Source organism: Gymnoscopelus microlampas, assembly GCF_963454915.1.
Source record: "Gymnoscopelus microlampas genome assembly, chromosome: 3".
Taxonomy (NCBI): Eukaryota; Metazoa; Chordata; class Actinopteri; order Myctophiformes; family Myctophidae; genus Gymnoscopelus; species Gymnoscopelus microlampas.
Window position 1 is genome coordinate 11,026,879 of NC_139940.1, and position 72,089 is coordinate 11,098,967.

At 42.3% G+C, this 72,089-nt stretch overlaps 2 protein-coding genes across 2 annotated transcripts in view; one reads left to right on the forward strand and one right to left on the reverse strand.

Moving 5' to 3' along the window:
• Positions 1-28,828: 28,828 nt before the first annotated feature.
• pde11al (phosphodiesterase 11a, like) lies at positions 28,829-57,398 on the reverse strand (the record flags this gene model as incomplete). Its single annotated transcript, XM_084052202.1, has 23 exons — positions 28,829-28,961; positions 30,398-30,645; positions 31,255-31,338; positions 31,571-31,645; positions 32,796-32,859; positions 32,940-33,017; positions 33,536-33,636; positions 34,653-34,743; positions 35,568-35,677; positions 36,961-37,068; positions 38,922-39,068; positions 39,571-39,621; positions 41,762-41,854; positions 44,571-44,638; positions 45,221-45,296; positions 45,811-45,931; positions 46,078-46,142; positions 46,548-46,688; positions 47,995-48,084; positions 50,124-50,282; positions 55,689-55,887; positions 56,387-56,512; positions 56,875-57,398. The coding sequence occupies 23 exons, from the start codon at positions 57,396-57,398 to the stop codon at positions 28,829-28,831; spliced, it is 2,952 nt and encodes a 983-aa protein (XP_083908328.1).
• A 14,195-nt stretch (positions 57,399-71,593) lies between these two features.
• spmip4 (sperm microtubule inner protein 4) overlaps positions 71,594-72,089 on the forward strand; it is a gene marked incomplete at both ends in the record, with an annotated part of 7,564 nt that continues 7,068 nt past the window's right edge. Inside the window, 3 exons of the mRNA XM_084052203.1 lie at positions 71,594-71,625; positions 71,721-71,750; positions 71,874-72,064. Coding sequence (XP_083908329.1) covers positions 71,594-71,625; positions 71,721-71,750; positions 71,874-72,064 — 253 coding nt within the window. The remainder of the gene's footprint in view (positions 71,626-71,720; positions 71,751-71,873; positions 72,065-72,089) is intronic.

A 72,089-nucleotide genomic window follows, 5' to 3' on the forward strand; every position in this document is an offset into this window, starting at 1 on the left:
AATCAATCAAAATAATCAATTTGATAGTAGGGGGACATATATAGCAGATGGTATGTTGTATGCAGATTGCTCTATGCTTCTTAAATAATTATGAAACTGGATGCCATAAAATAACAACATTAATGATAATAATAATAATAATAATAATAATAATATGTATTATTACATTTATTATTATTATTATTATAGTTGTAACATTAATGGCATTATCAGTCTATTATTTTTATTTTTTTTGGTGCTGCTGCTCACATTATTGTGTCTGTCTATGGCCGCTGTGAGGCATATATATATTACTGCACACAGGAGATCATTCCTCTTAGAGCTCCTAAACTCGACTGAGAAGAACTCAGTGGAGAAACCTGTGGAGGGTTTGATTGACGTCTCCAGTTTAGCCAATGAGAAGTGTCAAAGTCGCTGATTGGTCCAATGGAGTACACAATAGCCTTCCCATTGTTCAGTCTTTATATGTCCACAACTTTATTACCTATCATTTTATTCAACCTGCCGCTAGGGGTCACTGCTTGTCCGTGTTAAACCATAATAAGAGCCAACACGCTCTCGCTCTACCAATTTAATTCCTGGCAGGGAAAAATGTGTTGGAGAAGTCAGATGAAAGCAATGCTACGAGAGCTTTGAATAGAAATAGGTTTCAGAGACATGTATTTTGATTCCATTAAACCCTATACATTGAGACACTCACAGTGGGACCGATTATGTAACAGCACGTCAAGTCATATGAAGCCACATCTATATTATGCAGAGTGCTTTTAACAGATCACATCAGAAGGATAAAAAAAAGGAAAATACACATCCATCACAAGCTGTGTGTGTGTGTGTGTGTGTGTGTGTGTGTGTGTGTGTGTGTGTGTGTGTGTGTGTGTGTGTGTGTGTGTGTGTGTGTGTGTGTGTGTGTGTGTGTGTGTGTGTGTGTGTGTGTGTGTGATAGAGGTGTATTATTTACTACAGAGTACTCCTGCACCTCTGAAATGTCAACATAGCCTTATGTAGGCTACTAATAACCAGTGGTGGAAAGTAACTAAGTACATGTACTCAAGTGCTGTACTTAAGTGCAATTTTGAGGTATTTGTACTTGAGTATTTCCAATTTCCAATACTTTTACTTCTACTCCACTACATCTCAGAGCCATGGCTGAAGAGCCACTTCAGCCATGGCTATTTGAAAATAGCATGTCTACAAACTCCTCCTGCTATTCAAAGGATTGTAATACATTTTGAAACATGTAAAATGAGATATTGTGCATAATGAGTCAATCAAACTTTTATTACAGCCGAGGCCAATTATAGGGGACATACAAAACATTAAGAAAAAAATACAAAAAAAATACAATAAAACATTAATATATAAAACAGCTAAAAAGCACAGTAAAACACATTATAAAATGCACTTGTACCAATGCTTCCACATTTGGGAGCGGTATCTTACTGAGCTGTGCCTTGGATTTATCATATTGATAATCACCTCATTAAGAGACCCATCAAGTCTACACTTAAAACTATAAATAAGGTTTCTCAGGAGAGCCTGAAAGGTGGTTAGAGAGAGTACTTTTACTTTTCGTATTTTAAGTACATTTTGATACCAATATGTTTGTACTTTTACTCAAGTAAATTTTGAATTCCGGACTTTTACTTGTAACAGAGTATTTCTGCATTGCAATATTGATACTTTTACTTAAGTAAAACATTTGAGTACTTTTCCCACCACTGCTAATAACACCACCAGCAATAGAACATAACATAATAACCAAAGACCATAGTAAAACGTGCAAAAGGGGGGCCTCTATCACCAATGTGAAAATTAATACCTTCAGTTTCCTATCCAGCCATTTCCAATGAACACTAACACTTGAGCTTCCCAGGGGATGTGATTAAAAGGGGCTCTGGTGAAAAGCCATGGCAGGTGGGCCGTATGGAAGATGAATGAGGGTATGTGTGTCGTCTCTGGACCAGGGGCTCATTGATCACATTCTCAACAGGGACGGGACACATGCACTCAGGAAACATTGCTAATCAATGCTGGCTAATTTGGACCCTGTAACATATGGCCCCGATTCTCCCTACAATGTGCGACTTTCACATAACAACGCACCAGCAGCTGCTCACTGTTGATAAAGCCAAGATGATGAGAGGGTGATATTTCCTGTGATAAATTATTTATGCTGTGATGTCTCCACAGTAATCCACTGTGCTGTGTCTGTGCTCAGAGGAGCTCACATTGCAAACGGATGACCCCTTTTCACACTAATTTTTAGTTTTGGTGACTGGAGAAACTTTCCACAGTTTTTTTTTAACATAGTGGACTGTTTTTGTATCTTATTTTATTACTTATTAACTTTTTTTTACCATTCATTTGTTTTATCTTGATTTTCTATTCAACCTGCACCGCTATACATTCAACTATATTCAAGAAGCAAGAAAACAGCAATTCTCTTATGCAATATTCAGCATTGGGGTTTTTTTAAGCTGGAAAGTCCGGACAAGTATTCCTGAAGGAGTCAGATCTACTATTCATGTATTCACTTATTCACACTGAAGGTACAGAGGGGATTTCTTTTAAATAAAGGAATGCATAATTCTGAATGATCAAGAAGAGACTTTTCATTACATCATTACATCATTGCTTTATTGGCAGTTTTTAATGGAACATTTGCATTTAATTACATGCCGTTGTATAAGCCCTATATTTCATGAGTTTGTGCAAAACAACATCTTTGAATCTTTTCTCTACTTTATGTTGACAGTTGACACTAAACTATTGTTACATTTGTATCAGAACTATTACTGCGTCAAGACGTTCTGAGTATGAAACTGCTTTTTATTATTGTCTTCTCTAACTTAATCAACTCTACCGCAGCCATTGCTTGTTTATAGATCACCATGACAGTCTTACATAACATCTCTATCTCACAAATGTCAGACCCCCCCCCCCCCCTCCAGCCAGAGCCTAGAATCCAAATGAAGACATGTATGTTGGTTATCTGCCCTGTGACCCACTGTTGCCTCTTTTGACCCCTGCTTGCTGGCTTGTTGGGGTTTTTAGCATTGATTACCCAAGTAACCAGGCTGTTATGGGGTTTTGTGTTGTTGTGAGGTTGGCAGTGATGCACAGAGGTTCTGTCCTGGGTGTGACTTTAGTTTAGATGGACACACAGGGCGAGGAATTTCTTTAAAACACTCTGGTAACACAATTAAGGACAGAGCATGGTCCATGGTTATTTAATACAAATGTGTTTAGGTCTCTAATTAGCCTGTCATTGTTGCCAGTAAATGTAGAACCATAGTGCTGCAGTGATTATAAAAAAGTTTGAAGAAGTTAACGACATGACCCAGTTTGCAGAGTTTGCATATTTCATGTCCTGCATGTCTTTGTAGTCCGTGAGGTTAAACCAAACATGGATGATGAGGTACAGCATGATTTGAAGCATCTAATTTGTGCCATGCTCAAGGAGACTGAACATGAGACCCACCAGGACTCTAATAATGAAACACAGATGTTAATGAAATGAATCCCCCTCTGACGTTCAGGCCGAAGCGATAGACCATATTTGCTCCATCATCTCCGTTAAAATCAGCTCAGTCCGCTCTCGAGCAGCACATTCCTGTGGCCCCCACTGTGAATGTACGTCTCATACTTGAGGTACCCTCACCCCGCCCACCAACCCTGTCGGAGCACAAATGAGTCCAGATGATCGGCGGAGAGAGAGTGGCAGGTCTGTGTGGCTAAAAGTCTGAGGCTGACTGGACTCTTTTCACACCCAGGTACCCCTGGAGTTCCCCATGGTACAACACCCTGGGGAGCCTCGGGTTACGGCCAGACCTGGGCCACTCGTGTCAGCTTTGTTATTCTTTTAGAGCATGAACCTGGTGGTGGAAAGAGAGAGGGTTCTGGTTCTTTCACAATTAATGAAATGGTGACATTGATGGTGAGGGGTGATTTACGTGCTGTCAGTATTGACTGATTGCAGTGTCACACTGTAAGTTCTTCTGGGGGCATTTCTTGCAACAAATTGCTGAACTTTGCTTACACTACACACACACACACAGACACAGACACACACACACACACACACACGCACACGCACACGCACACACACACACACATTTTGGCCAAAGAAGATCAGAATCAGCGCAGAGATGCTTTACTGTCACTGACTGCCGGCGCAGTGTGAGCCCTCTGCACCTCCATCAACTCCACAGGCTGTCCTCAGATCATATCACAGGTCGCATGCTGAACCAATCTGGGCTCTGGCGTACAGATATAGTGCGTCTTCTACCTCAACCCGGACTGCGTCAGAAATCAAAGGGACTTTTCACACACAACAGAAGACAGGAGGACAAGGCGAGAGGACCAGAAATATGGTTTCTCTTTTCAGAGTTTCTTCTCGAGTGCCCCCTTCAGAAACTTTCTGCGGAGTTATTCTATACTTCATACCTACTATGGCGCTGGAGGAGAGAGTGGGGTGAAGAGTTCCTTTGTGTCTATAGAGTTACCTATAGCCTAGTATGACTTGATGTGGTAGGAATGCATCTGCTCAGCGTTCATTTCACTTTGGGCTTTATGTGGAACAAAGATTCCCACAGATATTTTCGAACGGGGACAACGTGTACTGTGTGTTGTTCCTCCAGGACGCTTCAACAGAGGCAAATACTGACTTTGATGGGAATCAAACATACATGTATCACTCACTAAGAGCTGATTTATACTTTAAAAGATCTACAAGCTCACAAAGCACTGCAGCGCGACGTGCTGTGAGCTTGTAAATAGGCTATTTTTGGTGCGCGACACAGCGTACAACCAAGTATAACTCAGGCATTAGACGACATGGGATGATCTTTCTTACCATGAGGGAAATGTGCATATGCCGAGTTTCATTAGGATCATACGTTTGAGTCCCAGGTACAGGATTCATCCTGGTTCAAATGTCCTTGCGAGAGACTTTTTTTGAAGGGTGTCAAAAACAGCTTATCCCATTGACACCCCTGACAATATACTTCTACTGCTTGCCGTTTAGCTCTATTTAAAGTAGATGGTTCAGCTGTAGAGATGATGTTCCATAAAGAATTGTGGTGAAACTGTAGTGCAGAGGAGCCCATTGTCCAGCATTTTACAAAGTGTCAGACCACGCAGCAAGTAAAGCATTGAGAAGTCCGCAGGGCCAAAGGAGATGTTTCGGAGACGTTTTTAGTCGGACCGTGGTGTTGGTGGTGGCTTTGTTCCCATGTGATTTCATCCCACACATGCCTCTTGGCTGGGTAGTTTCCGTTCCACATAAAGAAGGCCCCATCAGATCCTGTAACAGTTTGACTGACAGGTGAATGGCACCAATGAGCAGCCGGCCTCTTTCCCCCAGGCCCAATGTAGCTCGATGTGAATGGATGAGAGTGGGACGGCAGAAAGAGAGCGTCTTTGAACCTTAAAAAAGAATACACCCCCCCCCCTCACCCGCCTCTTCTCTTTTTCTTCCCCCAGTCTCTTTCTGTGCGCTATTCTCCCCCTGCTTTTCTTTCTTATCCCTTGGTGTTTTTGTTCTACTGATGAGGCTAGTTGACTTGGGACGTCAGGCAAGAGCGAACAACGTGAGGAACGTTAAATGGAGTCCTTTCAGAAGGCGCAGGCGAGGAATGTGTCAGTCAGTTCACAGGCCCAGTTTTGTCTGGAGCTGTCAGAGAAAAACAGCAGGGGGTAAGGAGATGGGAGGGTGGAACGGTTTGGGAGGGGGGCAGAAGAGAGATAGTGAGTAAGGCAGTAAGGAGAGAGTGTTCAGGCGGTGGGTGGGGGGAGGATTTCAGGACGAATGAGTTTCCCTGTCTGCATTCTCCCTTTTGAGACACAGGGTTGTTGGCAGTTTAGCACGCAGCTTAGCCTACTAAACTTTTGCCTACTAAAGTTAACAGTCTCTAAACAAGACTAAGAGATTAAAAGCCCCACTGGCAGCCCCTAGAGGCCATGCTGCTCCTTACACCCAACCACATGTTTTGGCTGAAGTGGGGTGCTACATGAAAAGCCAAGCTGCTTATTAGGGGCGGCGGCCATAGCTGAGTGGTTAGTGAGCCCGCCTGGGGAGCCAGAGGCCCTGGGTGTTCATGCAGGTACGATTCCAGGCCAGGCCAGCAATGTGTCGATGTGTGTCTCTGAGCAAGACTCTTAACTCCTAATTGCCCCCCGAGCGCCACATATGGATGCTCACTGCTCCTAGTTGTTATAGGATAGGTAAAATGCAGAGGACAAATTTCACGTATGTGCAAATATACTGTGACAAATAATTCCCCAAGGCGTGGGGTCTATATTATTATTATTATTATAGATTCTGAGATATTTTTAGGGCAAATATTGGCCAGAGAAAGGCCATGAGGTCACTCAAATGGCAAGGGTTCATCCTTCACAGAGCAATAATGCGCTCAGCAAGATTCATGGCAATCTGCCCATTAGATTTTAAGATATCTTGTGTGCAAGTGAACATTTTGGAGGATGGGATGGCACTAGTGGAAAGTCACCAAAATCAGTAGAGTTCATCCGGCAAATTCCATGGCAATCCAGCCAGGAGTTTCTGAGATATCAGGAGATCAGTCGGCTGGAAGGTGTGAAAGAGAGCCGACACCGACAGACGGAATTTCTGTGATTCAAATGTTCCTATAATCAGCAGAAGTGAGTGTCAATTCCTTGTGTCAATTGTTTATATAAGATGTTAGTCAATTCAAAGGCAATGATTTGTGCTGCGCAATGACATTCGCTCCAAACCACATGCACTTCAGTTTTATTAATCCATTGAACAGGAAATCATGAACGAATACAATAATTTAACATTCTCTATAATCAGTAAGAAGTGGGTAATACTTATATGTATCAAACTAGAAGTTCGGGCCGCTATGCGGCCCGAACGTCTAGCGTGACGCGTCGTTCACTTTGCAGTGCCACCTTACAGGCACCTCACAGTGTGAGAGAGAGTTTTGTGCTCTCCTAAATCCACGGCAGGCTTTGAAAGTACCCACTTCAGAAAGAGGTGACGTGCATCACCTCTCCAATGACCAAAACCCACTATGGAAGCCGTCGAACTGGTGCGATCTGACGGCATCCTAGAATTTATAGGTAGGATGTGATGTCATGCGTGATGTCATGCTGTCGTGAGATTACGTCACACTGGCGTTGTGTCCATATTCGGAGTGATGCAACGTACATACAACGTTACAACGTACATACTGACAACCGACATGGCGCAGGATTCAAATTGTATATATATAGATATGGTTTTATTCTAAAGCAATCAAAGGCTAAAGCTTATGATGCAAACGTCAGGATTTGTCCGGTACCTCATTGCAGAGACAATGTGATTGTCATTAAGATTTTACTGTAATCCACAAAAGTGTGACTGTTAATTCCTTGTCAATAAGTTGTGTTTTTATCAGCAGTTGCCAGTTAAGCTTATCAAAGACAAATATACAAATACTGTATGACAGCTGTTTGAATGAGACGATCGAGCCACGTGCGCACGCACAGTCCCGCACTGTGTCTGCATTTTGAGCACACATGCAGCTGTAGTAATATCAATATATACCATGGATATGCGCTGTAGTCAGTCAAAATAAATGTACCGCATTTTAGAAAGGATCCCTAGCAGTCAACCAGAGAGCTCTATCTCCTCTCTGCCAGTCGTTTCTACCCGGTGGTCGAAAGCCGACCGTATTTGACCGGGCATGCTCTGTCGCTTTCTACACTTCCCTACAAGTTCCGACCCGCCGCGACAGTGTACCCACCGCCTATTCAGCAGCAGATTTTCGGAAACCGACGCTTTCTGACGCTTACTGCCACCAACGTTAGAGCCCTACCACTGTAGGGCTAAAAAAAAGGAAGCATACTGTAGATACAGTAATGAGAAGTTGTCAAGTTAATCTGATAAGGAAATAGAATATGGATGGATAGATAGATACTGTACAAAGACGGGTGGTTAGGCCCGGGAAGGATGGATGGATGGTTGGATGGATGGAACCATTGTTTTTTGTTTTGTTACCCATGTCACAGTGATTGGTGCTGTCATCATGGGGGCTGTTCTGATGTTTGCATTCTGGTGGCCAGCCATTGTTCCACTTCCCCCTCCATCTTGGTCGGTGTCTCTCACCATCAAGTGTTGTCCCTTTCACAGCTGACAGTCACCATCCAATGAACCGTAAAGTCTGACCACTGCCTTGACCTGCTCCTCTCTTAACAGAGCTGAGGCAGATGAACTGACAGGCCGACGCAACGGAAGGAGGAACGGCTCAACTTGATGACGTGACGTGAAATAGAGACAGATGATGGCTGTTGTCACAGATACAGGATTTGAGTCATCATCAGTGGAAGTGTGACAGCTTTGTTGCCAGAGTGGAGTTTGCCCATTTCTTGTCATATGCAATCGTCATTTCACATATAATTAGATCTTTTTTTTTGGTTTTTTAGATTTTTGTTCATTTGCATGAATATAAATATTAATGTCAGCGATGGTGAGACCTAACCACATATGCCCTATATGTTATACTCCGTCTTACGATGGTGATGTACAAAAATAGCCGATCTACAAGCTCACGACGCATCGCATCGTGACATGCCGTGAGCTTGGAGATCGTCATTTTTTGAATTTCTTGACATTTATTATTCAAACATTTTGAATGCCCAAGACAGGGACACCAGGTTGAATAAAGTGGTTAATAAGTTGTCGATCATGGAGACAGTCCGGACAGCAGAGTGACATGGATCTTTTGTCCGTTGAGAGGACCTTTGCCTTGGTAAATCTTGGTGTCAGCATGCAGCTGTTGACTAACTGCCTCCCCTCATCGCATGCTGCACCGCAACGCACCGAACACAGTCTGTTGACCTCTCACTCTCTTCTCTTCGTTCTCTCCCTCACACAGCTGTGCACTTTGAACTTTGGATCTGAACCACGGCCAATCAGGATTCAGTGCCATGCACAGCGTTTCTAGCCCTGCACTGGGCTGTAAGAGCCCGTCCATCTGCGATGGACCCCCGGTGGGAGAAACAAGCTTCATGTGGACTATGAGGGGGGGGGGCGGGGGTGCTCTCATGGGTCCTGTGGATTTTTAAGCTTTTTCTTGAGCTAGCAATCCTTAAGGACCTGGGGCACCTTGTTGGCTAACCACTTTCAACCTGGCGTCCATATTTTGGGCATGTTATGAAGGCTAAAATTTGCTGCAAAAAAAAGAAGAAGCATAAAATAGGGTTTAATCCTATAATCCTATAATTAATCCGTGGTTAATGTGTGCATACAGCATGGGCTAACACTGAATCATGGCGCCCAGGGTTCGTATGAGGCTCATGCCTTGAGCTGCATGTCATCCTCTATCCTCTCTTGATCTTTTTTTCTCTTCACAGTTTAGTCATTGCCAATTACCCCCATGTGGCCCCGATCGGTGCCAAACCGCACTGTTGGTCTTGGGGAGAGTGTAGAGAACCCATGTCTCCTCTGATACACTCTGAGGTTCACCAGGACAGCGTTGAGCACCGTTTCCCAAACAGTGGGTCGGGACCCATCTTTGGGTCGCGGACCAATCTTTATGGGTCGGGAGTAAATATCTCCTTTTTTCCGTGTCCTGCAAAAGAATATATATATTTCAAAAGATTTAAAAACGTTTTAACAGAAAAATCACAACTTTTAATCAATTAAAAACAATTCAAAACATTTAAGAAGAAGTGAAAATAGCTGATCTTCAAGCTCGCATCACAGTGCGAAGCAATGCGTTGTGAGCTTGTAGATCTGCTATTTTCACTAATTTGGGTCCCATGCAGGCAAACGTCTAATTTATCTTTTGGGTCTTGAGCTAAAAAGGGAACCACTGGCGTAAAGTGCGTGGAGGTTCACACTGTCTACCAACCAGTAGAAGTCGCTACTGCAGCAACGAGGACACAATGCCCTGCCGGCTTCCCACCCCGGCCAAATTGGAGGCACCTTGCCGGGAATAGAACCTTACCTGGGATTCTGTGATTTACCTCTACACTACCTGCAGCCATCAGCCATAACTGCGAAAATAGCCAATCTATTTTTGCCAAATGTTCACATATGCCATGCTCAAAAAAGTGATGCTAGGGTTCAGTAGCCTGGGATCCAGCCTGCTTCGCTACGTTCGGCGGACTTTTTTTTCTCTCTTCGCTTCTCAGTCTGGAAAGCCTCCTATTGACTCGTTTTGCAGAACTACACTGGAACTACATATGTTACGTTAGGCAACGTCGTTGCTGATTGGATGTTGTTCAAACAAATGACGAATCACAACGATCACACCGTTTCTTTTGTCCCGCCCCGCACCACAGACCAATCAGAAGCCACGGCACGATTCCAGCCGTATGCCATGTCCCGCCTCCCTTGGAGATAGGAGGCATTCCAGACTGATAAGTGAAGAGAGAAAAAAAAGTCTGCCGAACGTAACGAAGCAGGCTGGATCCCAGGCTAAGGGTTCAGGTGGTTACTTAAACAAACAAACATTCCGGTCCTGTGCTATTCAGAGGCTTAACGATCAGAAACACAACCCAACCATTAACACAGGATAACCAAAAAACTATATCGAGAGTTGGACTCATACTATAGCACGATATCACATTTAGACATTAGATGGTTCATTAGACCGCAAACTCACTGTCCATAGTAAGACACGTACATGTGTACTACTACTATGTGCGATGTGTAAGTGGAGGAGATTAGTACCCAAGTCACAGGAGCTTTCAGCATGTGAAAACGTGGGAGGGATGAACCCAACTTTTCAGTCCCCTCCGCCTGTGAGCCATCTGGTAGAGAGCAGCTCAGGCAGGGCCCTGCCAGTAATGACCCTCAACTGGAACCCCAAACAAAAGGACATTTACACACCCTGGTGAAGCCTGGCTAATTGACACAGACAGCCCACAGCTGATGATAATCTACCCCAAGTCCCTGACAACTGAGCTCATGACTCAAGATAATTACCATTGCGGTAAAGAGGATTGTTAAGTTTGATTGGATTTTTCAGTATAACAGTAGAAACGATGCATGAAACAAACACAATGTCCAGAGTTTCATCCAAATGCCACTGCTTGTCATATGCGAGACAGCTTCTGCCGAAAGCGCGATAGTCTCACATTTGCAACAGAATGGCGGCCGGGTGCGAAAATTTGTTTCCATCATTTGATTTCCATACTTTGGTACGGGGCGTTGAAAAACCACAGCCACCGCCTTCCTTTGAACAACTGCCCGGGCCTGACAGAACGCGGACCTGATTTACATTGTACGTCCTCCAAAATGTCTCTTTCAATTTGAAGCTCACCGAGGGGGCTGATCTGGAAACCGTTACTCCTCAGCAGAAATTGCTTGCAGCTGAGAATCCAACCCGATGGGGAAAAGTCCAAAGAGTGCAGGAGGAAAGGAGGGGAACTCTGGGGTTGAGGCGGGGGAGAGGGGAGAGAGGGGGGAGGGGAGGGGAGGGGAACAAGTGGCGAATTCCCCCCGGTGAGATGCCATGTTTGGGCTGATGCACAGGAAACAGGCTCTTACCAGCCAGGAAATGAAGTGGCAGAAACAGACTGGCTTATGTTTCCCCCTCCCTGGCTTCAGCTGGACCTTGTTAGTCAAGGAGACACTGGGGCTCCAACTTTTTGTTCGCTAGGAGCCAATGGTAAACAACCCTGCGACATGTTCAAATAGCGCTAAGTGCTTGTGATGGCTGACTGCTTTTGCTGCCATGAAGTCTTGAGTTTCTCAGGCCTCCAGACCCCCCCCTCAAACACACACACACACACACACCCTGTTTTTCTGAGGGGAACTTACTCAGTGCCCATGTTAAGAAAGCTGCCAGAAAAGTGAGGATCAGTTAAATTAAAGTATTACCTTTGAGGAGATACTGATATCTGTACTGTTAAGGTTCGTACACACCGGGAGCGTTTATTTTGTGTGAACAATTTTCATTAATTTAAAGTAAACTGCTGTTGTGTCCATCCACACAAAATGCGAATGCATTTTGGTTGATTTGTCTGCACGAATAAAAGCATCTCAGATCCTTACACACCAGGAGCCATGCAACTAAAAGATACAAATGTAATCGATTATTTCACATCAAACTATTATTTTGTTGATGCCTCATTCATAGCCTACAGGTTGATGCTTTTATTCGCAGTGGAAACTCGACACTTTATCGCTGCTTTTTTTTCCGCATTCTGTGTGGATGTACTCACAAATGGCAGTTTAAATGAATGTGAACCTTCAACCTCTGTTAATGATGCGTCACACAAATTAATAGTTTGATGTGAAATATTTGCCAACGCATTTTCACACATTATTTGTCAAGCTTCCACCTTCCGGTATGTAACGATAACATTTTTACACTCACTGCAACACAATAACTGCAGGATGAAATCTTTAAACTTTCAGAATGGGTATCCAGACTTTTCCCAGTATATGTGTCTTTTATGTATTGTTTACGCCCTAAGATTTATGTCAGGGACATCTTTGACCGCTCCTCCTGCCCCTCCCATGTCCAAGAGAGAAAGAAATACAAGAAGGATGAATGAAGTTGTCTCTCTAAATCTATCAGATACCCATCACCATATCAAGTTAAATATGACTGTCCAGGGATTGGACCGTTGAATAGCCATAATGGCTTTGGTTACGTTAAGATTTATCTGCATGATCTGAGAGTGCCTTCCATTGCACATGAATCAATGTTGGTTTGGTTTGATAATAGCTTAACCAGCAGCAGCTGGAAGGATGAGCCGGATCTGCTCAAGGTGACGCAAAACGGAGACGTCTTTTGGAGAGGAGGTCCACAGTCGCTGTTGGCAGTTCATGACGGTCAGAGAGCAGGTCATATATCATTTCTGACCTGGGTCAAGACTATGACTTGACAAGACTATAACTTCTTTAAAGATTACATTCTTTTTAAGTGGGTAAGCGGGAACTATATATCTTTTGTAATTTTCATTTTTATCAAGAAACATGTTCTGTCTTGCCTGTCTTTGTGAACGTCCATAAGTATATCATGTACATTTTACATTGCTGCTATGCTCAGGCACCTTCGTCATATTGTTTTATCTTAGGTACTAGTGTAAATATGTAGATAACTTGTCCCCCCCTCTTCTTCCTCCCCCTCTTCTTTCTATGGAAATAACGTTGCGCCCATTTCACCCACTTTTTTACCTTGTAAACCTGCGACGATAAACCTGATTCTGACCAAATAAGGTTCCTGTAAAACACATATAAATGACTTTTGGGAGGTTCGTAGTACAATACAAAACAAACCGCCAACTACAGAATGTTTGTTTTAACAGCCTTTGAAAGTGGTGTTGCACTGAGACCAGTGAGGTCCATGGTCACTGGTGAGGATGGACCAACAGAGTTGGATAAATTTAAATTCACGTACAAAGAAGAAGAAATCTGTGTCAGGCTTCAACCTTGACCCTGTCCACTAGTATGGGTTCTGGTTGTGTGGAAGAGAAATGGGCAGAGAAGCCACATAATCACATTGTCCTGTGTTGCATGTCCACCTTCCATGTCATGGATCTAGCATTCCTGTCTTTCTAATCCAGTTCTCGCACTGAGGTCAGTGGGATGTGTCAAGGGGGGCTCCATGAACAATTATTCAAATTCCCCAAAATGTTTTGGTCTCCACGAGGATAGTAGAACCAGAGATATGAGATCAGGTAGAAAACATGGCACACACACATACCCAACTCCACTACTGCAGATGTCAAAAGGGAATCGTGCCTCTATTGCTGATCCCCGGCCAATTTGCTGAATTCCCATGTCAGTCAATCATAAAACATCTTAATTAACAGCATCACGTTTTAATTTGACATCACTGTGACCACAACTAGTAGTATTTCCAACAACATTTTACCCTGCAGGCACATATCCGGGTGATTATATACAAAGGGGTTCCACTGAACACTTCTAAGCTTAAAAGTGGTACCTTCACTCCAAAATGTTTTAAAAACTCTCTGATCGATGCTCGTGACAAAAAACACTACTCCAACTGTTGAGCTGTTTTCTATCCTGGCTATGTTCAGTTTAACCAAGAGTGACTTTTTAATGTGAGTGAAGGAAGGCTGACAGGTGACAGTGGACTTGGGGAGACAGCGGTTTCCTGTCTGTTGTTGGTGGGGGCTAATAGACATGCTAAGGCTCAGCTTAACGTAATGGCCCCACAAACACAAAGCTGAGGCTTTCTTTCCTGTTAAGGGAGCAGCCAGCACACGCTCTCGTGTTCATTTCTGCCCTGATGACTGTTAGCCAACGCCGAAGGCTGAGTTCACATCAATATAAAATAACATTAAGAGGTCAGTTTAGGTGACGAGTGTGAGGAGAAACAATCAATTTGAGCCAAAAAAGAGTGAGATCTAGAAAAAGAGAGCTAGAGAGTGGGGTAGAATATGAATAGTGCTTGCAGTTGACTGTCCAGGGATTTTGTGCTGTTTCGTGCAGTTCATGCGGTTTAGAATTCCTGCTCCAAGGCAAATGGCGAGATCTCTGTGTGGGGGCGGACATATACCTCGCTCCGCTTGCTTGCTCTGCAGCGCTGGGTCATCATGACCTCAGGCCTCTTTCAGACTGGCAATTCATAGTAAAGTATTACTACAGTCCTACAGGGTCTCCATTCAAAATACACTATACTACAGACCTGCAGGGTCTCAATTCAGAATACACTATAGTACAGTCCTGCAGGGTCTCAATTTATGATACACAACAATAGCAAAGTCTAATTTAATGTGCCTAATCTATTATCTAGTACTAGAAATAATACAAGCAGCTCTTTGGCTTTAGATTGAGTGGTTTTGATTGATTTAAATTATTTGGTTTGGAAATGTTGCTTATCTTTTACAGGCAGATGATATAGGCTACTTGCAGAGACTGAAAAGGATCTTCACATTTTGTTGAAGCAAAAGGAGCTTGAAGATATGCAAAGATACAATTGAGGTTATGTATTTTAATTTAGGCCTATTACCTAGTCCTCGTATTACAAACGCAATACAAAGTCTTCCTCTAGATGACCATCTTAAATTTGAAGAAGGAATGAAAGCTTTACTGGGTACTGGGAGTTGTCCTCAGGTTAAGCTACCTATATGTAGGGATCTTGGTTACAAAACCTATACACATTATAAATCTAGTGTCTGTATATTTTAGATTATGGGGCAGACAGGGGTCTGGTGTTATTGTAAGCAAACAAAATGTGACGTAGTCCAGAACAGCCATGCATGCACGGTTTTTGGGTAGGCTATGTATAAAATGGCCCCAGAACTGGCATGTAGATACATGGTATGGTAGCCATGAGCACTGCAGCATAAACAGTGTTTGATAGACTGAATAAAATACATTCATTTCCTTTTGGGAATGTTTGACATGTTTGATATTTATGTTTGATATCACAATCAATATCACATTAAAGCTGGAGTTCATGTTTTGGGCAAATTTATAAAGACATATTTTAATCAAAAAAAAAAGTGAAAATGGCAGATCTACAAGCTCACAGTGCGATATGACTTGACACATTGTGAACTTGTAGATCTGATGTTTTCACTAATTCTATGCAGAAGTATATACTGTTGGGCTTAAGTGGTTAACTTGTGGTAGCATGTTGCTAATGTGGAACACGCTTTACCTACGCCGGATAACAGACTTAACAAACAGATTTTCTCAATTCAAATAATTATTTTTGGACAAGGGAACTTGAATATCTCTGCTGTTGGGCAGAAACCAGCTATGTCCAAAATATTAACCTTTCAGGAAATTAAAAAAACAACAACATGTTTTTAGAACAACACAATACTGCCTCATCAAAGTCACTTCACCCAAATACAGCTCAAGTGGAGTTAGGAGTTTTTTGATCATTAATGTGGAGATAGGGTTTTTTCCTGTCTGACTTCGTCATTCTAATCAATGGGGGACAAACCAGTCCAGTGGTGGAAAAAGTACTCAAATTCTTTACTTAAGTAAAAGTACCAATACTGCAATATAGAATTACTCTGTTACAAGTAAAAGTCCAGAATTCAAAATTTACTTGAGTAAAAGTACAAAAGTATTGCCATAAAAATGTTATTAAAGTACCAAAAGTAAAAGTACTAAAATGTTTGAAAATAGCAGATCTACAAGCTCACAACGTGTCGCGATGCGACACGTTGTGAGCTTGTAGATCGGCTATTTTCAAATAGCACATGTATAAAATAGGGCTGAAGTGGTTAATGTGTGTTTTATAATGTAACAATTTATATCTGAAAAGTAACTAGTAACTAAATTTGTCAAATAATTGTAGTGGAGTAAAAGTACAATATTTGCCTCTGAGATGTAGTGGAGTAGAAGTAAAAGTATTGGAAATTGGAAATACTCAAGTAAAGTACAAATACCTCAAAATTGTACTTAAGTACAGTACTTAAGTAAATGTACTTAGTTACTTTCCACCACTGCAAACCACCTAACTCCACAAGTTGGAGTTAGGTGGTTTGTCCGACAGTTTGAGGATCCAATGGAGTTAGGAGGTTTAGCCAGAAGCGCTTTTTTAATACTTTTCATTGGTTCAATATTTGTAAAACCCATACACAGACGTAAAGGGTGTTCAATAGCTCTGATTAATAATTATAGTTTTTTTTTTTTGAAAATGGAGATTGGTTTCTGCCCGACAGCGACGATATGTAGTATATATGGGAAGGGAGCCTTGTGAAATGCGATGACCTGTTGACATTTTGCAACTGTGGAACACATTAACCACATGATCTCTGTAGCGTCCCTATTCTGTGGGCAAACATTCAAAGCTCACATTGCAATGCGACACATTGTGGCCTTGTAGATCGGCTACAATCCCTGATCCCCGATCATCTATCATGCGCTCTGCCCCATGTAGCCGGCCATTTCCACCCAACTTGTTGCTATTTGCAATGAAGTTGTACAATTGTTGCACAGCGTTAACAACATGCAGACACCTTGTTCTAATACGACATTTCCTGAATCTTATTAGAATAAAGTTCAATCTTTCTGTGTCATGTCACATCTTGTCTAAGACATGGATGGATGCAATGTTCCATTACACCATGGCCTCCAGGAGAATTTTTGGAACGTACCCAACAGCCTCATACACCAGAAGACGTTCACTCGAAAGACAACGTAGCTACAGTACTGCGTCGAGTACGCATGCATGGATGGCCACACAGCAATAGACAAACTTTCACAGACAAGCTTTCACTTTTGCCCACATATCTCAATTCATAATACACTAACTATAGTACACAGTTCTGTCTTTTCTTTTTTTTTCTTTTTTGGGTGTCCTCCCCCCAGTGATGTCATGCAAAGAACTCAGATATGGTCCACTAATCCTGACTCTTTATCATCACATTTCGTTTAATGATAAACAGAAACAAAAAGCAAATAGTTAAAAGATTTTAAGAGGCAGATAATGGATACGCTGTCTATGTCCTGCTCATGTTTTTAAGATGTATATGGTTGTACATTTGTTAGGTTAGTAGTTTTATTGATATTGTATCGGGTTGTGTAATTGTTGCACTTATTTGTCTTGTCCCTTGTTGTATTGTTTTGTACTGCGTTGGACTCGTCTTGGCCAGGTCTCACTTGAAAATGAGGTCTCGAACCTCAATGTGATTTCTCCTGGCTAGATAAAGGTTACATACATACATGCATACAGAGCAGTTTGTTCCTGTTGTCAATGTGGAGAATAGGTTCATAGAAGAGATGTGACTGCATGGGTAAACAATAGTCTGTGAATATTGATGTACAGAGCTCTTGATGAATTATGTAGTACTTGCCTGTGGATTGGTCAATATACAAGTACCTGTCAGCTGCGTTAGCAGTTGAAACCCAGGGGACATCAAGTCTGATTCAATATGGGCCCCTACGTACAGTACAGTATTAATGATTTGACGCACTGAAAACCAGGTCTGTATATATTGTGTGTAGGACAGCGATTCCCACTGGCGGGTCGTGAGGATACTGTGGGCCCCCAAATAATTGGGAAACACTAACATTTTTATGATAAGATAAATATTAAAATATAATAAAAAAATATCATGGTATTTCCTTTAAACCTTGATAAAACGTTGTTTTCATTGTGATACCGATAACTTATCGCAGTGCGCGGTGAGCTTGTACTGTAGATCGGCATTTTTTTCTAGTTTTGCAGTTGGGCTTAAGTGTTGCCACTTTCTAGTTTTTTTTATGAATTGGTGCCTGTGGTCTGACTGTTTGTGTGCCTCTCTGGAGCTACAGTAATCTCTCAAACCCACATTTCTTGTGCACACTGTCACTATAGGCTACTCTACTGTAGAATCCCACAATGTTTTGTTTGAACATGTTTTATACATTTTGAAATATTCAACCGTTTGTTTACAGACATTCAAACATTCTGATCAGGTCTATATGGAAGTGAAAGGCGGTCAAATTGGGCTGAAAACCAAATATGGAGTCATACTGTAGACATAGATGAGTGACGTCATCAACTGGTCACATGAAGTCAGAGATCCATGTGAAGCCATGCCGTTATTAAACCCATCTTGTTCTAACCACTTTCAACCTGGTGTCCCTATTTTGAACATCTACAAGCATCTACAAGCTCACGTTTTGAGCTTATAGATCGGCTATTTTTGCTATTCATCGTACGAAGAGATGTATGGGCCTCAACTGGTTAAAGTTAAACTCTGCTTGATCAACATGGAAAATAGAGCGCCTGCCCTTTGCCCTCTTGACCAGAAGTGCCCTTTTGAAAAAAAGGAAAAAAAAGTATTTTTTTTTCAGTTTACAGCAGGGGTCTTCAACGGGGGGTCCGGGACCCCTAGGGGGTCCTCAGAGTTACTACAGGGGGTCCGCCAAATCTTTATGTGATACGATTTTTCTTTTTACCATAACCACTCGAAACCTAGCATCCCTTTTCTGAGGAGAACTTTAGCCAAAAATAGCAGATCTACAAGCCCACAACGCCTCGCAGCGCGAGGCGTTGTGGGCTTGTAGATCTGCTATTTTTGGCAAAGGGGTATAGGTGTAGAGGGAAAAAAAGAGCAGACCAAGTAAACAAAAAAAAGTATAATTTACTTGAGCACCTGCCCCTCAAAATGTCTGTGCACGCCACTGTCTCTGTCACTGTTACTTAGTGGTTAACTTTATGCCAGCCTCTCACTTTTTCATGTTCTCTCTCTCTTCCTCTCCCCTTTGGCCGGCTCCATCTGTTGGAGTGAGGTTATAAGTTGACTGGCAGAGGTCCTGCTCTCTGAGAGTTTGCGGGTCGCCTGAGGGGGGGCTGTTTTTTTTATTTTTTATCAGGGGTGAAATACCCGCCCGTCTATCACGTTGACAGGCCTGACATCCATTCAGCCAAACCAGAGGAGTTCCTGCCAACATTCAAAGGGCTTTTCATTGAAGGAATCCAGCACTGGGCCTGTCATCAGAGAGGGGTGTTCCCAGCTGTCAACAAGGAGAAGGGGGTGTGGGCTCCTAGTACCGCCCACCTTTTATCTCCGGGTCCCCTGGCCAAATCCACTGCATTGGTCAAGAGCAAGATCGCTGCCCAGCCACCCCGCCCCCTTCTCTCTCTCTCTCTGTCTCTCTGTCTCTCTGTCTCTCCGTCTCTCTCTATAGCAGATCTACAAGCTCACAATGCGTCGCAATGCGACGCATTGTGAGCTTGTAAATTGTCCATTTTCAAATGGCCGAAATGTATATAGAGCTGAAGTGGTTAATGTATGTTTTGTAATAATAATCAAAGTACAAAGTAACTAGTAACTTTTAAGTAAGTTTTTCATTCATTTTAGTGGAGTAAAAGTACAATATTTGCCTCTGAAATGTAGTGGAGTAGAAGTAAAAGTATTGAAAATTGGAAATACTCAAGTAAAGTAAAAATAGGTAAAAATTGTCTTTTTCATCAATTTAAAAATGTATGTACAAAAATGCATACAATATCATGCTGTCCGAAAGAAGACTTGAAACAGGCGATTGAAAACAAAGTCTCCATGAAAAGGTTCATACTAAGCTAATGTGGATGGAATGCAAGATTTTCTGCAACCACAGTCTGGGAATTAGCGCCACCTGCTGGGCCATTAATGAGAACAGCAGCGTTTTCATTACTTCCGCATTGGCTTCAAAATGAACAGAGAAACCTTGGCGATTATGAAATGTTAAAAGATTCTAAATTTGCAAGTATCTGAAGAATGCATAGTCACTTGCAAGGCCAGTCATTTTCAGTAGTTGGTGTTCCTTACCACTGGAGGGAGAACATTATAGCTGCACTTTGGGATGCTTTGTGCAGAAAATGTCACCTGTGCAGTTGCTTTACAGGAATGACACAATGAGATAACTCGTATCGGGGCGGCAGTGGCTCAGGGGTAGAGTGGCCGGGTAGAGTGAACTGGAAAACCGCAAGGTTCCCAGTTCGATCCCGGGCTGGGGCGCTCCCCTAGAGTTAGTGCCGAAGTGTCCTTGAGCAAGACGCTGAACCCCTAATTGCTCCCGATGAGCAGGTTGGTGCCTTGCATGGTTTCCTCCGCCATCGGTGTATGAATGTGTGTGTGAATGGGTTAATGGCACAATCAATGTAAAGCGCTTCGGATAGAAGCGCTATATAAATACCATTTACCATTTTACCATCTAATAATCATATATAGAGTTCACTATAATCTGAGTTCCCAGAGGTTTTCGCCAGAGTTCACTATGACTCAGACATAACCATAGAGTTCGCTATGACTCAGACATAACCATAGACTTCGCTATGACTCAGACATAACCATAGAGTTCGCTATGGCTCAGACATAACCATATAGAGTTCCCACTGCATCTGCACACAAATATTGCGTGTGTCATGTTGACTGTGACAGCATGACTTCAGATCGGACTCAAACAAACCATGTCGTCATGACATCAGACAAAAAAATAGTAATAAAAAAAACGCATCGTCCTGATTGGCGGTGCGATGTAGGTGTGAGGGCCGCGTAGCGGTCCAAAATCTATATGATATATATGGGCAGCTGAACCTCTAGTATTTTGAAGATGTTTTAATATACATCGTCGTGAACTCTGTGTCGTGACTGGTGGAATACCCATTCTCAATACCTGTTCTCAGGTCTGAAAATGGGGGCCTGAAAATGTGATCAAGAATTCAAATAAATGTTTTAATGTTTTCAGACAAATCAGAGAAAATGTTGGCACAATCTGAAACTGTACCACTCATACATAGCACCACATGTACTCAAAGATTGTCATATCCAAAGGCAGATTTCATATGAAAGTGTCAAAGCCTGTGTACTGCACTCATTTAAGCTCCCTCCCCAAAAAAGAAGGCTTTCTTAATCCGGGATTATACTGTAGCTCCCCGTTAGTCTCTAATGCCTCTTTGTTTGAAGCAAGCTTGTGTTGTATTATCAATTAAAAAGAAAAAGCTCCCGGTAAACAATTCATTTGTGAAGGATTTGCCCAAGCCGCCTGTTAAATCCATGCATGCAGGGAATGCTAATTAAAATTACAGGCATTATAAGATGTGTGTTCAAACTTTTTTGTACCATATCCAATTAGAAGTTCAAATGAACTTCTGAAGAGAGTTTCTACAAGGCTGCCTTTTCCTTCAAATTCTCCCGACAGGCCCCTTGCCCAGAGTTATCATTTGGGGTCCCAGTGGATGGCAATTGCCGCTTCCTAGCATTCAGATTTAACCTCAAATTCAAGTTATTTTATGCATCATTTTTGCCACCTCCGTTTTTTTGCAGTGCATCTCAATCCACAGCCATCCATCTACATGTGACTTGACGCACATGTTATAGACAAGTGTTTTCTTGTCTGCAACAATATCGAAAATAGCAAATCTACAAGCTCACAAAGCATCCCAAAGTTCCTAGTTTTAAACATATAAGTCCAGATGTTGTGGGCTTCTTTCTTCTTTTCATTCATTGTGTCATTGTGGGTGATACATTGTGTATTATATTGTATGATGTAATATATTTATTTGGATTACTGTCTGTAAAGCAAACTGCCCCTCAGGGAAATTAAAGCATTACTGTACCTTACAGTACCTTAACTGGTTAACTGTGGCATGATCTGACATTCAGCATTTTCCCATTTAAACTGCATCCACAACCCCTCTTGTAGACGCTTGAAGACTCTGGCTCCTGAGGAAAAGGGCTGTGAATGTTAGGTATGTGCTCTGAGTAGCCGACAGCGTCCAAGGAGAAAGATGCAGTCCATTATAAAACCTTCAGTGTTCATTTATCCATTTCTAACTCAGAGAGTGTACAAATGTACATTTGTTGTTGTGCTGATGTTGTATAGTTAGGTTGGTGTTGTATAGTTGTTATGTGGTGTTGTGTAGTTGTCTTGATGTTGTGTTGGTTGAGTGTAGTTGTGCTGGTGTTGTGTTGGTATTTTGTTGTGTTGATGTTGTGTCGATGGTGATAGCCTAGTTGTGCTGATGTTGCATTGGTTTTCTGTTGGTATTGTGTAGTTGTGTTGATGTTGTGTCGGTGGTGTTTAGTTGTTCTGATGTGTTGGTGTTGTGTTGATCTTGGTGGTGAGTTGGTTTGGTTTTATGCTAATGTTGATGTTGTTTTGGTGTTATGTTAATGTTGTGTTGATCTTGTTTTGGTGTTGATGACGTGCTGGGCCTGCAACACTTGCCTGGTGTGTCACTCTTACTAGCTGACTGGTGAGTGATGTGTGAATAATTAATGCCTGTGTCATAACAGTGAGGAAGCTTTGACTAACGGCCGACCCTCAGACATGTAGCGACGGCTCCACCATAACAAAGAGAAAAAGGAAGGAACAATAAAAAAACATGCCTACATCACTGCTGGGCGTACACGTGTCATTTGACTCCTCGAAGAAGCGCGACTTCAATTAAACCTCGTCTCCTCTACAGCACACAAGACCCTTTGAACGCAGTCAGAGGCACGATGGGGACTTTAAAATAGCCCGCGGCAGCCGAAGAACCGTCATGAGCCGGTTCCACACAGAGAATATCCAAGTCCTACAGCGTAGGGATTTGGCTGCGTTGGATCTGAGCAAAAAAAGGGGGGGAAAAGGAGGCCTGTCAGTGTGATTGGACGCTCAGAGACGCAGCTGGTGTGCGGTGTTGACAGTGCGCAGTGTAGCATTGCCATGTTTCCTCTTTCTCAAATTCTATCAGACACATTCCAGTTCCTGTCGCCAAAGGAGGCTGGCTGGCTCTCCTCCATGGCGGGATAGACAGACCACTGGTTCTCAATGTGGGGTCCGGGGACCCCCAGGGGTCAATGAGGGGGTTTCAGATGGTCCCCGGCTAAATGATTGATGGGAACCAAATGGGGCCTTATGGGTCTGTAACTCAGAGAGTGTATGAATGAAACCAAATGGACCATCCATCACGGGTACATTTGGTTCCATTTGTATATGCTCAGTTAAATAAGCACTGATTATTTTACAGTGTAAATTGGGACCCCAGAGTTGGAAATTGTATCAAATGGGTGTCTAATGCATATTAAACTAGGAGTTCTTCAAATGAAAAAGAATCAATTGAGAATCACTGGTATATTGACAATAAAGTACAGTGAGCATACACTCCTTTGTTTCTGGAACCAACCCCATACTGGAGTGTATGTACAATATATGTTGCTGTCGGGCAGAAACCTTGTATATCCATATTTTAACTTTTTATGTTGTTCTTTCTCGTAAATTAATGCCCTATGCTTCATTCTGCAGTGTCACACGGTAAGTAGCGAAAATAGCAGGTCAACAAGCTTAAAATGCGTCTCATTGTTTTGAGCTGGGAGATCTGCTATTTTTGCTATACTTTTGAATTTGAATCCTGAAAAGTAACACTTTAGGACATATGAGGTTTCCACCCGACAGCAACGATATGCAAGAGAGACGCTTGCTCGCCCCTTGACCGCATATCCTAATATTTAACAAAAGAAATAAACAATGGCACCTTTGGGGGCCCCTGTCAACCCTGGTCCCTTGTCACAGCATTCTGTCCAACTGTTGACCCTGATCCCGTCCCTCGTGGTACCACATACAGTATATATGCTACATCTTGATCCAGCTGTCAGAGTAAGTCATGATGAGCATCTGTTTTGTCCGGTCCAAACATCTTATCTGGTGACCTGCGGTCATTGGAGCTGAAGAGAGGAATAGGGAATGCCTGCAAAAGCTCAAAGGGATTGCTTGAGGCTGCCTGTCGACAGGGCGTCATCCACAGATGAATAGCCAGGGTCTGGCTGTCAACGTTGAATCATGAGGCCAGAACCCTGCCGTACCTCATAGTGACAGCCCCCACTCCCTTTTCTCCGCGCAAATTGTTCGGATGAGACTTAAGATCTACATGTCGGAAGCTACCTGAATTCTCTCGTGTGGGATGTTGATTTCCATGTTTGATTATTTGCTGTAAACTGTGAATTTGACAGTTTTTCAGCTCGAGATTCAAAAGAGAAATGTTTGTGTCTCCCCAGTACACGTGCAAAAATAGGGAAAATAGGTAAAAGATTGTAAATATGCTATTTTGACTTTTTCTGAAAATCACATAAATTATTTAATGTTTTAATATGTGTGTGTGTGTGTGTGTGTGTGTGTGTGTGTGTGTGTATATATATGTATATATATATATATGTATATATATATATATATATATATATATATATATATATATATATATATATATATATATATATATATATATATATATATATATACAGGTAACAAAAACAAACAAATATTTACTCGTGATCCATAAAACATATTTTTTTGTTTGGAAAACATTGGTTTCGTGAGTATATGTCCAATATAAGTCCAAACTCAGTGACGCACCGCTGAAAACATAAACACATCTATTTGAAACCTCGTAAAACAGAGTTTTCAATATCCTCTCATTCATAAAACATGTGAATCATAATATATAATAAATAATCATTTAGTGTAAGCTTTCCCCATCACTTCTACAGTAGCTATTGTACAGTACAGAGAGCGCATATTAATATTAATAGTGTACTTTCCACCATTGCGTTTGCATTGCTTCGCTCGCTGTGATCTGGTTTCTAAAAATAAGTGCAAGACATTTCATCAGGATTACGAAGGTGCAACAGAGGGCGGTGTCATTATGTTTGCAAGAATAGCCCTCATATGTAATGGAGCTATTTGCACAGAACATAATGACACAAATCCCTTCCTTCCCCAGGTTACCAGAGGGCTAGGAGAACTTCTGTTCTCAGCCTGCCTCTAAATAACTAAACTAAATACGTTTATGAATATCTTATAAACTATTGAACATTACCTCAAGCCTCTTCATGATGTTTAGTGTGGTTATAAGTGTGCATGACAATGTGATGAGAGAGCGTGCATGTGTGAGACGGAGAGAGAGAGAGAGAGAGAGAGAGAGAGAGAGAGACTTCTCTGGGATATAAGTGGTTTGAGGCGAGAGAGAGAGAGAGAGAGAGAGAGAGAGTTGGGGGGCACATGGAGAGATCAAAGGCTATAACAGAAACAGATCCAGTATCTACAAAGAGCTTGTTCCCTAGTGCAGTCTCCCCCCCCCCCCCCTGACCAGCAACCCAGAGGAGGATATAAACTCAATCCACATTAAATTATAGATTAAGGCCCAACGCTGGCTACAGCTGGGCGGCTGGCTACAGCTGACTGACTGGGACTGTTGTTTTGGTGATGAAGCCAGTGTGTGAGTGCAGTTATGCTACACTACTGCAACTGTTGCTTCAGCTCGCCCGCCTCGTTAGAACAACTTCAAACACACTGTGGTCTGTACCGACGCACAAAGGGATGGTAAAAGAGAATGTATGAATATGTATCCATTATTCTCTCTACATTATGCTCTTTGGACTAACATGGCTGGGCTTTTCTGGGCTTCCTTATTATTTGTTTGAATGTGTTGCTTTTAAGCACTTAAAAGCCCTATTTTCAAAAAAGAAAATTACGTGTTTTTACGCCTATATGAATCACATGAATCACATGAATCACATGAATCACTTATACGTATAGTAGAAATATGTAGAACAATGTAGACATATTCTGTTTTAAATTATAGTCCGGTATTAAACATTTACTTGAGTAAAAGTATAAAAGCATTTGCATTAAAATATACTTAAGTACTAAAGGTAAAAGTACTCATTTTGCAGAATGTCCCATTTCACGAGTTTCCAAATGTATAAAAATGCTTTGAAAACAGCAGATATTCAAGCTTGTAGATGTGCTATTTTCAAATAGCCTAAGTATGCACAGGGCTGAAGTGGTTAGTGTATGTTTTGTATTAATAATCAAAATCTACAAAGTAGAGTAACTAAAGTTTTCAAATAATTGTAGTGGAGTAAAAAGTACAACATTTGCCTCTGAGATGTAGTGGAGTAGAAAAGTATTGAAAATTGGAAACACTGTAAAGTAAAGATTCCTAAAAGTGTACTCAAGTACTGCACTTGAGTAGATGTACTTTACACCACTGGTAAAGTACAGTGAGCGATGGTTCCAAGGAAGGGAGAGAAAAAGGGAGAGCTTGCTGGCCCCTTTGCACACATACTGTATCCAGCAAATCCCCAAATATGAAACAAATAAATAAACAATGGCACCTTTGTCACAGTATCTGTCCAATTGTTAAGCCTTATCTTGTGTCCCTTGTGATACTACATACAGTATGTATGCTACATCTTGGTCCAGCTGTCAGAGTAAGACATGATAAGCATCCGTTTTGTCCAGTCCAAACATCCAATCTGATGACCTGCAGTCTTGGAATAGGGAATGCCTGTGTAATGACATGCCCAAAAATATGGACCACAAGGTTAAAGTGGGAGAACTTATTGTCACTTTTTTAAGATATTGTATTTACATAACTCTAACATACTAACATACAGTAACATACTTTACCATACTTCAAACCATACTACTTTCTTCACCACACACGCACACACGCACGCACACACACACACACACACACACACACACACACACACACACACACACACACACACACACACACACACACACACACACACACACACACACACACACACACACACACACACACACACACACACACACACACACACACACACACACACACACACACACCATCATCATGGGTTCAAGAGTCCACCAGAAGAACTATGTGCTACAGGTCATGTGTCAAAACATTCCATTTGCACAACATAAGCCAACACAGCATGTCCTACAAGACAACAATTGTTGTTAACCAGCAAACTGATACTGACAGACTGAAACCAGAGGTCACTGAAATCGGAATCGTTTTGTGTTGCAAAAATGCATAAACCACAAACCACAGTATAATAGGCATACGTTTCCATGCCAGGGCATTTTATTCACAAAACTATGTAAGAGGCTATGATCCAAATTGAGTTCCTCCACAGCATACTTAGCCTTCGTGGCGAATGTATAAATAGAAAGAGAAGAAAATGCCAATCATATATCTTTCATAAATATAGAGCCAAATGTATGAAAAATAATGAACATATTGATTTTTTTTATACAGAGAGTCTGCAAATGCAAAATAGAGTTCTGTGTCTGTTCTCAGTAACAATAGTACAGCAACTGTATTTTAACAACCTTCTGGAATGGGAGGATCTCCCTTCATTTCATGCAAATCTCTTAGGGCAATGCAAATCCAAAGGCATCAAGATAATGTCCAGTATGTACAAACAAACACGAGCACATGCTATTTCATAATCAGAGCTGCATGCTAACTAATCAGACTTGTGAAACACTCATATTGATTAATTTCAAACAAGAACGTGCAGTAACAACTGCGTAGTAGGCGGCATTAGCTGAGTGGGTTAGAGAAGGCCGCCTGGCACAATCTATTTTTTATATCCTGGGCACTACACTCCCCCCCGCCAGCCTAGGGAGCCCAGGGCCGAGCTCATGCCTCCTTCAATGCATGAGAGCCAACTGACCTTCTTGTCACCTGACAGGGGGGAGTTTCCCCGGTAGGACGTAGTGCGTGGAAGGAACACGTTATTCCAACCAGTTCCTTTCCCCTCCATCAGGCGCCCCGGCTGTCATGGGGGAGGCGGTATAGAGACCAGGATTACTGCATGTTTTTGTTTGGGTACCTACCATAGGGGCCTGGTACAATCTTAACCTAAAGTACATTCACCCTCTGGGAAATGTTATGATGATACTTTAAGCCATGATTAAATTATACATTTATATTCAATTGACCATAAGTCCTATGTGTAACAACAGTGTTGGACATAGATGCAGGGTGAGATAGAGGGACACATTTGTTAAATATTGAGACGTCCATAGGGCAGCTGGAGGGTGAAATAGCTAAAGGGCACTTTGAATGGAGCATTGCAGTGTCCAGGCAGGCACAGGCAAAGTCCAACTGATCCCACGCACGCACGGCCATGATTTGAATGGCTCAACTACGCGGTCTAGTTAAGCAGACCGACATTTACTCGTACTGTACATACTCAGCATAGCTCACCACTACCACAATGACAGCTTGTCAGTGAACGACCTCCTTCCACCTCCCCAGCCTCCTCCCGTAATAGCATTTAAGTTTCACTATCTCAGCATTTCGTTCAATGCAGCTTCATATGTCTATTATCAAGTCAATGTAATACCTGCTTTAGGTCTTGCTCCTGGGTGGTCAAGAGTCTGTGTCATGCTTGTGTAGTGATTTGAACCAAACTGGGATCGATTCCCACCCGGCAAAACGTCACACAGCCCACCGTGCCAATAGAGCTGAGCTCGATTGGCAGAGCTGTTGTGGCCGTGTCTTGTCTGGAGCACTACACATCTACCTCCTCGGTTTCGGGAGCACTTCACGCATCACGCCCCCTCACCGCGCGCAACGTCCTTCATGTCCCTCACGCGAGAACCTCCTCCATGGCTTGCCGACTACGCCAGATGTATAGTGATTCGCACCAAGCGGGGATCGAATCCCACTCTCCCACCCGACACACAACCCACCGTGCCAATAGAGCTGAGGTCGATCAGCAGAGCTTGTTGTGGCCGGATCTTGTCTGGGGCACTACACTCACGCAGATTGTTCAGGAGCATCACAGGAGCAGAGCCACACTGCCAAATACAATGCTGTTTAATTTCAGTAAATGGTTTTATCTAGATGAAAGTGTCCTGACTGAACTGAAATCGTTAAGGCAGCACAGAGGGATTTGATCATTTGCTTTTACGGTTCCATATGTTCCTGTTCACACTAAGGATTTGAACTAGCAACAACCCCTAATAATGGCAATCTGTCATGTAGATCACAAGACATATTCAAACGTATGCATTGTGAGTAGAGTGTGTCTGTATGTTGTGTGTATTAATTGGCTAAGCCATCAGCAGGCCCAAAACATGACAGGTTTTAAACATAAACCAGTATTGCACAGGATCAATATAATACATACATGCAGTTCACAAAACAACTGGACAGCCACAGGCTGTGAACATACACAAAGGCTAACAATAATGGCATGCAACCAAAGGCCTGCTATTGAGGTAAGAAAGCTTATGAGCAACATTCAGGAACAACATCATGCTCCGGTCTACATTCAGAATGGAAAGGTTTTGGAACAGAAAGAGAGAATCACAGTGAATCCTGTTTGTTTTGGAAAAGGCATTCGAATAGGAGTTCATTTCACATAACAAGACATCGATAGCTGAGAACTTCTTTGGTTTCAGCAATGGTCCATCATTCCGTACACATCCGTAGAACTTCAACACATTAACACTGGCATCCCTATATTGAGCCGGTCATTCAGGCGAGCTTGCAGATCGACTATTTTCGCTATTTCCCATAATTGGTCCTTACTAATGCTCATTATAAGATGGCACATTTTCTGTATACTCACTCTGCGTCTCATTGGTGGGCTATGGACAGTTCAGAAACCTGCCTACAAATGACACCATCTATGAGGATTCTAAGCTAATAGAAACTACAGCCTTTCTCTTCCTGGAAAGTTGATGAAAATTAGTGACGACCAATTATATGAAGATAATTATGTTGAAAATGGGTGAAGTGGTCCTTTAAGTGGTTAAGGAAGGATCTTTCAACTGAAGGGAAATACTTTTCTTACATTAATAATAATACTAATACTAATAATACTAATAATAATAATGTATATACGTAGACAGATCAATAAATAAATACATAGATTTAAGAATTTATAATTATTTAATAAAGTGGGCCATAATCCATATCTGGGAAACGGCTTTACATTGATAACCAATTTAAAATAGGAGTTAATTCTATGCCTGAGTTTAATAGTGACACATGGCAAAGATAAAAAATTTTCAATGGGCAAATTCTGCAATTTAGTTACCCGGGTGTTTTGTCATTTTCGGATGTTGTGTTTGTGTTCTGTACTGCTTTTCCTCTCCCTTCAAGGGCGTATGTTTGTTTTCCTGAGAGAGCTCGATGTCCATTATGTCACATTCCTCGTAGGATCTGTGTTTGAGCTGTGCCTGGAGTCCTGGTCACACTCAGAAGGTGAGGTTTCTCCAGACTCATGGCTTCTAAGGGGTTCATGCTGACTGCTGCTTTCTGTGCCTTGGACTGACTTGTGACTTTGATCCGGTTCAGGGTTCTGAATCTGATTCGTCACGGACGCCCTGCGCCGTTGATAAGAGGAGCAAAGCTCCTGCCACTTGCTGCGGTTGGCAACGATGCCGTCCACCATGGGCTGCAGCTTCCTGTTCAGCTTCACCATTGCCTGGGAAAGAGACACAGAGCAAGAGAACCTGGAATCCCGATAGGTAGCTTATCACAAAGTGGATGCGTACATCCACACAGAGAGCATGTATATTATGCAGCAATTTAGCCAGGGACGTCACGGCTCTCAGAAGGTGGGGGGGGTGGACTTTCGGTGGACTATACCCTTTGGCTATTGCCTAGTAGATATACAAGCACCGAGTGCTATGAGCTCGGCACAAAAAGTGGGGCGTATGAAATCACGGATCTGTGAGAGTGAGGGTGTCGCGTGATACGCACAGTGAATGGCCGTGACGCCCCTGAACATAGCAACACAATTTGTAGTCGGAATAATGACCCCACTTTGAGAACCACTGAGCTACAGTATATGACTAGCCGGTGATTTCCGTATTGTTTATTTTTCAAGCCATTTCCTGCTCCAGAAGACGCGGGTAACCAATCAGGGCCCAATATTCAAGTATGGGAGACTGTAATTGGTAGTTGGTAGGTCTAACCAATTGCGTCGAGAGTCATTGTTTTGATCCCGCCCCCTTGAAAAAAAAAAATCCTCATAGAAGCACCAGACTCATATCCACGCAGTGATATAGTCTAGCTACGCCAGGCTACATACCTGGAACAAGGGCATACAGATCCCATCAATCCACTCCAACTGTAAGACCGGTAACTCATCTTTGCGATTACGATCAAATATGGCCTACAGAGAAAGCGAGAAGCCTCGGTTATGTTGTCATCCATCACAAAAAAAGCGACACAAATGCATGTTAAAAGTTAGTTTGTATTGCCTTTTGACATGACATATACCGTAAAAAAATGAATGCGGAAATCTTTAGCATTAATAAATGAAGTGAAGATGCTTTAAGATTAATTTCCGATTTTGAAATTATAGCAGAATTTAAGATTTTAAAGAACTGAGTGTTGGAACTTACCGCTGGTGTCAACTTGAGCTCAGACCTCTCCCTATCTCCCTGTTCAAAGAACTCGCTCGTCACCAGCTCAGCCACCTTGGAATATCAACAATAATCATCACATATCATTACCTTTCTGTACATAACTACACCTTCTAGTATCAGCACACCATTACATGACACTACTTAACATACACTGAGTGAGAGAGATTTCTGAGCTAAGAGAAGAGGTAGAAAAAAAGCTTTGTCAATGATCATTGAAGTTAGTCAGTGAAGTAATTCGGTTAAATAATTTCAACCTAAGTGTCCATGTATTTTGGTGATGTACAGTAGGCGAAACGTGTTTTTTTTTCTTCTTCTTCTTCAAATTAATCAAAATAGCCGATCTACAAGCTCACAGCACGTCACACAGTATTGTGAGCATCGAGATAGTCTTTCTTCACTATTTTGCACAAGGTCGTCGTGCGGCAACGTATAAAAGGTCTAAAGTTGTTAGAAGCTCCGTGAGAGCTTGTTTAAATGGACACAGCAAACCCTGAGTCTTAATTTAACTCTGAAAGTGTAACATTTTCCCATACGCCTCCATTGTTGCACTCACTATTTTATTGTGTACTGTATACAGCTTTAGGCAGCTGGATAAGAAGAACTGGTGAGTGGTCTCACTGGGTTAAAGTTATCATAGAGTTTGCCTCATGGCTCATCTAACCTCCATCTAACTTTCCTTTCTGTTTGTCTTTGGTGAACCAAGTCGATAAATCTGCACAAGAGGAAGTGAGTAGGAGGACAGGAGGAATGCTCCGGCACCAATCAATCCTAAGGTTAGGTAAGGGTACCGTACAGTACATGTTAGTCCGGGGGCAAGTGTCTCAACCTCTGCACCTCTGGTGGGCTCAACAGCCTTCTATTTTACAAACGCCACGAACTGCACAGAATGAATTGTCTATCCTGTAAGCCCTCACTCCGTGCTAGAATATGCCTCGTGCATTGTGACTAACCACTGAAGGTAGAACTGGAACATAATTGCAATGTCCCAATGTTCCAAAGTTTTGTTTAACCTTTTTCAACCCATTGTCCCTGGGCATGTCATATAGCCAAATAATGTTAACAAATGTTTACAAATAGCAGAAATAGCAGATTTACTCACTCACAACGGGTCTGAAACTCTTTCGTATCCCCAAAAAATTCAATTCTGCGTGGCCAAAGCCAGAGAAATGACAACACGGTCATGAGGGATAGATAGTCTCACCTGTTTGGATATCTTCCATGGTCGAGTGACAGCACCCAAATCACTAGCTGTCATCAGCATAGATCTGCTCAAGGGACAGTCATATATCATCAGACGAAAGTTTTATTTATACATACATATATATATACCCAAAAAAAAAGATACCTTGCAACTTCTCTGCAGTCGTCGTCTGTCCAGCTGAATTCTCCAGACAGAACGCAGTCAAAGAACTTTGTCCTTCGCCTTTAGTAGCAGAAAGACACAGTCACGGAGGACATAATAAAACATTTTAGAAGAAAAGAAAGGTCCCAGTTTCACAGAATGTTCCATTTTTTTCAATACAGCTACTTTTGATGAGATTTAGCAATAACACTTGAGGTGAAGGACAGGACCACACTGGCTAACTCATACACACACACGCACGCACGCATGAACGCATACGCACAAACACGCTGGATTAGAGTACAAGCAGAATAAGCATGTTGTGATTTGGCACAGTAATAATATTGAATTGAATTGAATGAACCCTAGTCACCAAACAACAAAGTCACGCAAGTCACACAAATGGAGTGTGAAGTGTAAACCAAGAGGATCGAGTAATTGCTGCAATTGCTGATCCAAGCACTATTTGGGTCAGGTTCAGCCCGATTACAGTAGCAATGACACTTCAAATTATTGACAGAAACGGCTCACTCTAGTCAAGAATGCCATTGTATTCATTTATCATTCATAAACCACTAATCTTATTCTAAACCACTTACTGAAAGTGGAGTGTGAGGTCAGTGGACAAGATGGCTTGCTTCAGAAGATGCATCATGTTACTGTACTCTTCAGAACACAGGTTGGCAAAGATATTATGACCCTGAACATAACAACAACACAGGAAAAATAAGGACAAGTACATAATATACAGTAAGTAGGCCAAATAACAGTGAGTACAATGTGTTCATTAAGACCATGCACAGGTACATTTACCTTTTTCTGTCACAATACTGTATTCTCAAATAAAACCTGAGCGACAAAGCATAAATGATAACGTTTTATCCAGTGATCGGAGAAGTAATCCGATTATTTACTTACCTAAAAGTAGCAATACCACAATACTCTGGTCTTACACATAATTGAAAAATCACACCCAGTGTGAAGAGAGTGGTGCCTTTGAAAGTGTAACTGGTTGCATCCTTGTGTTGCAATCAGCAACAATATGTTGTCACGTGACACGTGACAACATATTGTCACGTGTCACATGAAGCTTGACCAATCAGCCGTGCTCAAACATACGGACGGACATACGGACGGACGGACATACGGACACACGGACAAAGTCAAATGTAGCAGTGGTTGGCACCACTCAAAGTGGCTGCCTGGACTTCAACCTAACAATGAGTTTACACCTAATGCATCAGTTATTATGCGGTAACAACCAGATCACATGTTAGACACTTCCAGTGAGTTAATCCTGACTGTTAATTTAACACTCAGGGATTTTGCAATGTGGTGACATTTAATTATACAGCATTAAGACTGGCTTGAAGCAGTTCCCAGTTTGTCACTCTGTAAAAGTACTGGCCTATGGCCATCATTGTTTGTGATGTGATTCACTAGCTGGGGATAGAATCCACACAAAGCATTCTACGTGCTTTCTTCCCACACTGTCTCTCTCTCTCTCTCTCTCTCTCAGCTTTCCTGCTGTCCACCTCAGTTAACCACGTAAACCCTCTATAGTAAACTAGACATGAGTTGCCTCTGTCCTTGGTACGCCCCCCTCTACAATAAACGTCTGTTTATGTTTGGCTAATATTACACCCAGAATAGGGATGCAAGGGCTCTCTAGTAAAATGACTCTCCTTTTAAAATGAAATGAGATCTTGTTGGTACCTCACTTTGAAGGATCATGACTGCGTGGTTGAAATGATGATGCTCAAGGGTGGCTGAGGTACCGTAGAGCAACGCCAGAGCAGACCCAGTCCTGTAGGGTGAGACATAGACAGCTCTGCTAGTGAATCCACTTCAGACAGTGTGACGGTCTAATCCAATCACACTATTGATTAGAGGAAATTGTGCTCTTGATTAAGAAAAATGAGATCATGGTTAGATCCAAACTCCCGCTGATTGGTGTAGATTGGCTTGTTCACTGATCAGCTGAGGCACGCAGGCCAGAAGCCAGAACAATATGCAGTAAGGAATGAGGAGTGAAGACATGAAAAGTGACTGAGAATCAGGCGCGTAGACAGAGCTGTGTCAGTACCCTGTGTGAGAAAAGTAACTTGGAAACCTTGGTTTCAGCCTGATAAGACCGCCATGGGTTGCCTGTGCTAGATAATATCTGACATTGATGACATTAGAGTGAAGACACAAGTCATCTGCATATTTAAGCAAGGTTTCAGTCCCATCCGACCGCCATTGACTGCCGTTGCCGTTATAAAATTAAAGTTAAAAATGGTAAAAAAATATAGAAAACATTTGTGAAAAAGTTTGGGAACGTACATCTTTGGCCTAAAGCGTGCACTAGAAATTTCGGTCAGCCTGGAAACTAGACAAATCTGCCACACACACACACACACACACACACACACACACACACACACACACACACACACACACACACACACACACACACACACACACACACACACACACACACTCAGACACACACACACACACACACACACACACACACACACACACACACACACTCAGACCCTCTCCTAGATGGTTCGGCCCCGAGAACCGCAGTGTAATAAAGGTTTAAATCAAACTGAATCCACTGCCTTAAGGCACATAGTGACGTACTTGGCCTGGAAAGCGTTGTTGGTGCCTCTGTGATCCAGGTCATGACACAGACAGCCCACCATCAGTGCCAGTGTTTCTGCATCTGTCAGGACTTCCTGGAATCCAGCACTCTGCAGAAATACACCAACAACAGCTTTAATACTTGGATAAACAGGTTACATGTAGGTTAACCACGTAAAAGTCTACAGTACTTCGTTGCCCGGAGTCCCCCAGTGGTCTATACACTAGGCCCCTTCCTTTTTTCACTGTATAGACCAAATCTCTTTGCCGAAAATACCAAGAGCTTGTAGCTATTTCCAACGGATGTTCGCCCCTGAATAGGGACGCTGGGATTCATGTGGTTAAGATGAGATCAAATGTTCACACAAATATCTTCATACCTGTCTAGCCTTTTGGCAGGTGCAGCAGAGAGAAACAGGCATGTAAGAAAATATATTTTTTTAAAAACATGTACTTTAGTTCTGACAAAGATGGAAAAGATTGAAACGTCAACAATTCAAGCATAGTGATTTTTGCTGTGTAGTGTTTTTGTGGAATTGAAAAACAATATGTTTTAATGAATGCTCTAAGGAAGGCTCATATCCAAAACGCGTAAGTGTTCATTTTATTGGTGTGCCAATGAAAAAAGTGGAAATGTGAGTACTTTGTCCTCCATTTAATAGATTTTTTTTGGATGTGCTACCCTTTTGGGATTTTTTAAAATTCCTTCTTTTGATGTGAATATGTTTTAATATTAGGTTAGGATAATATTAAACCGTATCATATTGTTTTACCTACTTTATCATGAGTTTCATATTCAGGTATTACAGCAGCCATTAGAAGAAATTATCACATTATGTCAAAATATTTGGATGACTACGGTAAGTATGAAAACATCTTCTGAAAGTTGGCTCCATAGTACTAACTAATGAACTAACTTCAGGGCTCTACTTGTCAAGTGAAAATATTAATATGATTCTCTTTTAGTGCATCCTCAGACAAGCTCTCTCGCAAAGTTTCCAGTCTATTGCCTTAATGACTGCCTTATGCTGCCTGATTGCTGACTGTCTACTGCCTTATGCTGCCTTTAATAATGACTCTACTGCTTTATGCTGCCTTATTACTGACTCCCTGCAGCCTTATGCTCCCTTGTTGTCTTTTAAGTGGCACTGCGGTCGTGTGTTGTAATCGTGTGTGTGTGTGTGTGTGTGTGTGTGCTTGCACTCACGTGTGCAATGTCGGCCAGTGTGTGCATACGTGTCTTTAAGTGACACGTGTGTCAGCTTTGACACACGTGTTGCATCAGTTGCAGCTGATTGCTACAGACAGACACACACACAAAGTCACTAGTTGAAGCGGCTGGCACCAATAGATAGTGATCTGTAATGACAGTCCCTGATGAGATGAAACTTACAGTGATCATGACGAACATGCACTGGGAGACGTTGAAGGCGTGCCTCCAGTTATGATAGGCCACTGTTCTGTAGTTCTTCCTCACAGTCAGAAGCCAGCGACATAGAACCTAAGAGATGAGAGACATTTTACTTTGCAAACAGTATAGTGTAAGACAAAGTCAAATATCAAACTTTGTCAGTGAAAGGAAGTCACCACAATGTGTCGTTGAACTTTAAAAAAAATCTGAAATGTTAGAATATTGTCGGATTTTAGATTTTTTCTTGGTAACATTTTGTCAAATCTAAATGGGTCGCAACCCATTGTTTGGGAAACACTGGATTAGACTTCTGTAATGGTCTTCTCTTGGGTCTCTGGCAAAAAAATGCTATCAGACAGCTACAACAGCCCATTCAGAATGCAGCTTCTAAGAGTTCTGGCATTATCCCAATTCTCAGATCTCAGCACTGGCTTCCAGTGAGTCATAGAATTGATTTAAAAATGTTTCTGCTCGTCTTTAAATCACTAAATGGTTTATGGCCAAAATACATCTCTGACTTGCTTTTCACATTATGAACCCTCTGAGAAGTCTCGGGTCATGCGAGGCCGGCTTACTAACTACTCCTGAAGTCCTGAAGTTAAAACAAAACACAGTGAGTCAGCGTTTAGTTATTACGCCACATTTGGAATAAACTTCAAGAGGAACTGAGGCTTTCGCCAACTCTGACTACTTTTAAATTCAGGCTAAACACTTTTGTTCTCTGCGGCCTATTATCAAAACTTTCAGCCTGAACTTTCAGCATAATGGTGAATTATAAGGTGTATATTGTTAACCACTTGAATCCGAGCGGGGCAACATTCGCCAGAAATAGCCGATCTACCAGCTCACAGCGTGTTGCAAAGCGACGCAGTGTGAGCTTGTAGATCGGCTATTTCTGGTGAAAAGATTGGTGTAGAAGGAAACAAGAACACACCAAGTACAGAGCCAACTCAGGTACGCTTCTGATTGAGCATGGTGTTATAGGCAGAAAGGACACCGAAAATAATAAACCTGTTTTTTACATGTTGTATACCTCTCCAGCATACATTACTGACTGACAGAGGTTGATACGTGTTGGGGCCTTAGAGACGAGTAAGCATTAATCAGGGTGTTAGAGTCCCCTGGAGTCCCAATATGATACTTATTTTATGCCTGTTTTTGTTTTATTTGTTTTTACTTCTCTGTTTTATTCCTTATGGTATGCTTTTAATTGCCTTTATTTTCTTAATTTGAATTGCCTTTGTGTATGAAATGTGCTCTACAAAAGAGCTCGACTTGTGTTCATTATGTGTGTGCCATACTGGCTTTGTAAGGAGCTGTCTTGTGAGAATTGTGAGTATTCATCCTTGGCTTTATGATTATGTCCTAACAATTTGAATATTATAGAACCAAGACACCACTGCATAATGGCCTGCTATTCATTGCTCTGAGTACAGCTTGAAATGAAACAAGCTACCCTCTTATATGTGTGTATAATTATGTTCAGATCCCTGCTTTTAGCAGAGGACCTCTTGACTATCATGTACTTCTCAAGTGATATCATGTATCATAAACTTCTATCTAGGAAAAAACTCACTCACTTACTCATCACTTAAACCCTACTGTATACTTACAGTAGTTGACCGGAGTTCCCCAGGGCTCTATACCAGGACCCCTCCTGTTTTCGCTCTACACTAAATATTCACCGAAAATAGACTAAGCTCACGATTTTGAGCTGGTTAGTTTGTAGATTTTGACTCAATGTTTGCCCCAGAATAGGGACACCCCGGGTTCAAGTCAAATCTTTCATAAATGGATGTAACAAACATCAATCTTGGAAAATCGTGTGTCTCTGACTCCATTTGCCTCAATCCTGACCGATCCAGAATTCTGCGATGCTTGCTACAAGCAGCAGACAAAATGATTCCAAACATGTGGTCCAACACCTGGTCCCATGTCCTCACCTCATAGTCAATCTTAAACTTCTGGACCACTCCGAGTTCCAGAAACATGCGTAGCGAGGCAGTGATCATGGCGTCGTTGTCCAAAGAGAAGTCGTTGAAGTGGAACTCGTCAATGCCCAGCTCGCTGCCCAGGGGGATCTTGGCTGCCTTAGGAGGGGAGGCCAGAGCTGTTAATCACTTAATATACTGGAGGTGTGTGTGTGTGTGTGTGTGTGTGTGTGTGTGTGTGTGTGTGTGTGTTGGGGGGGGGGGGGCAGGGAGAGACCGAGTAAATAGCCTTATCAAAACAGTTACCTAGGTCTTTGTGGCTTTGTGTTGAAGTGTCCTTGATTGATTGGTTGATGTACTTTATTTAGTAAGACATGAGAACAACAGTACATGGAAGTACAAATTCACAAGACGGTGAACCCTTAACTGTTCTCGATGAGCAGGTTGTTGTCTTGCATGGTTGCCTTCACCGGCGGTGTGTGTGTGTGTGTGTGTGTGTGTGAATGTGTGCGTGAATATAATGCACTTTGGAGAAAGGCGCTAAATACTGTAAATGCAACATTTACCATTAGGCTGTTTTCACATGCTTTTGAAAATCCAGATTTAACAGATAACCTACTGCACATTGCTATTGGTCTTGTATCATTCTGTCTCACTATACCTTCAGTCTGTCAACTTCTACCTTGGAGCAGGTAGCATGGTAGGACAGCATCTGAGAGAGCAGAAAAGACATTTAGACAAATAAACCATTCAACAGATTGAAGCAATACAATCCGGGACTTTTAATGACTAAAATGATGTTTTACTGTAACTAATCTGTATGGTTGAGAATGTTAATACATATAATTCTATACATGGCTATGCCACCAGACTATGGATGTTCACTTTACTCTGCCTTTAACAAGAACTAATGTGCTTAAGAGAACGGTAATGTATAGATAGCAGTAACACATTGGAATAGGCTCCTGCCACATATAAGGAAAGGCAAGAAATCAAGCTTCAAAAAGAAATTAAAGGACGCCGTGAAAGAAGTTATGTTTAGTTAGCTTGTTTGGATATACATTTTTCGACAGGGTTTGGAGGTGGTCTCCATATACTCTTCCATTCAGAAATGTAGACCCTGGTGTCTGGTAGGACAGTGGTTCTCAAAGTGGCGTTTGGGGACCCCCGGTGGTCAAGGGGTTTTGCAGGGGGTCCCCAGCTAAATGATTGGTAACTCTGAGAGTGTACAAATGGAACCAAAAAGACAGCCTGGGGACCCCAAATGGAATTGTACACTCTCAGAGTTATGGGGGTCCGTGGCCTATAATGCATAGTAATCTAGGGGTTCTTGAAATGAAAAGGTTTGAGAACCACTGTGGTACGACACCTACTGGTTGATTTGAAGCAGGCGGTGCACTGGATTGGACACTAGATTGCACCGGCATATTCATTATCGTTCGGACATTGCTGAAATTGTCTTTCTCCATTGGAGAGAGGCAACGGACATAAAACATACAGATTGTAGCATTAATATGCATGCAAAATCATCTAGTGAAAATATACCCGTATACATCTGCTTGTAGATGCATTAGATAGATAGTAGATCCATTGTTTTACTAGGACACACACTACTAGAGTATTGATATGTTTGGGAAATATTTATCCAACCTGCTGCATCTTTCCCCTCTTATTTCACTTTACGATCTGGATTTCAGACAGCTCCACCACTATGCTTTAATGTTATGCAATAATATTAGCCCCATAATCTCTGGAATAGACTTATTTTTCTGGGCCAGAAAAATAAGTCTATTTCATAGTGTGTCGTGAAATAGTGAGGAAACGGTGAGATGGTGTGATCGAAATACAAAAGTGTGGCTTAGCTTTTATAAAAATGTGTGAGCAGACTGCAATTGTATTTGTTATGAATTATTGAAAATGGTTGAAATATTGATAGCGGCGGAGACAGTGCAGCACTGTTTGGTAAGGATGTTGTACTGTAACTGCTCATGTTCGACACCAGGCAGGCAGTGGAGCGTTGCAATGGTGAAAGAAAGCCAATGAGCATAGTAGTTTGCATTAACCTGTATTAAAGTATCGCTTCTTTATTAAGAACTGAGGCCAATTCTACAAAATGCCCTCTAAATCAGTAGTTCTTACACTTTTTCGTGCCAAGGACCCTTTCAAGATTTAAAAAAAATGGTAAAAAATAGCAGATGTACAGATGTAATGCGTTGGCTATTTTTGCATAGCCAAAGCAAAAATATAAAATGGCACAGATGCTTTCTCGGTTTTAATGGGTTAAAAAATGTGAAGGGCAGCTTTTTTTTAATTTAAGATCAAATGTTTGCTCCAATTCTTGAAAACATGGAGCTGATGGAGGTGTAAATATTGTAGTAAACCATCACTACAAAATGATGACAGAGAGAGGGAATGATGCAGGCCAGTTAGGCCTGTCACGATTATACATTATTGTTTAATCACAATTATTTGAGATAATCGCAATTATTTTGCATAATCGTTTCCATGTTGAAAAATGTTAATATATTTTCAAACGTTTAAAAAATAGTGGAAATAGCAGATCTACAAACTGTGTGACATCACGGGACTCCCTCTTTCTTTGGTGTTTCGCCCAGGTGGGCTTGGTTATGTCTAAACCTAACCCTAATCCTAACCTTAACCTCTCAAACACTATGCCTAACCCTAACCTCACAGAAACCATGCCTCACAACCACACCCACCTGGACGAAACACAGGGAAAAGAGAGAGTCCGGTGACATCACACCACACTCTCTGTTAGTTACACCCATGAGGCAGGTGCATTACCCAGTGGAGCCTCCAGGGTTCAACAGTGAAAATATGTCTATGCTCACGTCCAGCGCCACAGACTGCTTAGCCCACGTCTTCTTCACTTGGTTGTACATCATGGTGTTGTTGATCCCCAGCCCACAGAAGATAACAAATGCCTGCGTGCACAGTACAATCCTCAGTGTTACAGCTGCAATACACCCTTTTAGTGAATAAAACATCATTTTTACCAATATGTACAGTATGGTAGATTATGTTTTACAATATAAATGGCGGTTGTAGTTTATCTATACCTGCTCTTCTATAGACTCTATGCACAGCAGCCATTTTGGAAAGAAATTGGGCCTCTTCCTTACTTCCTTCACAGGTCTTACCAATTATAATTAACAAGGCTCTGTTCCATTTAGTGTAGCACAGAAGTTCTCAAACTTTTTAATTTCAAGGACCCCCATAAGAGTTACACACCTTTAAGGGGCCATTTGGAAGGAACCATGACGGTACCTGGACAACACTGGTGTAGCGGGGTCCACCGTCCGCTCATAATTCCGACATCCCATTATTCCGATCGCTAGGTTAGTGTGAGGTTAGTGTGAGGTTAGGGATAGGATTAGTTATAATGGGGCCAGTCGAACCAACTGGACGTCGGAATAATGACATGGTGTTTCCAGCGAGCCAACGTGCCCAATATCAGCACACAGACTCTGTTTGACCAGAATGGAACAGAGCCTTAATTAATATAATTGGTAAGACCTGTGAAGGAAGTAAGGAAGAGGCCCAATTTCTTTACAATATGGCTGCTGTGCATATAGAGCCTATTGATAAAAGTATATCCTGTGGTTGAGTAAGAAGTTGAAGCAAAAAGGATCGATCTGTAATGGGATGTTAAGGAAGTTCGCAGGACAGAACAGCATATGAGGAGATGCTGTTTTTATGCTCCAATTTCCCACAAAATATGTCTATACTTCATCACCTGAGTTAGTGGAAATATATATTTTTTCCATAGCACCTCAGCCCAAACTGTCTTTCTGTCTTAGCTCAGCAGTAACCTACAGATTGTTGCTGTCGGGCAGAAACCTCGTTCAACCAATATGAAACCATATTTCAACTTTTTATGTTTTTTCGTAGGTTAAAGGAGTAGTTCACCCAAAAAATGACTTATTTTCCATGCATCAATTACATTCCTGAGCCAATAATTTGATGACCGACTCCGCCGGTCATCAAATTATTGGCTTAGTAATGCGACAAAAACTAAACAATCTCCATCAATTCAAGGCTTCATGGGGTGTGTAATTGATAGAAAATAAGTAATTTTTGCGTGAACTACTCCTTTAATGCCCTACTTCGTCATACTTCAGTGTCACACAAAAGAATCAAAATAGCCGACCTACAAGCTCACTGAGCTTGTAGATGTGCTACTTTTGCTACTTTTGAAGTGAAAAAGAATGTGTCTGTGGGTTTTATAAATATTTAACCAACGAAAAGTATTAAAAGAGCTTGTGACTAAATAATAACTACATTGGATCCATTGGAACACAGGTTCTTCTTTCAATTTCCTGAAATGTAATGGTTTTGCACATGCAAGATTTCCACCCGACTGCGACAAAACGTCTGTGCTCGCACAGGGGACCCGGGTTCGAACATGGAGGACATGAAAGCTACTGTTTGCCTCTTCAACTCTGAGTATATTAAAATGTATTATAATCTTCTTATACCGGTACTATAATTATAGTTATAAGCACTGATAAATAAATCATAACAATAATCCTCAACGCATTATAAAGCAGTTTATTATTACTTATAAGGTCAAGCATCATAATACTTAATCATTTATGGACACTCAGACATTTTTGCTAGGATAGTGTATCTAGCAAAAATGTCTCATAGTTGTAATACATTATAATAATCTATAATGCATTATAATAACTGTTATATCATTGTAGTGTGGTTATAAGTCTTTATAAGAGCTCATTGGATGCTTAAGCTCATATACCTGCATGAGCAACTTTTAATGCTTGACCTTATAGTCATTATAAAATGCTTTATATTGTTTTGGTTATTGTTATGAAGCATTAAGATTGTTGGTGAGTGTTTATAACTGTCAATCTACAGAATTTTAAGCAGATTATAATGCATTTTAAGTACGTTTATAATGCAATTAGACTTATTATAGAATGTGTTACCGACATGGTTAAAGGTAGGGTAAGTGATATTGTTTGGTTAAAACATTTATTTTATTTTTTTAAGGTTAAAGCACTACTGTATATTCTGATAGTAATCATTACTAGTATTTGTTCAGTAACAGGGCCCTCCCTGTCTCCACAGCTTTATTAAACAGAAAATGCATTTTCAGGTGGGTTGCAAAATTTCAGCCAATCAGGAGAGAGTACCCATTTATCAGCTTCATTTTTATAGTGTTCCAGGTCCAATTTTGTCTGCTTCATTTCTTTGTGTTATCACGTCCAATTTCGCTTGTTTTGTATCCTGTATGAGTTCTTTATCCTGATTGTTACTGAACAAACACTCAAACACAATAACAAACACAATAAATGAGTACGATCACAATATTGAGATATTTAACACTTATTTTAACCAAAGAAAATCGCTTACCCTACCTTCAAACATACACTAATTTCAGATACAGATTTTGTATCTTGCATTAAAAATGTGTTTGCCTTAATTAAAAAGCAAAGGGGAAACGGTGTGTGGGAGGGTTGTTGTGTTTCGCTGACGACCTCTTTTTCTGTCGCCCACAAGTATTTAGGTGTGAAGACGAGGACTCGTTAAGCGGGATTTAATGTATGCAGTGTACTATACTGTACACCCACACAGAGGTATTCAGTACATGCATACTTGGGGTCAGAAGAAGACATTCACCTCAAACAGCCTTTGGTCTGCGTCGTTGAAGGTCTTTCTGTCCAGTCTATTCAGAATCTGGGCCACCCCTGTGGTTGATGTATTAAAAGAAACCTTTTCATACATGCAAAAGAATGGTTGTCCAAAAATAATAACAGACAGCAAAAATGAAAAAAAGTGTTTCTCAATTAACCGCTTAAGCCCTATATGCTTCATCATGTATTGTATGTCTTGTATGTCCTTATGAATTGAATACATAGGACCACAATGAAAACCAGCCCTCGAGGCTTTTTGTGTTATCCTTTTAGCATTGCTTGCGTACTTGTACTTGCTTTACTGTTGCAGGTTGAAAGTGGTTAAAGATGTAAAATAGCATTGATTGATTACTTTATTAGACAGAAATGTAAACATCATAGGTACAGACAGACATTTGGGCTGACACAAAAAAGTGCTGGGGACTTGTTTTCATTGTGGTCCTGTATTCAAAAAATCAACATACTGTAGCATAAAAATAACACCAAAATACAATATATATATATATAAAATATCGGCAGTGTATACCATCTCCTTTCTATGGGAAAAGTGAGTCAACAGGAAGGGGGGACCACTCTGAATGAGACACTTCAGATGGAAGACAACCTAACCTTTTATTGTGTTGCAGGTCAACCTACCAATGATCTGATGGGTTCGGTTCCAGATGGGGACACACAGCACTGACCTAATGTGGAAGCCTGAAGCTTGATCTGCCTACAGTGTATAGAGGAGAGAGAGTCATAACAACGTACCGTATGTGTGTGCACCTGTTATGTCAACCTATATAACCATGTACGTATATACAGAAGGTGTGAGCGTGTTTCATGACAATTTACGTGTGTACTACAGGGGTTCTCAAACTTTTTAATTTCAAGGACCCCCAGTTTGATATGCATGAGGCCAAGGACCCCCATTTTGATTCCATGTTCTATCTCTATCTCTCCCGATCCACACTATGAAATCCTAACTCTGTTAGGTGTACAAATGTAACCAAATAGACCTATTTGTACACTCTCAGAGAGTTACAGACCCTCAACTCTACAAGGACCCCTGGGGGTCCCCGGACCACAGTTTGAGAACCATTGGCGTGTACAGTACAGTATGTGCGTGCATTTGTGTTGTCACAAGTGTGTGTGTGTGTGTGTGTGTGTGTGTGTGTGTGTGTGTGTGTGTGTGAGTGTGTGAGCGTGCTTGTATCAGCCTATCTCTCAGTGACAGATCCTCACACCTCGGCATCAAAGCGTGGGTCCTGACAGACATCGCTGATGTTAACCGGCAGTCCTGTGGACGCCACCAGCTCAGCAATGCTGTTATTGATCAGCCAGTCAGAGCACGACAGCTTCTCCATGCTGACACAGCCAATAAAAAAGACAAACAAGGAAGCACAACATTCTCAAGAAAAGGTACGATGTAACCTACTATACTACTTTAAAACAGCAGCAGTGGTAGGCTATATTATTGAGAGAGTTGTTTGATTAGGTTTTTAGCAATTCACCTGATCTCTCGGTCCATGTTGCTCAAGGGAGACATCAGCTCAAACGTCTTGGAGAACTTCACCACCTGAAGCACAGACACAACTTTCTCATCTGCTCTGCTCTGAACTGAACTGAACTGAACTCGTCATACTGTATCTCATCTCACGCCATTTCATCACTATTGCTGCTGCACATTGCAACAAGCGAGCGAGGACATGCAAACAAAACAAAACAATACTGTGTGAGACAGAGAGAGAGAGAGAAACAGAAGAGAAGCAGGCAGGCACAGACAGACAGACAGACAGACGGACAGACAGACAGACAGAGTTGCATGCCGGTGTCTTTGCACCAACAATAGCAGATCTACAAGCTTGCAGCACGTCGCAACGCATTGGGAACTTGTAGATCTGCTATTTTCGGAGCAAACACACCGGCGTGCAACTGGTGGGAGTCTGGTCAGAAGAGGTGGAGGAGGAGGAGGAGGTCTCACAGGGGAATGGATGTCCTCCAGCAGGAGCACAGAGCAACGCTCGCACTGCAGGAGGGTCAGCGCTCGCTGCATGATCTTCCTCACGATCTTCTCCAGGTCCGTCTGCTCCTCAAACAGGTCATTCACCACCTCCAGCAGGGCCTGGGGTGGACCAACCAAGAGCCCATTACACCAGTACATCCTCAACATGTGGGCTGTGAGGATAATACAAGTGGGTCGCCAAATAATTGGCAAAACACTACAATTTTTTATAATTATAACATTAATGTTAAAAAATATATAATAATAATGTAAAGAAAATGGCATGATATTTTTTCGTTAAAACTGCCACCCATCTGACCACTTAAAGGAGAATTTTGGACTAACATTTTCTTACCTTTTCTATGATGTTATGATATCTTAGGATGAATGGTACAGTAGAAAAATGTCATAACTCCATCCCTGGTCCGCCACAACTTAAAACGTGCGCGGATAGGCCTTAGGTTAAATCACATATTTTAATAGCTTTTTTTTTTTTTTTTTGTGAGATCTGACGTTCATAGTGACAGAACACTATGCAACCAAAGAAAAAAAAAAGAAAAAAAAACCTAAGTCTCGCTAGACGAGATTGAAATCTCGAGATTTCAATCTCGTCTAGCGAGACTTCTGTTTTTTGTTGTTGTTTTTTTTACTTTTTTCTACTGTACCATTCATCCTAATATATCATAACATAATAGAAAAGGTAAGAAAACTTTAATCCAAAATTCTCCTTTAACACGGCAGCAGTTAAGTGGTCAGATGGGTGGGCCGTGATCACTTTCAAGGTCCAGAAAAGGTTGAGAACGACTGCATTACGCCATCGCCACACTGCAAAACCCACAGTCTTAATTTTAATCTGAAAGTCTTAAGAATTGACCCTTCTGGATCCATTTTTGCACTCCTGACTGAGAGTTAAATGAACACTGAGATTCTTGCTGTGCACCACACAATGTTTTGTTGGTGGAGTTGGAAAGGTCACTACACAGCAACGGCATTTTGTAATGCGAATAATTCATCAGAAAATATATATTTTTGATCTGTTTGTTTGTGTTATTAGTACATTCACCCAGAACCAAATATTACGTGCCGATAAAGCAACGTAATTGTGATTCAGAACAGGGTCGATTTGTCTGAGATTCCTCACTGCTCATAAAGGAAGGAAAATATTCGCTGTTGAGTATTCCGCATTTTTGTACTGTTTATTAGTCATGACCCCCGGCGTGTAAAGGCTTTAAGTCAGAACAGTGTTGTATAACATATCGATTGGAGTATGCTGACATGGACAATGGTTTAACCATTTTTAATCAAATTACAGAGAAAAATTACCAGGAAGCAATATTGGGAGGGGGGAGTGTTACAAAACCAAAACCCTCATTAAAATCTTTCTTTTTTTCCTTTTTTGTAAAGCACACATTGCGTGACCTCTCACCCTACTCCTCTCGTACTCCTTGCGGGACTCTGAGAACAGCTTGGCGTTGGAGATTGATATTCCACAGAATGGCAGATACATCTGCAGCACCTGCGTGGAGGAAAGCACACAACGCGCCCAAGGGCATCCATCATCTTTAAAGGTCAGGCCAGCTACAGCACGATGCACTAGAAACTAAAACTAAACTCTCTGTGTGGGTGAGAGACAGGAAGAGGCAAAAATAATGATTACTTTACTTTATTATTTAACCTTTATTTACGCACTTAAAAGAGTGGTTCACCCAAAGCATCACTTATTTTCTATCAATTACACACCCCATGAAGCCTTGAGTTGAATTCATGGAGATTTGTTTTTGTTTTTGTCGCATTCCTAAGCCAATAATTGCTTATTTAAGCCCTGTTTCCAAAATAGCCAAAGTGCTTTATAAGCTCACAATGCGATGTGTTAAAGCGACTCAGATAAAGTACATAAAAACTCAATGAAGTGCTAAGTCTAAAAATTCATTAAGGTTTTTTGAAGAGCTATGTAGAGCTCTCCAATGAAGGTAAGTTGTTCATTTCAATTTCAAGTTCAATTGCTCCAGCTACAACATGTATTTTACTCTTAAATTGAATCCCCTAGTATTTGTTTCTGGTCTCATCATAGTTTCTGATATCACTGAAAATAAAACGGTTTAATAGAGAGGGAAATGTATAGAGAGAAATGTATAGGATTTCATCAATTGTACTCTGCCACCTTGTGGACATAAAGGATACTTCATCAGTAATATAACTGGACAGTGGACACTTGCAATAAAGTTATGGATGCTGTGAGTGATTTTTGTTTTGTTTGTTTAAATACATTTTAAATAGCCTACTGTAGCTCTGTATTCCCGTAGTAATCATTGCTATGGACTGTTTGTTCAATAACTGGGGTTATTTAACTTTAATTGTACTGTGATTGGGCTGAATTCTTCTCCAACGTTGGAGTCATTATGTCATAGATACTGTATGTCACATATACGATTGACGTCATACATGACTGATGTCACAGACTGACCACATGAAGTCCGAAATCCATATTGAAGCCACGCCGTTCCCATGTGGATCCTCATATCTGTATGATTAGATTGTCTATATTTGACAGGTTGGTGCACATCTACATGTATTTGGGATTTTATTTTTTGTCTTTATGTCTTTCGTTTGATTGTCCTTTATGTCAATGGCTTTCAACGTCAGTGTGTCCAAATGAACACTTATAGGTCTGTAGCTTTGAGAGTGTACAAATGGAACCATGTTTTTTTACGGTGTATAATTGGGTTCCCATACTGTATGTATCCTCTCAGAGTTACAGTCCCTTTAGGGCCTATGAGGGCCCCGGACCAGACGTTGGCAAATGACGTTGTGTGTCACCATGTCATCTTGTCTTTTAGGGACTCAACCCAACTATTTTGTTTTAACTACTCTCCTGCCAAAATAATTATCCCAGTAGGGGACGATGAAGACTTCTCTACTGTACAGTACCTCTACTTAACCACTTAAACCCTCTATTCTGAGTAAAACGGGCCTGAGTTACTTACTGTACCTAGACTGCTTTTTTCCCTTTACACCAAATTTCTCTGCCAAAAATAGCAGATAGGGCTTGAGTGGTTAATTGCCACAATCCGTCAAATCCGTCACGTGGCCTGACACCGCGTGCGCCACAATCCATCAAATCCGTCATAAAAAAAAAAAAAAATCAAAATAAAAGTTTTTTTTTTTTTGGGGGGGGAAAAACATGTTCAGAACCCAAGATATGAGGATTTGAAGATTTGCTGCTCCATCCACTCCTTGTTTAACCTATAACTTAAAAAGGCTGTATCTCGCTTCCTTAGCACTTTTTTTTTTACAATGAATTTTGGCTGTGGCACTCAGAGCCAAAATTCCAAAAATGAGCATGGCATTGAATGAGTTAATAATGTACTTAATAATGTACTTTTTTCCCTCCCTAGAAATGTAGCGGAGTCAAAAGAACAATATTTGTCTCTGAAATGTAGTGGAGTGAGTATCCAAAAGCATACAAATACAGAAGTACAGATATTCAAACTCAGACCATCTGCAATTTTTGCAGCATCCCCAGAATAGGGATGCTGGGGTTCAGGTGGTGCTCACCTTCTCATCATCCTCGGTGAAAGGCATCCCCATGGGGTCTTTATTGATGGCCTGAACGACCCCTATGACCTCTCCATCGCTGTTACAGATAGCCATGCACAGGATGGACTGGGTCTTGTAGCCTGTCAGCTTGTCAATCTCATCACTGAACCGATGGTCCTGGAGCCACAGAGACACACGACACGATGAGAAATAAAACATGCACGCACACACGCACACGCACACGCACACGCACACGCACACGCACACACACACACACACACGTTCTCCAAAACATCAGAATTACACAGTAATGTATTTATTTACACACAAACAACGGTGGTTCTTCAGTGATTCTTTGGGGTGGTTGAGGTGCCGAATAAAGCACCTGTTGCCCCTGTGTGCTTCTGTACTAGAGCAGTGGTCCTCAAACCTTTTCATATGAAGCACCCCCAAATTCATGTGTATTTTACCGTGGTCTGAACCCATCTGAAAAGATTTTGTGCCAGGAACAAAATGTTTTAAAATTATTCAAATTTTGTCAAAATGTTTTTTAAGATCTTTTTGAAATTAGCAGATCTACAAGGGCTTGTAGATTTGTATTTTTAAATAGCCACTGCTTAAACTTTATTAAAGTTTTTAAAGTAAACTTTATTTATTTATTGGGGGTCCCCGGACCCCATTTTGAGAACCACTGGCATAGAGCAGTGATTCTCAAACAAGGACCCCCAGTTAGGACCACGGACCCTCATAACACCGTACAGACAGAACAATATGGACACGAAAGGGTCCATTTGGTTCTGTCTGTTATGGGTCCATTTGGTTCCGTCTGTGCGCTCTCGGAGTTACCAGTCATTTAGCTGGGGATCCCCTGGAACCCCCTCAAGAACCCTGGGGTCCCCTGAACCCTTTTTGAGAACCACCGCTTTAGAGGTTGTCTACTGGTTCTGTCTTTCTTTTTAGGCACCTTATCGCACCATCCTATCCTATATTAAAATTGCCTAGCGGGTCAACCGACGATGGGTGGATGTGACAAACGTAACATGCGGACCTGCGAGGCCCACCGTTGCTCCGATCCGCACCAAACTTGCCAAACAGCCATAACTCCAGTTCCCAGCATGCTAAAGGCCCAAGACTTGGTAGGTGCTCTTAGACGGCCAATAGGGACGGGCTGTAATTGCTTAAGCCCCGCCCCCTCTGTGTTCCTATTGGCTGGGCTTTAAACATTCATAACTACAGTTCCCAGGATGCTAAAGGCCCCAGACTTGGTTGGTACTCTTAGATGGCCAATAGGGATGGGCTGTAATTGCTTAAGCCCCGCCCCCTCAGTGTTCCTATTGGCTGGGCTTTTAACAGCCATAAGTCCAGTTCCCAGCATGCTAAAGGCCCCAAACTTGGTAGGTGCTCTTACACGGGCAATAGGGATTGGCTGGAATTGCTTAAGCCCCGCCCCCTTTGTGTTCCTATTGGCTGGGCTTTAAACAGCCATAACTCCTGTTCCCAGCATGCATAAGGCCCCAAACTTGTATGTGCTCCAACACGGCCAATAGGGACGGGCTGTAATTTGCTGATGCCCCGCCCCTCTGTATTCCTATTGGCTGGGTTTTAAACACCCATAACAACAGTTCCCAGTATACTGATGGCTTCAAAATTGGTAGGTGGTCTTACGGGACGGGTTGTAATTGTTGAAGCCCTGCCCCTCTGCTTTCCTATTATCTGGGGTTTAAACGGCCAGAACTCGGTTCTCAGCATGCTACAGGCTCCAAACTTGTTTGAAAAATGACCACTTCCGTTTTTCCTTCCTACTTCTGGTTTGTCGGATTGCCTTGAATATTCACCCTCACACTCTCTGAGAGGTGTGGAGTTCAATGATGCAACCCAGAAGTGCCCCTACCTCCCGAACGCAAGGTCGCAGGTATGTTAGTGGACCTGGGTTCTTCTGTGTTATAGCAGTGTTTAACACTTCAAATGGCCGTACTTCGTTGACCATTGCGCTTATCAGTGCAACATAGCTCATTTTTCTTATCAGTGCAACATAGCTCATTTTTTTCAGGCCGCTATGGGGCCTGAAAAACTAGTTTGACAAAGGTGCTATATAGCACCTTAAAGATGGTATGGCACCGTATAGCACAGTATAGCACCAAACACTAGCACATTACATTACAGTCATTTAGCAGACGCTTTAATCCAAAGCGACTTACAATAAGTGCATTCAACATAGGTAGGCAAGAAAACTACTAATCACCAGAAGTCTTAAGTGCATTATCTTCTAAAACAAGCAACTAAGAGCATACCTAGCGCTAAGGTAAAAGTGCAATATATCAGCTTCCTACTATCTTAAACAGATGAGACAAATAGGAAAATCAAATGAGCAAGAGCTAAAACAAATAAGTGTATCATATAAACAAGGTCCAATAAAACAAGAGCTCTTACAAATAATTGACAACAACTAGGCATTACATTACATTACAGTCATTTAGCAGACGCTTTTATCCAAAGCGACTTACAAAGTGCATTCAACATAGGTAGGGAACGAAAACTACTAATCACCAGAAGTCTAAAGTGCATTTTCTGCTAAAACAAGCAACCAAGAGTATACCTAGCGCTAAGGTAAAAGTGCAATATATCAGCTACTTATTTCCTTAAACAGATGAGACAAAATAGCAAAATCAAATGAGCAGGAGCTAAAACAAATAAGTGTATCGACTAAACAAGATCCAATAAAACAAGCGTTCGTACAACTAGTTAACAACAAGTAGGCCAGGCAGAGAGGAAGGGTAGTGTTTCCTGAAGAGGTGGGTTTTCAGCCTGCGGCGAAAGATGGGCAGTGACTCTGCTGTCCTGACATCAGTGGGAAGTTCATTCCACCACTGTGGGGCCAGAACAGAAAAAAGTTGTGACCGTGTGGATCGGCCAGAAGGACCCTTGAGTGACGAATCAGTCGCCCCGAGGTGGCAGACCGAAGTGGTCGGGCAGGGGTGTAGGCATCGACCATAGCCCGGAGGTAAGAAGGAGCTGTTCCTTTCACTGCCCTATAGGCTAGCACCAGGGTTTTAAACTGGATGCGAGCCGCTACGGGGAGCCAGTGTAAAGAACGGAGAAGGATAGTTGTGTGGGAGAACTTGGGGCGGTTGAACACCAGACGAGCCGCAGCTTTCTGAACAAGCTCCAGAGGTCTGATGGCAGATGCCGGAGCACCAGCAAGGAGGGAGTTGCAGTAGTCCAGGCGGGAGATGACGAGGGAGAATCTTCCTGATGTTGTAGAGGAGGAATCTGCAGGACCGTGTCACTGATGCGATGTTTGCCGATAACGACAGTTGATCGTCCAGCGTCACACCCAGATTCTTCGCAGTCCGAGTTGACGTCACCACAGCATTATCAATGGTGATGGCCATGTCTCGGTGCGGACAGCCCCTCCCCAGGAGGAACATCAGCTCGGTCTTGTCCAGGTTGAGCTTCAGGTGGTGCCTCGACATCCACTCCGAGATGTCAGCCAGACAAGCAGCAATGTGTGCCTCCACTTGTGTGTCAGAGGGGGGGAATGAGAGGATCAGCTGGGTGTCATCGGCATAGCAGTAGGAAAAGCCATGGGAGTGGATGACAGCACCAAGAGATGTAGTGTAGAGAGAGAAAAGAAGAGGACCCAGAACCGAGCCTTGGGGAACCCCAGTAGTGAGCCTGTGTGGTTCTGACACAGACCCTCTCAGCATCACCTGGTAGGAGCGACCCGTCAGGTAGGATGCAAACAGGGAGAGTGCAGAGCCTGAGACACCCATCCCCTCAAGGGTAGGCAAGGCTAAGAGGAAGGGTCAGGGTAGTGTTTCCTGAAGAGGTGGGTTTTCAGCCTGCGGCGAAAGATGGGCAGTGATTCTGCTGTCCTGACATCAGTGGAGTGTTAATTCCACCACTGTGGGGCCAGAACAGAGAAAAGCTGTGACCGTGTAGATCGGCCAGAAGGCAGAAGGACCTCTGAGCGACGGGGGAACCAGTCGCCTCGAGGCGGCAGACCCAAAAGAGGTTCCCCTATAAGAGCTTAAAGCCGTACCAGGAAAGTTTGAAAAAAACAAACAGATTTTTAGCAACCTCTGCAGGTCACAACCGTCAAAGATCTTTAGCGGAGTCCTGCATTACCCAGAATTCCATTAGTTTTCACCTGAAGGCGGAAGCGTTTCAAAAAGCGTTCTTTTTGTTGTTTTATACTATCTGTGGATCGTTTCTCTTAGCCAGTGGAGCTTTAGTTACCGTGAGCTGTGTTTTCTTTTGCTGTTGTTTTTCCATCTTCAAATCCTACAATGCCATAAAAACAGTGTGATATTCCTTTTTGTTACTAGCGGTAGTTCCGGGCCAAACAGGAAACCTATGCATTTCTGTTTCCGTTTTCAGTCCGGATGACGTAATTTTCGTGGGAAAGACGCCCAACTCGCCTTTCAATAGAAAATATGTTTATAAAGGCTTTCGAGGGTGAAATTCATGGAATGGGCATTGTGAAACATTTGCCACTCACAAAAGATATACAATTTAACTTTAGTTTTTTTTTTAGGTTACCTAGTATAACTTTAAGAACCACATTTAGTGCTATTTGGCACCATTTAGGCTATTTGGGGGAGAAATGGACCCAAATGGACCTTATGTGGCCAGATGTGGCTCATAGTGCTCAATAATAAATGTTCCTACACTAGATGCCCTACATATTACAGACATACTACAACACTTGGTCATTATCCATGTGAGTCCCATGCAAAGTTGAAACACTGAATTAAACCCACTGGGTGTTATGACCCATTTAGATTGAATTACCAGATGTCCACTTATATAAACGCATCCGTGCATGGCTGTTCCACTGTGACGTGTTTTCTAGGCCTGTAGAAAACAACATTGGTTGTCGTTGACACATATCTGCACTTACTGCAGTAATAGACCTCAGGGGTCTTCGCATCTCAACATGCCCAGGGCCATGGCTTAATGATGTGGAGCACAACTGGTAGTGGATAGGAATGAAGCGAGACCTACTATATAGTAGCTTGTGTGAAGCTGCAGGGATGGTTTTCACAACCCAGTTCTTTGACAGTGGTGCTTGTCTTTTATTTTGACATAATTGGAATAATTACCTTTGCCAGCCTTCACTGTTGGAGAAGTGAAAGTGGCCAGCCCTCAAGCCAAATGTTTCAGTTTAGAATAGATGGTCTGAGAGGGAAAACCAAAACGCTCTTCCCATAACAGTGTCACCCCGGGGGCAAATCCGGCGACCTCGGAACAGTCGCCACCTGGTATTCCTAAACATAACCTCAACTATGCCTAAACCTAACCTTATTCCTAAACGTAACCTCAGTAAAACGGTGCCAAAACCTAACCTTACTCCTAAACTTAACCTCAGTAAAACTATGCTTAACCCTGAACTTATTTCTAACCTTATCCTCAGTAAAACAAATGGGGGAGCGTGTTTTGGGGTGAGTCTTCCGGTTCGCTGAGAGCAATGCTGCATTCCACTTTTTCTTACCGGGGGCAAAATATGAAATGGAATTATAGGCCTACATTCACTGAGTATGAGTTTTCATGTAGACTGTGGACATGGGCTCAAGTTTTTACCTCATATGCGTTAGGAATATTGACGGTCTCTCCGTGCTCTGCCACATATCCGATGATGCCCTTTCCCCATGGCACCTGCACCTCGTTGGAGTTCAGCGTGCTGCACGAGGGTCGCACCGTGGTGCCCGAGTGCACGTCGAAGAACTTGGACACCAGGATCCTCTTGTGCGCGGGCCCCTCCACGAGGAACAGCGAGCACCTGTCAGTGTTTGACAGCATTTTTGTATTTAGTCATAGTCTTTTGAATAAAATGTAATTTTAGTTTTAGTCATATTTTAGTCATCTGAAATATTTTTGTTTTAGTCTCGTTTTAGTCGACTAAATATCATAAGATTTTAGTCCACTAAATCTACAGTTGATTTAATCGACAAAAATCTATTTTGGCAGGCCTTGATGGCGTCGTAATGGCTGATTTTACACTTGGTTTGCATGCTGAAAATAGCCGATCTACAAGCTCACAACGCCTCACAGCGGGACTAGTTGTGAGCTTGTAGATCTGCTATTTTCAGAGCACAACACCTGAGTGCAACCAAACATAAAATGACTCGTCTTTTAGTTCTACTGGATCTCTTCTCCTGTATATATTTAGTCATCAAAGCTTAGTTTTTATTTATAGTTTTCGTCAGTGAAAAAGGTATAGTTGACGACCATTTTTCGTCATATAGTTTTAGTCAACGAAATTAACACTGGCAAGGCACCTGTCCGCGTCCACCAGGATGCACGCGTTGATGAGGATCTTGTAGCTCAGGTTGGTCAGGTCCAGGTCGTTGGAGATGTCCTTCACCAGCTCCAAGAAGAACTCGCGCTCGTTGGTCTCCTTAAGCCTGTATTTGGGATACAGGATAGGTGGGCACTATATGGACATCTGGGCACCTCGATGTAAAATTGGCTATTTTGTCCAAAATGTGAACATGAACGGCACATCATTATCAGACTTAATTCCATCCTTCAACTTCTTGTTTATGCCCCAAAATGACTGGATTTGTATAGCAATTTGTAGCAATTGTAGAAATATTAGACCTTAATTGTCGAATGTTTAAGCATGTTCTAATCATTTATAACCTACTTAAGCCTACTTAAGACCATTTTTCAAATATATATATATATTTTTTTTACATTTTGTACAAACAGCCAATTTTACATCGAGGTGCCCAGATGTCCCTATACTCGTGGCCACCTATCCTACCTGTACTTGTAGTCGATGGCGCTGGACGCGTACTGGGGCACGCTGACCCGGGACTCCAGCAGCGCGCTGAGGATGTGCGCTGTGGTCGGCGGCAGCGAGCTGGCTTTGCGCAAGAGCGCGCGGCGCCGCACGCTGGACTGGGAGTCGTGCCCGCTGGTGAGACTGACGTGCTCGTCGTAGGTCCGGTACGCCGTGGTGGCCTTGGACCGCGCGAAGTTCCGCCGCAGCTCCATGTGGGACGATCGGCGCCGGAGTCCGGGTCCGTCTGGGACCGGGCTGCTGTTGCTGCTGGCCGGGTCTCTGCAGCCGGGAACACTACCCGGCGTCCGCAGCCGATCAGGAGAAGCGATCGGGTGACCCGTTCTCTTCTCCTGGTCAGCCGCGGACGCCTTGTTGGACGCTGGGTGGTCTTTCAGCCACCTGCTCACCGCGTCGCATTTTCCTTTCCGAACGAGGTATTCCTCGAACAGGTCCGGGTGGCAGTCCAGGAACGCCTCCACGTCCGAGAAGTCGAATGCCGTCATGTTGGCTGAACCCGCTCCTCCGAGACGCACGAAGCCGAAGCGCTCGGGATAGTTGACCGACCAGTGCGTTAAGGGAGAGGAGAGGATATGAGAGCCTATAAAGGCGGATAGGCTCTCACAAAAGTGAATAATTCCTTCCCCATCTATGCCATTCCATAGTATGGCTATTACTCTCCCTGAAATTCCGGAGGCACAAATAACGGCCAAGTATGATGAACGAATCTTGGTTCAGCTGGTTGTCAGTCAGTCACCACCGTGATGATGACGCGCCAGCGCCAGTCAGAGATGGACTCGAACTGTCAGTCAAGTCGGATTGAGTAACTAACGGCCCCGCGGGGATTACTGCTGAATACTTAATACTTACTACCTCACAGAACTGGAGGGGGGAAATAATAAATACGGTGCCTGTATATTCTCCTAGGAAAGAGAGAGAGAGAGAGAGAGAGAGAGAGAGAGAGAGAGAGAGAGAGAGACTGCGGGGTTGCTGTTCACTCGCTCTCTTTTACCACCTAGGCCTACACTACTACAGGTTTCTAGGCTACTTTCTAATCAAGCGAATTTGATGTTACTGCAGCCTGCTTTGACATTTAAAAACGGCCAGGCAAGTAAATGTTCTGTGAAGTGCAGCAAGCAATGCACTTAAAATCTTGTGTTAATTCAACTCTGAGAGCGTGTCCATTTGTATATAGCCTATACGTCCTCCATTAGCACAGCAATAAATGCTAATTAAATTGACCTTTATTATTGTGTATTTAATCTTCTTTTAGTTTTTGTAAAAAATAAATGGTTTGGTGAAATCTCTAGGCTATGGAGCCTGAGGACCAACACCTTTGAGAAGCCTAATAGACCTGAATGACTCCCACATGGTGAACACATGTAACTTGCTTTGAAGTTTACAAAGCAGTAGTGCTGGGGCCATACATTAATAAAATCACTACTGTACTGTACTGTACTGTACTGTACTGTACTGTACTCCCTTATGGGTCTGCAGCTCATGTACAAATGGAACCAAATGGACCCTTATGGGTTAAGCTCACAATTGGAACCAACTGGACCCTTATGGGTCAAGCTCATATACAAATGGAACCAAATGGACCCCTTGGCTCCATATGTACATTCAGAGTTAATCACTTGAACCCCAGCATGCCTATTCTGAGGGGAACATTCACTAAAAATATTTTTGCGAAGTGATTTGGTGTAGACACTCGAAAGTTTAAGTCGTGAAATGAACACTATGGATTCCACAGTGTACATTGGTACAGATATAAACATTGCATCAAAATGGGGCTCTATGGTCTAATGCATATCAAACTGGTCTTTGAAATGACAGAAGTATGTAGTCAACAGTCTTGGCTACAGCAGTGATTCTCAAACTTGTATTATTTATACAGTGCTATTATATTAACTTAGACAGACAGCTAGACAGACAGATAGGTCAGTTAGACAGAAACACAGTAGAAATCCTCCTCTTACAGCAATTAGCAGTCATTCAGACAGACATTATATTCATGCAGACAGACAAGGACAGACATTGTATGAAACATTGTATAACCCAGTACGTTTTTCAATTTGTTCAGATGCTGTGTGGCACTGACTTGCCTGTTGAATAAGTGAATACTTCTGGAAGTGAGCTCAAGGCTGCCAGGCTCCAAGGTAACACACACACACACACGCGCACACGCGCACACACACACACACACACACACGCACACACGCACACACGCACACACGCACACACACACGCGCACGCACACGCAATACACTTGCACACTTACGTGCATATACAGGAACACAAATGCCTTGCATACACACTCTCTCTCTCTCTCACACACACACACACACACACACACACACACACACACACACACACACACACACACACACACACACACTGTATACAATGGAGAAGGATATAAAGATTTAGAGAAAAAGAATAGAGCACCCATGTAGGCTGAATTTCATCTACTTGGAGGGCTGTGGAGGCTTTCATTATCATCATTATCATTTGGGCTGAGATCTGCTCATTTGTTCGTTTGTGCCAATGCAAATAGGTTCTCCTTGTCTACGGTGTAGACAGAGTAGACAAGGAATACATTTGCATTTGACTTACCTTTCAAGGTTTGATTTTTACTGCACCCACACTGTGTGTGTAATCTTTCTCTTTCTTTCTCTCTGTCTCTCTCATCTCTTTCTCAGTCTCCCACTGTCTTTCTTCCTCCCCATTACCTCTCTATTGCTCTCTCTCTCGCTCATGCATACACAACACACACATACACACACAAATGCACAGGCGTGCACATTCAAACACACACACACACACACACACACACACACACACACACACACACACACACACACACACACACACACAACTATTGTTGCTATTGGTAAGCGGTTGAAAGCAGTTTCTAATACAACCACCACAACAGTATACTACTAGTATATAGTCACTGAGGAGCTCTGCATGGTGCTGAATTGTGACACAATCAGTCCCACTGTGGAGACAAGTTACAATAATGTGATGCAATCATGAATTTAGTGTGTGTTCTGTATGGATGACAAAATGCTGTCGTGCTTTAAGTTTGAAGTAAGCTTACTAATAGGCACAATACGTGGGTTTGCAACTTGGCTTTGTCTGCCAGTGCTTTTGATTGATAGTCTAATTTAGTTGTGTTTCATTGTACTTACTTGTTTGTTGTCAGTGCATCATTTTAGCTTTTTGGGTGCATCATTGTTTTTATGGGCTACATGACATATCGTATGAGAGCATTTGTCGCTGTCGGGCAGAAACCTCTTATTTTTATCTTCTTAATTTTTCCGTAAATTAATTCAATGAATTAATTTCATACTACATTGTCACACAAAAGTACCAAAATTAGCAGATCTACAATCTCAAAATGCATTGCGTTGTGATGCATTTTGAGCTTGTAGATCTGTTATTCTTGCAATTTCTTTTATTTGAATCCTGAAAAGTAAAGGTTTTGGACACATGATGTTTCCACCCAATAGCGACAACTTGTTATTTTGCCTATGTGTTTAAAGTGACCACAGCACCCCATTAAAAAGCTCCAAAATATGTAGGAGGAGGAGCAAAAAGTGTGTTGAAGAAAATTCAAAATGGCGGAAAATCTATACTGACACAAATGGGCTGTGGGGTTGCTCTAGAAATAAATATACAAAAATAAAGTCGCTCAAGTATTATAGTGTGTTGCCCGAAAGGGCAAACACACTAATGATTCAGGCTATCAGAGTCTGTCACACGCTGGCATTTCCAGGGTGCATGCCAGAGATAACTTGCCTCTACTCATGTGAGGGTACAAGGCCCATGTTTTACAACACTTGAATGAAGTTTTTCAATAGGCATAAATGATTGTCACTGCACTGGAGACTGATTATTTAGCCTCCAGGAGTTTATCTGGTTTAATTAATGGTATAATTGAGAGAAGTAGTAGGAGTTTACATCACTGCCGGGGTCCAAGCCATACAGTTTGACACCAGTGAACAAATCAAACTGCATCACCATAATGACGGAATATTAACCAGCAGGCAAGGGGAGAAATCACTGCAGGCTGTGGCACATTTATAATGCAGCAGCAGGAATGTAATCTGCAGAGCAACCATTCCACTGGGGCAAAACACAGTAATTGCTTGTTGGACTGAGCTTCTTGGGTCTGCTCTTGGTGTGTGTGTGTGTGTGTGTGTGTGTGTGTGTGTGTGTGTGTGTGTGTGTGTGTGTGTGTGTGTGTGTGTGTGTGTGTGTGTGTGTGTGTGTGTGTGTGTGTGTGTGTGTGTGTGTGTGTGTGTGTGTGTGTGTGTGTGTGTGTGTGTGTTTGCTGATACTTTGGACAAGGTCTCTTAAGAAGTCCAATTAAAACGAGGCAAATGCAGAATATGGGACTTGTAAAAGAGCTGATAAACAAGTCTAGCTTTGCTGCTGCTTTAAAAAACAGACAGTTGCATTGATTATATGTGTTAGGCTGGTGCACCTGTGGAATGCTGGTCCGGAAAGACGGGTTTGTTGGAAAAGTAAAAAGGAAATGAACAATTTGTGAAGCACAGCTTGTTCGATTTTTGTTTGTTTAAGCAATGAGTCCAAAAAAAGGTTGGTAGTTTCACCTTTCATCCTTAGAAGTTTTCAAATAATGCTTATGTGACGGTGGCCAGGTTGTCACATGTAACTTGCCACTTCTTTTTAGAATGCTGACACTCTTTACTTTGTCTCAATAATAAATAAATAACAATACACATTAAACTCACAACAATAAAATATCAGTTGCACGGTAAAGTGCGGGGTGCGTAATTACTGTGAGAATAATACTGTTTGTTAGGTACTGCAAGACTACGCCACCTTTTTATTTAAGAGGTAGGGTCCTCTGTAACACTCTTTCTTAGGCTATTCACAGGTTCGAGTTTACCCAGGTAAGTACAATACTTTTAAATGAGAACACACTTCAACACATATCCCTTGGAGAAAGCTGGACGGAAACAGGTTTGTATAAAAAGGTAATCTATTTTATTAAGCTAATACAGTGGCGTCTATAAGCCATAAAATATTGAAAAGCATAAACAAAATATAACACTAATTCTAAAACCTCAACCTCCTAATGCGCCCACTAACTAACTAAAATACAGGAATACAGACAATCACCAAACACTAAAAACAGACAGGGCTTGTGCAAACTATAGCAAATAAATAATGAATTTAGCGTTAAAGTGCCAACTATTACTGAAGCAGTAAAGTGCCAAGTGCCAATTCAATTGCTATATGTCATATACTCATCACGGTTCAATGCAAAAGGTGGGAATGTCCTTATATGGGGTTTAACTGGAGCGGGGGTTTAGGCCAGGAATCACTGTCTCTTCTTGTCTTCGTGCGTATTGCCTGCAATCATAGAAACTAGAACCAGTTCATCTGTTCAGGTATATTTCACATATGAGGTTTAGGACCGTGGGTTTATAAAGGTAACGTTGCATAGAAGGACACTTACTCGCCCGCCAGACTGTACGTCTGGCTTTGAGGGTGTGAAGCGCGCAACGTTATCGCCACTGGACCTCTCCTCCGTTCCTTGGTTCGTCTGTCTGTCCTCCCCGTCTCTGCTGCTACTGCGCCGTCTGCTCACCGTCCGCTGCTGGTGGCTTGGTACGTGCCGCGATCACTGTATTCCCCACCTCTGCTCCGTGGTATGTCTGTTCCTCCTGTGCACAACCGTCCCTTCTGGCTGTCACTTCCACACTGCCCTGTATGCCTGTCTCTCTGCTGTCCAAGTGGCTCGCGCTCACTTTTGAATAAGGTGGGCCACACCCTACTCCGCCCTCATTCGCTCTGCCACCAGCGTGACCTGGGGACATTGGCCGTCCGCTGTCACAAGGCCAATGTCACACAGCCTATAGGGGAGTCCAATGTCAAGTGGCTCGGGGACCGGGGGGAAATACATTGTCAACCATAAAACATGCAGTGCAGAGATATAGTTAAGAGAATGATGTTTTTAAGTGCGTAATACAGGTTTTTCATCATCAATAAAAAATGTTACAATTTGGTTTCACCCCCCTGCTTTGACCCTGTCACACTTACACAAAATGAAGCTAATCAAGAAACCGCTCACATGCCTAATGGCAATTTCAGAACCATGGATAGCTCAGGTCAGGTGTCTTCAGCACCATGGATAGCCCGGGTCAGGGTGTGATCAGCACCATGGATAGCTCAGGTCAGGGTGTGATCAGCACCATGGATAGCCCAGGTCAGGGTGTGATCAGCACCATGGATAGCCCAGGTCAGGGTGTGATCAGCACCATGGATAGCTCAGGTCAGGTGAGTTCAGCACGATGGATAGTTCAAGTCAGGTGTGTTCAGGTCAGGACCATGAATAGTTCAAGTCAGAGTGTCTATTACACTGCAGTGATTCTAAACCTTTGGGCCAGGGACCACTGGTGGTCGCGAGGATATTGCAAGTGGGCCCCCAAATAATTGGCAAAATACTACTTTTTTAATGATTTTAAAAAAAGTGTTTTTGTTTAAAACCTTGACAAATCTGATTTCATTGTGATACCGATAAATAGGAATACTGTATTATTTTATTTCCCATTGATCCAAGCCAGAACACAATCAATATATTTATCATTAAAATGCACTTTTCTTACCTGGTGTAAACTTGTATGTGACAATACACTGAAATTGAGTTGATATGAAAAGATAGAGTAGTGTTTTATGTGGATTGTCTTCCCCCTTCATTCTGAGTTGGTATCATCCCTCAATCTTTACGACCTTGCTTATGTACATTAATACAGCCCACATGTCTATGGTGAGATTTCACATTGATGAAAAGCAACTGTCAGGGTCCTGTGTGTTCATAAGAGTAATGGGGTATGGAAACATGAACTCTAAAGCCTGATTTAGCTATGTATAATTTGTCGCACGCTGGTGCTGCGCTCCGAAAATATCCGATCTACAAGCTCACAACGCGTCGCATGGCGACGTGTTGTGAGCTTGCAGATCGGCTATTTTCAGCGCACCTCATCGGGGCACAGCAAAGCATAAATTAAGCATGAGTGAAACCAGACACAACAGCCCTTGCTAAGCCTGTATCTGGTGTCACCAGGCCTCAGCCGGAGGCAGCTTGGTTTCCAACCTGTCCTTCAAAGCCCTTGATTGTCCGTTCACCAAGCTGTGAACATTTGATAACATATCAGATCTGAGGCCTGATGGCATGAGTTTGGGATTCCAGGCAGTGATTGCTCATTGGAAACAGATGAAAGAAAATATAGCGTAATGCCAGTTTGATCAGTACTACTCTCCGCTGTACTTTATTTTATGATTACTAGACCATACCCGGTGAAGGGCGCAGGCGAAAGTAGTTGCAAAGTTGGGGTTAATGCACGTCCTGTCGCGGTTTCTCCCCCGCGCGCGCCCCGTCGTGGCGCCCCCCTATTTTTAAGTATTTTTACGGTTTTTCTCAACTTTTAGGTATTTTTAGCGTTTTTATCAATTTCTAAGTATTTGTACTTTGTTTTTCAACTTTGAAGTATTTTTACTCATTTTCAGTACTTTTAAGTATTTTTTACTCATTTTGAGTACTCTGAATTATGTTTACTCAAGGTATTTGAGTATTCTCTCCGTCCCTCTCTCTCTCTCTCTCCATCTCCCTATTTTCACAACGCATTGCGAGGCATTGTGAGCTTGTAGATCTGCTATTTTCACAACGCATGGCGACGCGTTGTGAGCCTGATGATGAGGTATTTTCAAACATTTTAGTACTTGTACTTTTGGAACTTTTAAGTATATTTTGATGGCAATGCTTTTGTACTTTAGGCCTTTTACTTGTGTCAGAGTACTTATACATTGCAGTATTGATACTTTTACTTAAGTTGAAAATGTGAGGACTTTGTCCACCACTGGGCGTTTTTTTAATGTTATAGGGGGGTGTTGTGATTTATTTCATATAAATGTAATTGCAGGAGTAGTTAAAACAGTTAATAAAGGAATGTATCATTTTAGAGTTTAAGAAACGCATATGATTATTTCATTGCATGGTGTGTGTATTTGTTTCAACCTTTATTGTGAAGGAACCACCGGAAGTGCTAAGCTATTCATTCCGTGTTTACATAACACTCTTGAGATGGTACATCCGGTAGATGTGTTGTTGTCGTGCGTGCTGAAAGCACGTTGATTGGGGGACAGGGCCACTACCATGATCCGAGGCTTCTGGTGGCGCAGTAGGCCGCGATTCCCGCGAGCTGCGTCCGCGACATCGTGACATTGTGTCACAGTCAGAAACCCCCAGAAGTCACCAAATGAACACTGTTCAACGGGCTAATTAGTTAGCATTGATGACATTGACCATACTGACGTTCATACAGGTTGTTGATAAGATGTTTAACGTAGCCGTTTGAGTGACGACAGCAGCGTTGGTTAACATTAGCGTTAGCCGCATGCTAGCGCCAAACGTCCGTTAGCTTAGCATCACGCTAACGGCTCATATTAACTTGGTTTGGCTAATAAACATTAATCCCAACTAACGCCAACACAGTAATGGATGTAAACATACACAGACATGCTTTGGACATTATTATCAGGTTGCATGTTGGTGGTATGGGGTTCGTTTGGTTTGGCCTCGTTTTCATAGACCTCGTTGCTTGTTTCTCTCGCGAAACCTGTGGCCATGTTTCCCATTCAACCCGGAAAAAAACCCTACGTCCGCTGCCACTACTGCTCCCGGTTTGGCTACAATGGGAAACATGGCCACAGGCTGACTAAATAAGCGATTTAAACGGGTAGTTTCGCTGGCGACCTAAAATATTATGCAGCCGACCAAACCTTAAACATCCGTGCGGTTTAGAATCTACCATTAGTTTTGGGATACGTCTACCATTAGTTTTGGGATACGATGTATACAAAAGGGTAAACAGCGGAGCCTTGGCGGACGTTCGCCCGATCCTGGAAGAGAACGACATAGAACCGTTCTTTATGGAGCTAATGTGCATCGTGTCGTGTGTGGGGAAACAAATCTGGAGTGTTTACTTTCCACAGCAGAGAGTGGGCGGGGTCTATGGTGTAGGGTCGGCGTCGGTGTTGCCATGTCCGCCGATTGTAAGCGCTTTAGGGCCAACGTTGGTGTTATAGGGTTCGTTTGGTTTGGCCTCGTTTTCATAGACCTCACTGCTTGTTTCTCTCGCGAAACCTGGCACACAACGACGCATGCGCAGTTTGATCAAGAGACCACTCTACCACCAACCACCACCACCGTGAGCTTACTAGAATTATAATAGGATACATAATAACATTCAAGTTTCTATTTACAATGTCATGCAAGCTTGGGCTTTTTATTTGATTTTGTATTTGTACTAGTTTCATATCCACTTTGACAAGTACTGTCACATTACAATATAACAGCAATTTACTTAAGCTTACATCATCTCTCTCTCTCTCTCTCTCTCACAGGCACTGATGATCATGGAGTTGTGCCGTTGGCTCAGTCTGTGCTGCTGTGGATTGGGTGTCACTCAACCTGATCCTGTTCCCCATTGTGCTGCCTGTACCACCACAATCCAAGTCTATCTGAATGGGCACATATACAGACACGGCAGCAGTGGAAGTCCTGCTGGAGTTACTGAAGACAATTCCTTTTCTTCCTCCTTTTACTGCTGTGCCTGTACTCCACTCAACCCTCCTGGATCAAGAGGGACCAAGGGGACAAACACACACTCCAGAGGGATCACTCTCTGGAGCAATATGCTGCAGGGGTCAAACAGCATAATGAGTAGACCTCTCCCATTCTGGAAGAATACCTCAAACTTAAAAACTGCTAAGTAAACATTTCTCCGATCAGCAGTCCAGGTAAGACGACATGGTAATGTTTGCCCTTGTACTAATTTAAATTTACATTGATTCTCTATAGATCTAGTAGATTGTAATCAAGACTCTAATAGAAGAATGTATGTAGAATAATGACAAAATAGCGTTTTATTCAATTTTTTGTTTTATATCATGATCAATGAACATATTCTATGGAAAATGTTATATTTTATAATAATGGCAGTTGGAATACTTTTTTTTACATTTCAAAGGCATCTCAAAGACGCAAATACTGTTTTCATTAACATAATATAAGGCTGACCTACATACATACTTCAGACTTTTTTTATTCGTTGCCTGATAGCTCCTAGTATTTTGTAAACATTGTTTTGATTTAACTACATTTACATTGTGCAGGACTACCTACTGATTGAAGAACTCTGTTATATTGATTATTGATTATGTGGCAGAGAGCAGCTAGTCAAAATAGCTATTCTAAATGTTCAGATATTTAATAATGTGATGCGATGCGAGAGTGTGGACTAGCCAACACCAACTCGGGACTGAATCGCTGCCCTCCACACCCTCCTCCCCCCAACAGGGTCTTGAGTGTCCCCCCCCAGGTCTCATCAGTCTCATCCTCCTGCCATTTAATTAATTGAGGAAGGACAGCAACAGAAGCCGGATGGAGGCCAAAGACACACCGAACGGCAGGATTCCTGCTGTCATAAAAGGCCATCGGCACTTCAGCTACGGAGGAGCAGTCATACCTGAGTACTGTATACAAACACATACACATATCGTTGCTGTTGGGCAGAAACCTTGTATCTCCATATTCAAACTTTTTAGGTGTTTTGGTTTTGATGCCCTATTCATCATCCAAGAGTGTCACACTAAAGTAGTGAAAATATGTTCAAATGTTTTGAGCTTGTAGATCGGCTATTTTCACTATTTTAAATTAGTTTTAAAAATAATAATGAAAAGGGAATGGTTTTGGACATACAGTAAAAGGTTTTCCTCCCGGCAGCTACAAGGCCACTGTATATGTTCACACTGGTGATGTGCCGTGGCACTCCTGTCACTCTTGGTTCAATGAACCCTAAAGTCCAGTTTATAGACGACATACACAGACATTACCGTTCACATGTGCAAGGCATCTTTATTGACAAACAAGGGAGATGTCCTTTATACTATGTGAATAAAAGAACAGCAAATTAATGATATTAAAACAATACGACCTGATATATCACGAAGGCAATTCGCTCCACATCTAGGTCTGCATGCAAACAAGCGTTCGGTTGAGCGCCTGGAGAATTCTGAAGTTCTTATCTATTACATTCAGTATATCAACGCTGTGGCTACCAAGGCCTTCCTTCTTACTGGAGCACAGCTACTGTACTCCACACTCTATAAAGTAAAGGTTGACGGCCCAAGGTTCCACAATGGACCATCAACCCCTCCTTGGGTACGAATTTAGTACCCACAACACAACATTATTACAGTATGTGAACAGTATTTTATAGCAATTACTTTATAGCAATTATCCACTAGCATAACATATTGCATGTTCAAAAAAATCAGGTCCCATTTTTCTTTTGTTTTTTTCTTGAGTCATGTGAGCCGAGGAAAACCCTTTTCTTTGAAGGGGAAACTCTGAACTAGGCTGGGGCAGTCCCAAACCTACCATCTGGACATGAGCTCTTATTGGGGACAATTACAAAATTTGTCATTTGATTCCAACAAGTGTATTGCTAAACTTAGGGTCCCCCAGTGGGGCACTCCCACTGAGTTTTCCTTTACAATCAACTATTCTAACATGTGTATTATTATTAATTATTTTTATTCTTGTAATATGTGGGCATTTTGGTTTCTTCTCCAATTCTTCTGGTTGAGGTGGTCACTTTTCCGAGCCCGGAGGAGGAGGTTCCGACAGAGCCCAACTGCAGTATGTAAATTCTCAGTGGTATAGGCTTCAATATAACTCAAATATTTTAATTCAGTAAAAAACAGTAGTGGGTGTCTTGGATGCACCTTAAGTGAATGTGGGGATGTGTTACAACACACACGTGCTCTCTCTCGATCTCCCTACTGTCATCAAAAATCAAAAACAACAAAGAAGAAAAAAAAAAGAATTGGCCCCCAATGCACAGATTGCCTGTGGTCAAGACTTTCATTAACGTGAGTTTATGGAGCACCCCAACATCAAAGTAACCACCAGTGTTCTGCAACCCCTCCCCAAACCTCTAGTGTGTTTGCGTGAACCCAGTTAATTATGTGGTGGGTGCGCCTGACAACATTCACGCACGTCCTACAGTGTAGAGACCCCCTTCAGTCACTCACACACCATTCACTTACCCCAGTCACTGGGACAGATACACACGCAGTTTGGCCCTTCCGGTCAGGAGGTCGCTTGGTTTGCTGTGAATACAGGCGTGCAAGTACATTTAACATTGGCTGCCAGTATTGGAATAGGTACTAAACTGTTTCACCTAATTGAGAGCATCAATGTTGTCATGTGGAAGTATGCTGCTACAAGCACAAGTCTAACATTCTACATTTACCTAAGTAAAGGTACATAAACACTTACACTTAGGTATGCCCAAGTGTTGAGAGTAAAAGTGTGTATTTGTGCAGAATGTCCCCTATTCACAGATCTGCCAGCTCCCAATGCGTCACCTTTGAGCTAGCCTAAATATTCAAGGTTTCCAGCAATAATGCTGAAGTAAAAATACAAGAATGGCCTCTGAAATGTACCGTAGTCGAGTAGAAGTAAAAGTATTGGAAACTGGAACTACTCTGGTGAAGTATAAATGGAGAACCTCAAAATGTACTCAAGTAAGACACTTGAGTAAAAGTACTTTGTGACCTTCCACCACTGAGCCCCATGCAGGTGGTTATCTTCCTTGCTTGCATTCCTAAGTAGGACAAAATCACTAAACAAAAGTGCTCACAGAGCAGACTACACTATCCACTGACTGACATGTACTTGGGTCAAAGTACCAAAAACAAACGCTGGTATCAGAGTGGAGTGAAAACCCATAGTTAGAAATGTAAAACAAGCAGCCTGTCCCCGATCACAATTTCTCAGACCTGACATGCACAATTTTCCCTTGAAAATATCAGATCCACCAGCTCGGATTGCTAGTAATGGAATAGCTAGTGAGCTTGTAGATCGGCAATTTCCAAATGGCTGAGGTGTAGCAGGGCTGAGGTGAAACTGCAGGCAGCTGTAAGGGCTATTTAAGGTAACACTACCTCAGGGCTGTACTTAAGCACAATACTGGACTTCATGTACAAGACGACAGCATACATATAACGACAATAAACATGACAACGACATACATAAAGCGACAATAAACATGACAACAACATACATAAAACGACAATAAACATGACAACATTCGAATGTACTAATTTGAGCTTAGGCTATACGCTATCTTTTCCTTTGAACCCGGCGTAACTTCGGGGCCGTTGCTGGGAGGATAAACTCTGTCCACCCAGCCAACCTAACGGGACATCATGGGGTATAGGGAGTTCAAAGCCTAGTTTAAACCTAAACATATGTATTATTTTTGATCAAGGCCGCATTTACAGTCCTTAACATCTCCTCGCTCGGATGCTGGAGCTAAACATGTATTATTTTTTATCAAGGCCGCATTTACAGTCCTTAACATCACCTCGCTCGGATGCTGGAGCTAAACATAGGCATACGCTATCTTTTCCTTTGAACCCGGCGTAATTTCGGGGCCGTTGCTGGGAGGATAAACGGTCCACCCAGCCAACCTAACGGGACATCATGGGGTATAGGGAGTTCAAGCCTAGTTTAATACACAAAAGTCATTCAATCTGCTGTTCAGTGGTGACTTCACATGCATGTAATCATATTTACACATTACCTTTCACAATTGACCTAAATTTGATATAATACAATTCACATATAGCACCGCGTGTACCCTTCCTGGGGCCCCAAGGAATTGTAGCACGTAGTGTATGGGCGAATTGTTGTTTGAATCCTATGGATCCAGCGGTCGTCTGGACTAGACAGGGTCACGGTCGGGGTCACCAGCTGATGTGCCGTGGCACTCCTGTCACTCTTGGTTCAATGAACCCTAAAGTCCAGTTTATAGACGACATACACAGAAATTACCGTTCACATGCGCAAGGCATCTTTATTGACAAACAAGGGAGATTTCCTTTATACTATGTGAATAAAAGAACAGCAAATTAATGATATTAAAACAATACGACCTGATATCACGAAGGCAATTCGCTCCACATCTAGGTCTGCATGCAAACAAGCGTTCGGTTGAGCGCCTGGAGAATTCTGAAGTTATTATCTATTACATTCAGTATATCAACGCTGTGGCTACCAAGGCCTTCCTTCTTACTGGAGCACAGCTACTGTACTCCACACTCTATAAAGTAAAGGTTGACGGCCCAAGGTTCCACAATGGACCATCACTGGCAGCCCAAAACACATTTTTGGCCTATCCAGATTAGATACAATGGTGACGCCCGCTGACAATAGCCCACTGACAATAGCCCACTGACAATTCTACAAACTTGTGGGTTTGCAGAACTGCTATTTTCAGGGGGCGCTCGACAGAGTCATACAACAGTATACAGTATAGACTAGAGTACAGTATAAGTTAAGGATTACTCGCGCATATGCTGTTATGTTGTTACCACAGAAACCAATGAAGATAGATCAACAATGTTTGGATCAAATCTGATCAAAGTGTGTATAGTCAGGCCCAAAGATCAGATTTGCTGTCTGAACAAAGCCTGTATGACCATGTGTGTCAGATGGTATCTGCTTAATTTCTACCTATACAGTATGTTATTATGTTTGTTTTACTTTCACAGGAACATCACCATACAGCAACGTTATGATATCACTCCCACAATGAAAAGCAATCTCCGTCTCAATGATCAGCTGTAGGTAGCCATCTGTATCAAATAAATATCATATCAATGTACCTGCTTTGATAAAACATAACCCCAAATGTTTTTTCTATCCATTTCCTTTTCAGCGTTCCAAAACCAACTGATATAAACATTGGGTGAGTGGTTTGTGCTTTACATTATGCTACACATTTTTCCATAATGTATATAGTGGCCGCCGTTTGCTGTCGTGTTTTCCTCAAATGCTTCCTGTCCATTTCTTTATTTGCCACTTCACATAGTGAAAGAATGATAAAGGTCGCCATTCCAAAAGAGCATCCCTATTCATCTCACATCTCCCGGTTCGCAATGTTCCCAGCATTCCATTCCCCGGATGACCCCGTCAATGGAGTTCGAGCTGCTTCCCGGCCGACCCTTAACGCCCTGGTACCCTCCAGCGCTCCAGCGGTCACTGTTTTGAGTAAAACCATAGGTAAGAAGTGCAGCATGTCATAAGA